This window comes from Gymnogyps californianus, unplaced genomic scaffold (genome assembly GCF_018139145.2).
Source record: "Gymnogyps californianus isolate 813 unplaced genomic scaffold, ASM1813914v2 HiC_scaffold_108, whole genome shotgun sequence".
Lineage (NCBI taxonomy): Eukaryota > Metazoa > Chordata > Aves > Accipitriformes > Cathartidae > Gymnogyps > Gymnogyps californianus.
This window is the reverse complement of record NW_026113989.1, coordinates 1,234-69,644: the sequence shown is the minus strand read 5'-3', so window position 1 is coordinate 69,644 and position 68,411 is coordinate 1,234. Positions and strand designations below refer to the sequence as shown.

At 55.3% G+C, this 68,411-nt stretch overlaps 9 long non-coding RNA genes across 12 annotated transcripts in view; 7 read left to right on the top strand and 2 right to left on the bottom strand.

The window, feature by feature from the left end:
- LOC127027953 (uncharacterized) overlaps positions 1–2,503 on the bottom strand; it is a 15,651-nt gene extending 13,148 nt beyond the window's left edge. Inside the window, exon 1 of the long non-coding RNA XR_007767887.1 lies at positions 2,339–2,503. This is a non-coding gene — a long non-coding RNA (uncharacterized LOC127027953). The remainder of the gene's footprint in view (positions 1–2,338) is intronic.
- Positions 1–5,462, top strand: part of LOC127027954 (uncharacterized) — an 8,091-nt gene extending 2,629 nt beyond the window's left edge. The window contains exons 2-3 of the long non-coding RNA XR_007767888.1: positions 5,114–5,335; positions 5,418–5,462. This is a non-coding gene — a long non-coding RNA (uncharacterized LOC127027954). The remainder of the gene's footprint in view (positions 1–5,113; positions 5,336–5,417) is intronic.
- The window catches only part of LOC127027944 (uncharacterized), a 15,896-nt gene extending 9,398 nt beyond the window's left edge, over positions 1–6,498 (top strand). The window contains exons 1-3 of one of the 2 annotated variants that reach the window (XR_007767871.1): positions 5,999–6,034; positions 6,236–6,313; positions 6,408–6,498. This is a non-coding gene — a long non-coding RNA (uncharacterized LOC127027944). Of the gene's footprint in view, positions 1–5,998; positions 6,035–6,235; positions 6,314–6,407 lie in introns of those variants that run through there. The other variant, XR_007767872.1, reaches the window with a different exon arrangement.
- Positions 6,499–13,749: 7,251 nt separating this feature from the next.
- On the top strand, positions 13,750–14,227 carry LOC127027947 (uncharacterized). The gene is made up of 3 exons (XR_007767876.1): positions 13,750–13,763; positions 13,965–14,042; positions 14,138–14,227. It is a non-coding gene; the product is annotated as an uncharacterized LOC127027947 (long non-coding RNA).
- A 7,255-nt stretch (positions 14,228–21,482) lies between these two features.
- On the top strand, positions 21,483–21,959 carry LOC127027946 (uncharacterized). Its single transcript, XR_007767875.1, has 3 exons — positions 21,483–21,496; positions 21,697–21,774; positions 21,870–21,959. It is a non-coding gene; the product is annotated as an uncharacterized LOC127027946 (long non-coding RNA).
- Positions 21,960–29,234: 7,275 nt separating this feature from the next.
- On the top strand, positions 29,235–29,699 carry LOC127027945 (uncharacterized). The gene is made up of 3 exons (XR_007767873.1): positions 29,235–29,248; positions 29,437–29,514; positions 29,610–29,699. It is a non-coding gene; the product is annotated as an uncharacterized LOC127027945 (long non-coding RNA).
- A 6,680-nt stretch (positions 29,700–36,379) lies between these two features.
- LOC127027955 (uncharacterized) lies at positions 36,380–40,415 on the bottom strand. The gene is made up of 3 exons (XR_007767889.1): positions 40,356–40,415; positions 39,771–39,871; positions 36,380–37,593 (listed from the first exon to the last, which is right to left on the bottom strand). It is a non-coding gene; the product is annotated as an uncharacterized LOC127027955 (long non-coding RNA).
- A 369-nt stretch (positions 40,416–40,784) lies between these two features.
- Positions 40,785–44,741, top strand: LOC127027956 (uncharacterized). Of its 2 annotated transcripts, none has more exons than XR_007767891.1 (4): positions 40,785–40,918; positions 41,158–41,319; positions 42,277–42,434; positions 42,529–44,741. It is a non-coding gene; the product is annotated as an uncharacterized LOC127027956 (long non-coding RNA). The 2 variants fall into 2 exon arrangements; XR_007767890.1 differs by having other exon boundaries at positions 40,785–40,952.
- A 2,647-nt stretch (positions 44,742–47,388) lies between these two features.
- On the top strand, positions 47,389–54,020 carry LOC127027957 (uncharacterized). 2 transcript variants are annotated; one of them, XR_007767893.1, is made up of 4 exons: positions 47,389–50,762; positions 50,861–50,983; positions 51,589–51,708; positions 52,230–54,020. It is a non-coding gene; the product is annotated as an uncharacterized LOC127027957 (long non-coding RNA). The 2 variants fall into 2 exon arrangements; XR_007767892.1 differs by having other exon boundaries at positions 47,389–50,983.
- The last annotated feature ends 14,391 nt before the right edge of the window (positions 54,021–68,411 follow it).

The window sequence follows — 68,411 nt, the reverse complement described above, 5'->3', positions numbered from 1 at the left end:
GGATGGTTGTGTCCGTGTCCCGACTGAGGAAGGCGACTGGTCAAGGCAGCTGCGCTACCCCCCTCCCCCCGGGCTCTCCTTCTGGCCTGCCGAGTTTTGTTCGCTGGGACAACCTGTCCCAAAGGGTTGGGAGCAGGCACCAGCTCCGGGGGGAAACAGAGAACTCCCGGCCAGGGGCTTACCAGGAGGGGCACAGGTGCTCCAGCCCTCCCGATGTGGGGCGGAGAACCACAACGTTCCAAATTGCTCCTCCAGATGTGGTCGGCGAGAGAACCACAAGTGTTTACAGTCCCCAGAGCAATGCCCAGAGCTCCGCAAGCGTCTTCTGTCCTCAAGACGTGCGAAGGAACTGTATGATAGGCACAGCAGCACTCCTGATTTCCCTGCCACTTGCGATACTGTTGTGCTGTGTCGTGATCCGGCGGCGGAGGAAGAGAAAACAGTGAGTCATTGATTTTCCCCCCACTGCTTCCTTCGATGGCTGCTTGTGGCCACGAAGCCTTTCTAGTCAGGCTGCTGTGGAGTGGCGAGTGAGCGGTTGGCCAGAAAACTCTGCGGAGGTTTCTGCTGCTGTCAGGTGCTTTAATTGGCCTCTTAAGTCCTGGGCCTTCCTCTCGGGAGCCCGCTCTGCCTGGAGCCAGCGTTAGCTCAAAGTGGCCCTGCCCGGACAAGAGCAGCCCCCAGGAGCGACAGGCAGAGGCAAAGCAAGGTCAGGACGAGAAAGCGCGGGGGACGAGATTGCCCTAGACAGCGAGAGGCGCCCTCGCGCCCGCTCCTGACCAGCGAACCTGCCCGGAGGATTCCCCCTGCTTGGTGGTGCCATGAGGTGCAGGCGTCCACCTCGGCCAAGGCGTGCCAGCAGCTCCGCCCATGGTGGTGAGCCTTGCCAGCTCTGGGCCGTGCTGTGGAGCACAGTCCCTGTGTCCCGTCTGCAGCTGAGGGCCTCAGCGGCCTCCTCTCTCCACAGGCGCCTCTCTGCAGCTTCAGGAGCCCAGCGGGAAAGCGGCGGCTGGCCCTCGCGCCCGGACAGCCGCACCAGCCACACCAGCCGCCCCGGCACCCCTGAGAGCTGGACGCAACGCCAGCAGCCGCCGCTCCAGCCTGCAAAACCGGCGCGCCCGGACAGCCGCACCAGCCACACCAGCCGCCCCGGCACCCCTGAGAGCTGGACGCAACGCCAGCAGCCGCCGCTCCGGCCTGCAAAACCGGCGCGCCCGCCCTCCCCACGGCCCCCGCGGCCCCCAGCCCGGCTCCGGCTCCCCAGCTGCTGCGGAACCAGCCCAGCGCCTTCCAGCCCCAGCCCCAACCAAAACGGCCCCCCGCCCCCCGAGCCCCGTGGTGGGGCCCTACGGCAAGGGCTGAAGGCGGCCCCCGCCAGGGTAGGGGTTGGGGGGGCACTGACCAAACAGCCACCCTTAACCCCCAGCACACTGGCAAAGAAATTAAAAGAAGACGATAAAGCTGATGGATCTTTAGTCTTTCACCTAATGACACACACTAGCAGCAGGTCTAGCATGAAAATACATTCAGGTTCTAAGCTCCCTGCCTTTTCCTTTGCTTACAAGTGTGCAAGAAAGAGCTCCTGAAACAAAATTAATTTGGCATCCTTTGGCAATCGTGTAAGTGTTAGTGTCGAAAGCCTGAGGACACCAGACACCTTTTGAACTGAAGGCAGGTGATTTTCTCAGAAAACAGGAATGTCCTGCAGAGGACGTACCCCCGACACACAGCTACAGGGATCAGCCGTTTCTCTCCAAATAGAGAGGGACAGAGCTCTCGCACAAGTGTCCGGGTGGCACCTAGAGCAAACCCCGCGAGGCACCAGCACTGGCTGCGCCCCATGCCCGGGCGCAGCCGTGGGTGCCCACGGTGTCGGCAGGCAGGAGCCAGGCACGGGGCTCCTCCGACCGCAGCGGGGCCCCGAGGGGCTGGGGAGCCCACAACCATGGCCAGCAACAGACAGCGACACCAACCTGGCTGACGCACGGTGCGGGAGGCGGTGATGGGAGCCCACCTGGCCAGTCTCAAGAGCACCTCCAGGGACACAAGCCTGACAAGCCAATGTCCTGGAGGCCAAACAAAGGGCCTCGCTAATTAATGGGCCCTGGGAGGGGCCTAATTGATGGGCCATCACCAATTGGGGGTGGCCAATTGGGCTTCACCCACAGGCAAGGCACCCTAGGCCAGACTGACTTTTGGTTTGATGCAATCCTCCTGTTGAGAGAACAGCAGGGCTGGAGTCTTTTTTCCCCCTATTTGTCACAGACTCGTTGATAGCGTGCAGGGGACCTAACTTTAGACACCTCAGCTACTGACACCTGCTCCAGCCCCTCATCACCTCTGTGGCCCTGCTCTGGACCCGCTCAAGCAGGTCCATGTCTTTCTTCTGCTCTTGACCACTGTACACCCCACGGATGAAAACCAGGGGAGAACCTCACCTAAAGTCAATGCAATAGAAAAGACCCAGCCTGTCTCTGTACAAAAGACCAAAGCAGAAAGGGGAAACTGGGGGCACCCTCAGTCACCACTGAGTGTGAGAGGTGACGGAAGACGTGGTTGCCAGCTCCCCTTTCACGGCAATTGGTCGGGTTTCCCTCGTGAATTCCTCATGATTGTCCTCCGGGGTCTGTGTCAGGAGATGGGGTGACACCGTATGACATGGGAGCCAGCGCAGGTTAGGGCTGTGAGACTGGGGAGATGCTCGAACACAACGAGTTGGGCACAACCAGGCAAGTCCTTCCTTTTGATTCAGTTTGTGGTAGCGGAGAGACCAGGCACTCTCGGGCACTCAAGTTAATGGAACTTCTGCTCCACTCCACCCAAAACCACTCCGACCAATTCCTTCTTCCTCTGCCACATGCTTTCAGGGGCAAAAGCCACTTGACTTATCCTAACACATATTTCACACTCAGATTGACTCGCTCTTTGCAGTCAGTGCTCCCAGCACCTTGAACCATAGAATCATAGAATGGTTTGCATTGGGAGGGACCTTTAAAGGTCATCTAGTCCAACCGCCCCTGCCATGAGCAGGGCCATCTTCAACTAGATCACGTTGCTCAGAGCCCCGTCCAACCTGACCTTGAATGCTTCCAGGGACGGCGCATCTGCCACCTCTCTGGGCAACCTGTGCCAGTGTTTCACCACCCTCAGCGCAAAAAAATGTCCTGCTTATAGCTAGTCTGAATCTACCCTCTTCTAGTTTAAAACCATTACCCCTTGTCCTGTTGCAACAGGCCCTACTAAAAACTCGGTCCCCATCTTTCTTATAAGCCCCTTTACGTACTGAAAGGCTGCAATCAGGTCTCCCCGGAGCCTTCTCTTCTCCAGGCTGAACAACCGCAGCTCGCTCTGCTTTTCTTCCCAGGAGAAGGTCTCACCAGAGCGGAGTAGAGGGGCAGAATCCCCTCCCTCGACCTGCTGGCCACGCTGCTTTTGATGCAGCCCAGGATACGGGTGGCGTTCTGGGCAGCGAGCGCACGTTGCCGGCTCACGTCCAGCTTTTCGTCCACCAGTACTCCCCGAGTCCTTCTCGGCAGGGCTGCTCTCAATCCCTTCATCCCCAGCCTGTATTGATACCGGGGCTTGCCGCGACCCAGGTGCAGGACCTTGCACTTGGCCTTGTTGAACCTCACGAGGTTCACGTGGGCCCGCTTCTCGAGCTTGTCCAGCTCCCTCTGGATGGCATCCCGTCCCTCGGGCGTGCTGTCAACCGCACCACTCAGCTTGGTGTCTCCTGCAAACTTGCTGAGGGTGCACTCGATGCCCCTGTCTATGTCGTTGATGAAGATATTAAACAGTACTGGTCCCCTGAGGGACACCGCTCGTCACCGATCTCCGTCCGCGCATCGAGCCGTTGAGCACTACCCTCTGGATGCGACCATCCGACCACTTCCTTATCCACCGAACAGTCCGTCCATCAGGTCCAACTGAGAGAGGAGGATGTTGGGGGGACTGTGTCAAAGGCCTTACAGAAGTCCAGACAGATGACATGGGTAGCTCTTCCCTCGTCCACTGATGTAGTCACTCCATCAGCGAAGGCCACTGGGTTGGTCGGGCAGCCTATACCCACCAGCTGCTCTCTCGAGGCTTCCTTTTGCATGTCAAATAATTTAAGAGACTATTTTTCTGTTTTATTGATTGACTTTGCTCTTTGAGGACCCTGACAGAAAGGATTCCCTTCAATTTCACATGAAGAAGAAATGGAAAAGTAAAGGCTTCATCTTTCCCGTGAAACAAAAGTGACTCGTTAGCCCTGGGGTCCCCAAGGTGCCAAAACTGGCTCCAGCCTGCCAGCTGCCTCCAGGAGGGATCTTGCACTTGTCTCGACACTGAAATCACTCCCTCTTCAGCCTCCTGAGCTGTTGGTAACAGCACCCGAGGAGGTCAGCACTCCCTTGGCTGTGGTTTCCTGCCGTTCTGGGGGACTGAGAGCTCCTCACCGCCCCTCTGACAGTGCCCGGAAACAGGGCAGAGCTGGGGGCTCAGCCCCGGGTGGACTGTGTCCCAGCCCTCTGGACGGAGCTGCCCGACGGGACGGGCTCACCAACCCGGGAGGGCAGCTCCCCTGGCCGTGCTCCAGTGCCCCTCCACGAGCACTCTGAGAGCCATCCCCACGCAGCCTCGGCCTGGCTGTGAGTCACAGCGGGGCTGTGAGGTCACAGAGCCCCACGATGCCCGCGCCAGTCATAAGCACTGACCACTCCAGCCCCGGCCCCAGATACTGCAGCAGCAGCAGCAGCAGCAGCAGCAGCAGCAGCAGCAGCAGCAGCAGCAGCAGCATGGTGCGAGCACAGGGGGCCATGGCCCCTGCCGCCACCTCCTCCTCCTCCTCCTCCTCCTGGTGGCCCTGCATGCCAGGCTGCTCCATGGCGAGCGCGGGAGCAGGTAGCGGGTGGTGCTGGTGCAGCCTTTCACAGGCCGGTGGGCTCTTCTGCCCGAGGAGCATGGATGATGGTTTTTTTCCTCCGGTGCTTTCACGAGGGCTTCCTCTGTGTGCGTGAGAGCTCTCCCGGTAAGAAAGCGCCAGGGGGCCGTACGTTGGTCCATCCGCTCGTCGAGGGTGTTGCCCATGGCCTGGAAAGAGTGTGTGAGAGCTGCAAGAGCCAGCCAAGAGGTCACCAGGCCCCTCTGCCGCTTTGGCAATCTCCACCTACGTCTGGCTCCCACGTTGTTACCTGACCCCCTTCCGGTGCCTGCAGTTCACTCAGGCAGAAGTGGATCCCAACATGCAAGGGAAACGTTTCTCATCTGTGCTTGCTTCTAGATGAGGGCGGTGGCAACGGTTATCCAGCTTCTCGGCTGGACGTTGGTTTGGAGCCCTTGCGGCACCCTGGAGGTACGTTCTCCATGTCCCTTTCCTTGAAACAATACCCACTGACAATGTGGCAACAGCTTAGTCACGTGCAATTTGCCTTAAGATCCTCTCAAGGTCGACGGCTTCCCGACTTCTTGGTCTATTCCTGTCCCTCGAGCCTGAGAGCAATCCCACAGGTTAAGTCAGTGGGAGGAAGGCGCATCTACCTTTTCATCTTCTTGCCGTCTGACATGCAAGTTGCTCCTTCCGTGGCCAAGGCGCAGACATGGAGAAGAGCAGAGAGGGAACGGGTCAGGCTCAGAGATGTGCTTCGGGGCGCTTTGCCTGGCGAAGCTGTCTTTGCCGGCCCTCGGAGCCTGAGCTGCTCCCGTGCCGGCTGCCAAGCCAGCGGCTTGTTGGGGTTGAGCTTAGAGCTGGCGTGAGCTCCAGGGAGCCCCTTCTCCCGGCAGCTCCCTGCGTGGTTCGTTTTGCCCCAGCATGGTGCCATTGCAGGCACGCGGTAACTCCTTGCACCATGCTCCTGAGTGGAAGGGAGAGATGAGTGCCGTGGAGTAATCCCGTCTTTGAATTGCAACTCGTCCACTCTGATCTGAAGAAGTATCTGGAACTGTGTCACGGGAGCTGTTCTGTCCTGCGCTTCTTTGCAGCCATGCCTGTGGGTGACAGTGATCCAGCTTCCCGGCTGGGGTTCCAGGACTGAGCCTCTGGGAGATGGCATGGGTACGTCATCATGGCTTTTTCCTCCCTTTGAGAGCTGCCAGCTCAAAGCCCAAAGGTCAGCCAGCCGGGCGGCTCGGCAGGTGTGAGGACGGAGACGTGCACGTGTGTGCCCTCTCCTTGCGTGATCCCCTTACCGCTTCTGCCGTTCAGTTCTGCCGATGTCGATCACAATAGATGACGGAAGCTTCTCTGCGTGTTTAGTTACAGAAGTGCCCGTAGGGAGGACTCTTCCAGCTCCTCGGCTGGACGCTCCGTTACAGCCCAGCTGGCATCGCAGGGGTGAGTAGTCTGTCTCTGCTGAGAGCTGTCACAGGCTGAGCAGTGGGTTCTGTAATGTATTCATGTGACACTGAACCAAATACTTTCTGTTAAGGTCCTCCAAGAGCAAAGTCCCAAGCCGAAGGAGGAAAAAAGTCCCCGGAGCCATCTGAAGTCCTGAGGCAGATGCTGGAGGAACTGGAGAGAGGACACGGTGGGTACATTTCACTCTGCCTTAGCCGTGGGACTCGGCGACCGGAGGTTTTAGATACATGTTGGGACACGCTGTAGCCCGCACAGTGGGAAGGGGTCGATCAGAGCCTCGCAGCAGCGATGCTGGGCTTCCCACCTTGCAGGCGGTGGCGAGCCACAGAGACGGTGCAGAGCCTCTGCTGCCAGTTGTGGTTCAAGCCGAGCGCCAGGGGCAGCTGCTGCCCCACTTTTACCAGTACGGCTCAGAGCTGCTTTGTGCAGATGGCGGTAGGCAGATCTGAGCTGCTCCCAGCAGCTCAGGCGTGGCTGTGGTTTGGAGCAGTGACTAGGCGCAGCCCCAAAAGCCCAGGCGTTTTTTCTAAACCTGATCGATGTCTTTGAGAAGTGTTGCCTCCTGAAGATGCCATCTCCCTGACGGGGAACGGTTCCATCTGATCCAACTGTCCCGCTTGCTTTCTCAAGAGTCGGAACGAGAGGCTGTGCAGAAGGAGGCGTTTCCGGAAGGAAGCGGTGCTCTCGCTGCCAGTCTCTGCCAAAGGAACGGAGGCGATGCAAGCCACCGGCACGCCAGGTAATTGCTGTCCCCCGCTCAGCCGGTGTCACCCATCAGGATTGCTGGTGTGCCAGCAGGCTCTTCCCCCGGTGCCCGCTCTTGCACCTCACGTCAGCAGCCAAAGCTGAAAGTGTTTTGGGTCGAGGCATCTGCAGCACGTTCCGCAGGTGATGGGAAATGGACTCTTAATCGAAATGTACCTCCCGCGGTGGCTGCATCCCAGAGTCCCTAGAGGCCCAAGGCCCAAGGCAGCACAGAGCGGGATCCCTCCCGTGAGCTGAGGTCCAGAGCGATGCCCTGACTCCCAGATCGGGCAGGGGCTTCGAGGGAACCTCCCCGTCCTCCTCCATCCTCTGTGCCTGAGCCCTGCTGAGGCTTTACCTGTCGTCTCTGCTTTTTGGCAGCGCTGTCAAAGCCCGGAGAAGACCACCACGGCGGCGTATATGAATTTTTTCGAACGGACTCAGGTACTGAGCAGTCTTGCTGGGGTCCCTAAGTGGGAGACGCGTCCCAAAACTGGGAGCGGCTGCAAGCAGTGCCCATGCTGGAGAAAAGGCAGAAGGGGAGAACAAGGCTCCGGTGTCTCCTCAGAGGGCCTGACGCCGTCCCCTCGGGGTGTGGGAAGCTGGCCCGGCGGGAGGAGAGTTGGGGGTGGCATGCCTGCTGCAGGGATGGTTTGTGTCCGTGTCCCTCGAAGGAGCGACTGGTCAAGCAGCTGCGCTCCCCCCCGGGCTCTCCTTCTGGCCTGCCGAGTTTTGTTCGCTGGGACAACCTGTCCAAAGGGTGGGAGCGTGCCTCCAGGCACCAGCTCCGGGGGAAACAGAGAACTTCCCGGCCATATCAAACGTGCTGCAAGCTTACCAGTGGTGCACAGGACGGCCTAACGTTCCAAATTGCTCCTCCAGATGTGGTCGGCGAGAGAACCACAAGTGTTTACAGTCCCCAGAGCAATGCCCAGAGCTCCGCAAGCGTCTTCTGTCCTCAAGACGTGCGAAGGAACTGTATGATAGGCACAGCAGCACTCCTGATTTCCCTGCCACTTGCGATACTGTTGTGCTGTGTCGTGATCCGGCGGCGGAGGAAGAGAAAACAGTGAGTCATTGATTTCCCCCCCACTGCTTCCTTCGATGGCTGCTTGTGGCCACGAAGCCTTTCTAGTCAGGCTGCTGTGGAGTGGTGAGTGAGCGGTTGGCCAGAAAACTCTGCGGAGGTTTCTGCTGCTGTCAGGTGCTTTAATTGGCCTCTTAAGTCCTGGGCCTTCCTCTCGGGAGCCCGCTCTGCCTGGAGCCAGCATTAGCTCAAAGTGGCCCTGCCCGGACAAGAGCAGCCCCCAGGAGCGACAGGCAGAGGCAAAGCAAGTCAGGACGAGAAAGCGCGGGGGACGAGATTGCCCTAGACAGCGAGAGGCGCCCTCGCGCCCGCTCCTGACCAGCAAACCTGCCCGGAGGATTCCCCCTGCTTGGTGGTGCCATGAGGTGCAGGCGTCCACCTCGGCCAAGGCGTGCCAGCAGCTCCGCCCATGGTGGTGAGCCTTGCCAGCTCTGGGCCGTGCTGTGGAGCACAGTCCCTGTGTCCCGTCTGCAGCTGAGGGCCTCAGCGGCCTCCTCTCTCCACAGGCGCCTCTCTGCAGCTTCAGGAGCCCAGCGGGAAAGCGGCGGCTGGCCCCTCGCGCGGGCCCCGGACAGCCGCACCAGCCACACCAGCCGCCCCGGCACCCCTGAGAGCTGGACGCAACGCCAGCAGCCGCCGCTCCAGCCTGCAAAACCGGCGCGCCCGGACAGCCGCACCAGCCACACCAGCCGCCCCGGCACCCCTGAGAGCTGGACGCAACGCCAGCAGCCGCCGCTCCGGCCTGCAAAACCGGCGCGCCCGCCCTCCCCACGGCCCCCGCGGCCCCCCAGCCCGGCTCCGGCTCCCCAGCTGCTGCGGAACCAGCCCAGCGCCTTCCAGCCCCAGCCCCAACCAAAACGGCCCCCCGCCCCCGAGCCCCGTGGTGGGGCCCTACGGCAAGGGCTGAAGGCGGCCCCCGCCAGGGTAGGGGTTGGGGGGCACTGACCAAACAGCCACCCTTAACCCCCAGCACACTGGCAAAGAAATTAAAAGAAGACGATAAAGCTGATGGATCTTTAGTCTTTCACCTAATGACACACACTAGCAGCAGGTCTAGCATGAAAATACATTCAGGTTCTAAGCTCCCTGCCTTTTCCTTTGCTTACAAGTGTGCAAGAAAGAGCTCCTGAAACAAAATTAATTTGGCATCCTTTGGCAATCGTGTAAGTGTTAGTGTCGAAAGCCTGAGGACACCAGACACCTTTTGAACTGAAGGCAGGTGATTTCTCAGAAAACAGGAATGTCCTGCAGAGGACGTACCCCCGACACACAGCTACAGGGATCAGCCGTTTCTCTCCAAATAGAGAGGGACAGAGCTCTCGCACAAGTGTCCGGGTGGCACCTAGAGCAAACCCCGCGAGGCACCAGCGCTGGCTGCGCCCCATGCCCGGGCGCAGCCGTGGGTGCCCACGGTGTCGGCAGGCAGGAGCCAGGCACGGGGCTCCTCCGACCGGCAGCGGGGCCCCGAGGGGCTGGCGGAGCCCACAACCATGGCCAGCAACAGACAGCGACACCAACCTGGCCGACGCATGGTGCGGGAGGCGGTGATGGGAGCCCCACCTGGCCAGTCTCAAGAGCACCTCCAGGGACACAAGCCTGACAAGCCAATGTCCTGGAGGCCAAACAAAGGGCCTCGCTAATTGATGGGCCCTGGGAGGGGCCTAATTGATGGGCCATCACCAATTGGGGGTGGCCAATTGGGCTTCACCCACAGGCAAGGCACCCTAGGCCAGACTGACTTTTGGTTTGATGCAATCCTCCTGTTGAGAGAACAGCAGGGCTGGAGTCTTTTTTCCCCCTATTTGTCACAGACTCGTTGATAGCGTGCAGGGGACCTAACTTTAGACACCTCAGCTACTGACACCTGCTCCAGCCCCCTCATCACCTCTGTGGCCCTGCTCTGGACCCGCTCAAGCAGGTCCATGTCTTTCTTCTGCTCTTGACCACTGTACACCCCACGGATGAAAACCAGGGGAGAACCTCACCTAAAGTCAATGCAATAGAAAAGACCCAGCCTGTCTCTGTACAAAAGACCAAAGCAGAAAGGGGAAACTGGGGAGCACCCTCAGTCACCACTGAGTGTGAGAGGTGACGGAAGACGTGGTTGCCAGCTCCCCTTTCACGGCAATTGGTCGGGTTTCCCTCGTGAATTCCTCATGATTGTCCTCCGGGGTCTGTGTCAGGAGATGGGGTGACACCGTATGACATGGGAGCCAGCGCAGGTTAGGGCTGTGAGACTGGGAGATGCTCGAACACAACGAGTTGGGCACAACCAGGCAAGTCCTTCCTTTTGATTCAGTTTGTGGTAGCGGAGAGACCAGGCACTCTCGGGCACTCAAGTTAATGGAACTTCTGCTCCACTCCACCCAAAACCACTCCGACCAATTCCTTCTTCCTCTGCCACATGCTTTCAGGGGCAAAAGCCACTTGACTTATCCTAACACATATTTCACACTCAGATTGACTCGCTCTTTGCAGTCAGTGCTCCCAGCACCTTGAACCATAGAATCATAGAATGGTTTGCATTGGGAGGGACCTTTAAAGGTCATCTAGTCCAACCGCCCCTGCCATGAGCAGGGCCATCTTCAACTAGATCACGTTGCTCAGAGCCCCGTCCAACCTGACCTTGAATGCTTCCAGGACGGCGCATCTGCCACCTCTCTGGGCAACCTGTGCCAGTGTTTCACCACCCTCAGCGCAAAAAAATGTCCTGCTTATAGCTAGTCTGAATCTACCCTCTTCTAGTTTAAAACCATTACCCCTTGTCCTGTTGCAAACAGGCCCTACTAAAAACTCGGTCCCCATCTTTCTTATAAGCCCCCTTTACGTACTGAAAGGCTGCAATCAGGTCTCCCCGGAGCCTTCTCTTCTCCAGGCTGAACAACCGCAGCTCGCTCTGCTTTTCTTCCCAGGAGAAGGTCTCACCAGAGCGGAGTAGAGGGGCAGAATCCCCTCCCTCGACCTGCTGGCCACGCTGCTTTTGATGCAGCCCAGGATACGGGTGGCGTTCTGGGCAGCGAGCGCACGTTGCCGGCTCACGTCCAGCTTTTCGTCCACCAGTACTCCCCGAGTCCTTCTCGGCAGGGCTGCTCTCAATCCCTTCATCCCCCAGCCTGTATTGATACCGGGGCTTGCCGCGACCCAGGTGCAGGACCTTGCACTTGGCCTTGTTGAACCTCACGAGGTTCACGTGGGCCCGCTTCTCGAGCTTGTCCAGCTCCCTCTGGATGGCATCCCGTCCCTCGGGCGTGCTGTCAACCGCACCACTCAGCTTGGTGTCTCCTGCAAACTTGCTGAGGGTGCACTCGATGCCCCTGTCTATGTCGTTGATGAAGATATTAAACAGTACTGGTCCCCTGAGGGACACCGCTCGTCACCGATCTCCGTCCGCGCATCGAGCCGTTGAGCACTACCCTCTGGATGCGACCATCCGACCACTTCCTTATCCACCGAACAGTCCGTCCATCAGGTCCAACTGAGAGAGGAGGATGTTGGGGGGGACTGTGTCAAAGGCCTTACAGAAGTCCAGACAGATGACATGGGTAGCTCTTCCCTCGTCCACTGATGTAGTCACTCCATCAGCGAAGGCCACTGGGTTGGTCGGGCAGCCTATACCCACCAGCTGCTCTCTCGAGGCTTCCTTTTGCATGTCAAATAATTTAAGAGACTATTTTTTCTGTTTTATTGATTGACTTTGCTCTTTGAGGACCCTGACAGAAAGGATTCCCTTCAATTTCACATGAAGAAGAAATGGAAAAGTAAAGGCTTCATCTTTCCCGTGAAACAAAAGTGACTCGTTAGCCCTGGGGTCCCCCAAGGTGCCAAACTGGGCTCCAGCCTGCCAGCTGCCTCCAGGAGGGGATCTTGCACTTGTCTCGACACTGAAATCACTCCCTCTTCAGCCTCCTGAGCTGTTGGTAACAGCACCCGAGGAGGTCAGCACTCCCTTGGCTGTGGTTTCCTGCCGTTCTGGGGGACTGAGAGCTCCTCACCGCCCCTCTGACAGTGCCCGGAAAACAGGCAGAGCTGGGGGCTCAGCCCCGGGTGGGACTGTGTCCCAGCCCTTGGACGGAGCTGCCCGACGGGACGGGCTCACCAACCCGGGAGGGCAGCTCCCCTGGCCGTGCTCCAGTGCCCCTCCACGAGCACCTGAGAGCCATCCCCACGCAGCCTCGGCCTGGCTGTGAGGTCACAGCGGGGCTGTGAGGTCACAGAGCCCCACGATGCCGCGCCAGTCATAAGCACTGACCACTCAGCCCCCGGCCCAGACTACTGCAGCAGCAGCAGCAGCAGCACAGCAGCAGCAGCAGCAGCAGCAGCAGCAGCAGCAGCATGGTGCGAGCACAGGGGGCCATGGCCCCTGCCCGCCACCTCCTCCTCCTCCTCCTCCTCCTGGTGGCCCTGCATGCCAGGGCTGCTCCATGGCGAGCGCGGGGAGCAGGTAAGCGGGTGGTGCTGGTGCAGCCTTTCACAGGCCGGTGGCTCTTCTGCCCGAGGAGCATGGATGATGGTTTTTTTCCTCCGGTGCTTTCGCGAGGGCTTCCTCTGTGTGCGTGAGAGCTCTCCCGGTAAGAAAGCGCCAGGGGGCCGTACGTTGGTCCATCCGCTCGTCGAGGGGTGTTGCCCATGGCCTGGAAAGAGTGTGTGGAGAGCTGCAAGGAGCCAGCCAAGAGGTCACCAGGCCCCTCTGCCGCTTTGGCAATCTCCACCTACGTCTGGCTCCCACGTTGTTACCTGACCCCCTTCCGGTGCCTGCAGTTCACTCAGGCAGAAGTGGATCCCAACATGCAAGGGAAACGTTTTCTCATCTGTGCTTGCTTCTAGATGAGGGCGGTGGCAACGGTTATCCAGCTTCTCGGCTGGACGTTGGTTTGGAGCCCTTGCGGCACCCTGGAGGTACGTTCTCCATGTCCCTTTCCTTGAAACAATACCCACTGACAATGTGGCAACAGCTTAGTCACGTGCAATTTGCCTTAAGATCCTCTCAAGGTCGACGGCTTCCCGACTTCTTGGTCTATTCCTGTCCTCGAGCCTGAGAGCAATCCCACAGGTAAGTCAGTGGGAGGAAGGCGCATCTACCTTTTCATCTTCTTGCCGTCTGACATGCAAGTTGCTCCTTCCGTGGCCAAGGCGCAGACATGGAGAAGAGCAGAGAGGGAACGGGTCAGGCTCAGAGATGTGCTTCGGGGCGCTTTGCCTGGCGAAGCTGTCTTTGCCGGCCCCTCGGAGCCTGAGCTGCTCCCGGTGCCGGCTGCCAAGCCAGCGGGCTTGTTGGGTTGAGCTTAGAGCTGGCGTGAGCTCCAGGGAGCCCCTTCTCCCGGCAGCTCCCTGCGTGGTTCGTTTTGCCCCAGCATGGTGCCATTGCAGGCACGCGGTAACTCCTTGCACCATGCTCCTGAGTGGAAGGGAGAGATGAGTGCCGTGGAGTAATCCCGTCTTTGAATTGCACTCGCTGCCACTCTGATCTGAAGAAGTATCTGGAACTGTGTCACGGGAGCTGTTCTGTCCTGCGCTTCTTTGCAGCCATGCCTGTGGGTGACAGTGATCCAGCTTCCCGGCTGGGTTCCAGGACTGAGCCTCTGGGAGATGGCATGGGTACGTCATCATGGCTTTTTCCTCCCTTTGAGAGCTGCCAGCTCAAAGCCCAAAGGTCAGCCAGCCGGGCGGCTCGGCAGGTGTGAGGACGGAGACGTGCACGTGTGTGCCCTCTCCTTGCGTGATCCCCTTACCGCTTCTGCCGTTCAGTTCTGCCGATGTCGATCACAATAGATGACGGAAGCTTCTCTGCGTGTTTAGTTACAGAAGTGCCCGTAGGGAGGACTCTTCCAGCTCCTCGGCTGGACGCTCCGTTACAGCCCAGCTGGCATCGCAGGGGTGAGTAGTCTGTCTCTGCTGAGAGCTGTCACAGGCTGAGCAGTGGGTTTCTGTAATGTATTCATGTGACACTGAACCAAATACTTTCTGTTAAGGTCCTCCAAGAGCAAAGTCCCAAGCCGAAGGAGGAAAAAAGTCCCCGGAGCCATCTGAAGTCCTGAGGCAGATGCTGGAGGAACTGGAGAGAGGACACGGTGGGTACATTTCACTCTGCCTTAGCCGTGGGACTCGGCGACCGGAGGTTTTAGATACATGTTGGGACACGCTGTAGCCCGCACAGTGGGAAGGGGTCGATCAGAGCCTCGCAGCAGCGATGCTGGGCTTCCCACCTTGCAGGCGGTGGCGAGCCACAGAGACGGTGCAGAGCCTCTGCTGCCAGTTGTGGTTCAAGCCGAGCGCCAGGGGCAGCTGCTGCCCCACTTTTACCAGTACGGCTCAGAGCTGCTTTGTGCAGATGGCGGTAGGCAGATTTGAGCTGCTCCCAGCAGCTCAGGCGTGGCTGTGGTTTGGAGCAGTGACTAGGCGCAGCCCCAAAAGCCCAGGCGTTTTTTCTAAACCTGATCGATGTCTTTGAGAAGTGTTGCCTCCTGAAGATGCCATCTCCCTGACGGGGAACGGTTCCATCTGATCCAACTGTCCCGCTTGCTTTCTCAAGAGTCGGAACGAGAGGCTGTGCAGAAGGAGGCGTTTCCGGAAGGAAGCAGTGGCTCTCTGCCAGTCTCTGCCAAAGGAACGGAGGCGATGCAAGCCACCGGCACGCCAGGTAATTGCTGTCCCCTGCTCAGCCGGTGTCACCCATCAGGATTGCTGTGTGCCAGCAGGCTCTTCCCCCGGTGCCCGCTCTTGCACCTCACGTCAGCAGCCAAAGCTGAAAGTGTTTTGGGGTCGAGGCATCTGCAGCACGTTCCGCAGGTGATGGGAAATGGGACTCTTAATCGAATGTACCTCCCGCGGTGGCTGCATCCCAGAGTCCCTAGAGGCCCAAGGCCCAAGGGCAGCACAGAGCGGGATCCCTCCCGTGAGCTGAGGTCCAGAGCGATGCCCTGACTCCCAGATCGGGCAGGGGCTTCGAGGGAACCTCCCCGTCCTCCTCCATCCTCTGTGCCTGAGCCCTGCTGAGGCTTTACCTGTCGTCTCTGCTTTTTGGCAGCGCTGTCAAAGCCCGGAGAAGACCACCACGGCGGCGTATATGAATTTTTTCGAACGGACTCAGGTACTGAGCAGTCTTGCTGGGGTCCCTAAGTGGGAGACGCGTCCCAAAACTGGGAGCGGCTGCAAGCAGTGCCCATGCTGGAGAAAAGGCAGAAGGGGAGAACAAGGCTCCGGTGTCTCCTCAGAGGGCCTGACGCCGTCCCCTCGGGGTGTGGGAGCTGGCCCGGCGGGAGGGAGAGTTGGGGGTGGCATGCCTGCTGCAGGGATGGTTTGTGTCCGTGTCCCTCGAAGGAGCGACTGGTCAAGCAGCTGCGCTCCCCCCCGGGCTCTCCTTCTGGCCTGCCGAGTTTTGTTCGCTGGGACAACCTGTCCCAAAGGGTGGGAGCGTGCCTCCAGGCACCAGCTCCGGGGGGAAACAGAGAACTTCCCGGCCATATCAAACGTGCTGCAAGCTTACCAGTGGTGCACAGGACGGCCTAACGTTCCAAATTGCTCCTCCAGATGTGGTCGGCGAGAGAACCACAAGTGTTTACAGTCCCAGAGCAATGCCCAGAGCTCCGCAAGCGTCTTCTGTCCTCAAGACGTGCGAAGGAACTGTATGATAGGCACAGCAGCACTCCTGATTTCCCTGCCACTTGCGATACTGTTGTGCTGTGTCGTGATCCGGCGGCGGAGGAAGAGAAAACAGTGAGTCATTGATTTCCCCCCCCACTGCTTCCTTCGATGGCTGCTTGTGGCCACGAAGCCTTTCTAGTCAGGCTGCTGTGGAGTGGCGAGTGAGCGGTTGGCCAGAAAACTCTGCGGAGGTTTCTGCTGCTGTCAGGTGCTTTAATTGGCCTCTTAAGTCCTGGGCCTTCCTCTCGGGAGCCCGCTCTGCCTGGAGCCAGCGTTAGCTCAAAGTGGCCCTGCCCGGACAAGAGCAGCCCCCAGGAGCGACAGGCAGAGGCAAAGCAAAGTCAGGACGAGAAAGCGCGGGGGACGAGATTGCCCTAGACAGCGAGAGGCGCCCTCGCGCCCGCTCCTGACCAGCAAACCTGCCCGGAGGATTCCCCCTGCTTGGTGGTGCCATGAGGTGCAGGCGTCCACCTCGGCCAAGGCGTGCCAGCAGCTCCGCCCATGGTGGTGAGCCTTGCCAGCTCTGGGCCGTGCTGTGGAGCACAGTCCCTGTGTCCCGTCTGCAGCTGAGGGCCTCAGCGGCCTCCTCTCTCCACAGGCGCCTCTCTGCAGCTTCAGGAGCCCAGCGGGAAAGCGGCGGCTGGCCCTCGCGCCCGGACAGCCGCACCAGCCACACCAGCCGCCCCGGCACCCCTGAGAGCTGGACGCAACGCCAGCAGCCGCCGCTCCAGCCTGCAAAACCGGCGCGCCCGGACAGCCGCACCAGCCACACCAGCCGCCCCGGCACCCCTGAGAGCTGGACGCAACGCCAGCAGCCGCCGCTCCGGCCTGCAAAACCGGCGCGCCCGCCCTCCCCACGGCCCCCGCGGCCCCCCAGCCCGGCTCCGGCTCCCCAGCTGCTGCGGAACCAGCCCAGCGCCTTCCAGCCCCAGCCCCAACCAAAACGGCCCCCCCGCCCCCCGAGCCCCGTGGTGGGGCCCTACGGCAAGGGCTGAAGGCGGCCCCCGCCAGGGTAGGGGTTGGGGGGCACTGACCAAACAGCCACCCTTAACCCCCAGCACACTGGCAAAGAAATTAAAAGAAGACGATAAAGCTGATGGATCTTTAGTCTTTCACCTAATGACACACACTAGCAGCAGGTCTAGCATGAAAATACATTCAGGTTCTAAGCTCCCTGCCTTTTCCTTTGCTTACAAGTGTGCAAGAAAGAGCTCCTGAAACAAAATTAATTTGGCATCCTTTGGCAATCGTGTAAGTGTTAGTGTCGAAAGCCTGAGGACACCAGACACCTTTTGAACTGAAGGCAGGTGATTTTCTCAGAAAACAGGAATGTCCTGCAGAGGACGTACCCCCGACACACAGCTACAGGGATCAGCCGTTTCTCTCCAAATAGAGAGGGACAGAGCTCTCGCACAAGTGTCCGGGTGGCACCTAGAGCAAACCCCGCGAGGCACCAGCACTGGCTGCGCCCCATGCCCGGGCGCAGCCGTGGGTGCCCACGGTGTCGGCAGGCAGGAGCCAGGCACGGGGCTCCTCCGACCGGCAGCGGGGCCCCGAGGGGCTGGGGAGCCCACAACCATGGCCAGCAACAGACAGCGACACCAACCTGGCCGACGCACGGTGCGGGAGGCGGTGATGGGAGCCCCACCTGGCCAGTCTCAAGAGCACCTCCAGGGACACAAGCCTGACAAGCCAATGTCCTGGAGGCCAAACAAAGGGCCTCGCTAATTGAATGGGCCCTGGGAGGGGCCTAATTGATGGGCCATCACCAATTGGGGGTGGCCAATTGGGCTTCACCCACAGGCAAGGCACCCTAGGCCAGACTGACTTTTGGTTTGATGCAATCCTCCTGTTGAGAGAACAGCAGGGCTGGAGTCTTTTTTTCCCCTATTTGTCACAGACTCGTTGATAGCGTGCAGGGGACCTAACTTTAGACACCTCAGCTACTGACACCTGCTCCAGCCCCCTCATCACCTCTGTGGCCCTGCTCTGGACCCGCTCAAGCAGGTCCATGTCTTTCTTCTGCTCTTGACCACTGTACACCCCACGGATGAAAACCAGGGGAGAACCTCACCTAAAGTCAATGCAATAGAAAAGACCCAGCCTGTCTCTGTACAAAAGACCAAAGCAGAAAGGGGAAACTGGGGAGCACCCTCAGTCACCACTGAGTGTGAGAGGTGACGGAAGACGTGGTTGCCAGCTCCCCTTTCACGGCAATTGGTCGGGTTTCCCTCGTGAATTCCTCATGATTGTCCTCCGGGGTCTGTGTCAGGAGATGGGGTGACACCGTATGACATGGGAGCCAGCGCAGGTTAGGGCTGTGAGACTGGGGAGATGCTCGAACACAACGAGTTGGGCACAACCAGGCAAGTCCTTCCTTTTGATTCAGTTTGTGGTAGCGGAGAGACCAGGCACTCTCGGGCACTCAAGTTAATGGAACTTCTGCTCCACTCCACCCAAAACCACTCCGACCAATTCCTTCTTCCTCTGCCACATGCTTTCAGGGGCAAAAGCCACTTGACTTATCCTAACACATATTTCACACTCAGATTGACTCGCTCTTTGCAGTCAGTGCTCCCAGCACCTTGAACCATAGAATCATAGAATGGTTTGCATTGGGAGGGACCTTTAAAGGTCATCTAGTCCAACCGCCCCTGCCATGAGCAGGGCCATCTTCAACTAGATCACGTTGCTCAGAGCCCCGTCCAACCTGACCTTGAATGCTTCCAGGGACGGGGCATCTGCCACCTCTCTGGGCAACCTGTGCCAGTGTTTCACCACCCTCAGCGCAAAAAAATGTCCTGCTTATAGCTAGTCTGAATCTACCCTCTTCTAGTTTAAAACCATTACCCCTTGTCCTGTTGCAACAGGCCCTACTAAAAACTCGGTCCCCATCTTTCTTATAAGCCCCCTTTACGTACTGAAAGGCTGCAATCAGGTCTCCCCGGAGCCTTCTCTTCTCCAGGCTGAACAACCGCAGCTCGCTCTGCTTTTCTTCCCAGGAGAAGGTCTCACCAGAGCGGAGTAGAGGGGCAGAATCCCCTCCCTCGACCTGCTGGCCACGCTGCTTTTGATGCAGCCCAGGATACGGGTGGCGTTCTGGGCAGCGAGCGCACGTTGCCGGCTCACGTCCAGCTTTTCGTCCACCAGTACTCCCCGAGTCCTTCTCGGCAGGGCTGCTCTCAATCCCTTCATCCCCCAGCCTGTATTGATACCGGGGCTTGCCGCGACCCAGGTGCAGGACCTTGCACTTGGCCTTGTTGAACCTCACGAGGTTCACGTGGGCCCGCTTCTCGAGCTTGTCCAGCTCCCTCTGGATGGCATCCCGTCCCTCGGGCGTGCTGTCAACCGCACCACTCAGCTTGGTGTCTCCTGCAAACTTGCTGAGGGTGCACTCGATGCCCCTGTCTATGTCGTTGATGAAGATATTAAACAGTACTGGTCCCCTGAGGGACACCGCTCGTCACCGATCTCCGTCCGCGCATCGAGCCGTTGAGCACTACCCTCTGGATGCGACCATCCGACCACTTCCTTATCCACCGAACAGTCCGTCCATCAGGTCCAACTGAGAGAGGAGGATGTTGGGGGGGACTGTGTCAAAGGCCTTACAGAAGTCCAGACAGATGACATGGGTAGCTCTTCCCTCGTCCACTGATGTAGTCACTCCATCAGCGAAGGCCACTGGGTTGGTCGGGCAGCCTATACCCACCAGCTGCTCTCTCGAGGCTTCCTTTTGCATGTCAAATAATTTAAGAGACTATTTTTTCTGTTTTATTGATTGACTTTGCTCTTTGAGGACCCTGACAGAAAGGATTCCCTTCAATTTCACATGAAGAAGAAATGGAAAAGTAAAGGCTTCATCTTTCCCGTGAAACAAAAGTGACTCGTTAGCCCTGGGGTCCCCAAGGTGCCAAACTGGGCTCCAGCCTGCCAGCTGCCTCCAGGAGGGGATCTTGCACTTGTCTCGACACTGAAATCACTCCCTCTTCAGCCTCCTGAGCTGTTGGTAACAGCACCCGAGGAGGTCAGCACTCCCTTGGCTGTGGTTTCCTGCCGTTCTGGGGGACTGAGAGCTCCTCACCGCCCCTCTGACAGTGCCCGGAAAACAGCGCAGAGCTGGGGGCTCAGCCCCGGGTGGGACTGTGTCCCAGCCCTTGGACGGAGCTGCCCGACGGGACGGGCTCACCAACCCGGGAGGGCAGCTCCCCTGGCCGTGCTCCAGTGCCCCTCCACGAGCACCTGAGAGCCATCCCCACGCAGCCTCGGCCTGGCTGTGAGGTCACAGCGGGGCTGTGAGGTCACAGAGCCCCACGATGCCGCGCCAGTCATAAGCACTGACCACTCAGCCCCCGGCCCAGACTACTGCAGCAGCAGCAGCAGCAGCAGCAGCAGCAGCAGCAGCAGCAGCAGCAGCAGCAGCAGCATGGTGCGAGCACAGGGGGCCATGGCCCCTGCCCGCCACCTCCTCCTCCTCCTCCTCCTCCTGGTGGCCCTGCATGCCAGGGCTGCTCCATGGCGAGCACGGGGAGCAGGTAAGCGGGTGGTGCTGGTGCAGCCTTTCACAGGCCGGTGGGCTCTTCTGCCCGAGGAGCATGGATGATGGTTTTTTTCCTCCGGTGCTTTCGCGAGGGCTTCCTCTGTGTGCGTGAGAGCTCTCCCGGTAAGAAAGCGCCAGGGGGCCGTACGTTGGTCCATCCGCTCGTCGAGGGGTGTTGCCCATGGCCTGGAAAGAGTGTGTGGAGAGCTGCAAGGAGCCAGCCAAGAGGTCACCAGGCCCCTCTGCCGCTTTGGCAATCTCCACCTACGTCTGGCTCCCACGTTGTTACCTGACCCCCTTCCGGTGCCTGCAGTTCACTCAGGCAGAAGTGGATCCCAACATGCAAGGGAAACGTTTCTCATCTGTGCTTGCTTCTAGATGAGGGCGGTGGCAACGGTTATCCAGCTTCTCGGCTGGACGTTGGTTTGGAGCCCTTGCGGCACCCTGGAGGTACGTTCTCCATGTCCCTTTCCTTGAAACAATACCCACTGACAATGTGGCAACAGCTTAGTCACGTGCAATTTGCCTTAAGATCCTCTCAAGGTCGACGGCTTCCCGACTTCTTGGTCTATTCCTGTCCTCGAGCCTGAGAGCAATCCCACAGGTAAGTCAGTGGGAGGAAGGCGCATCTACCTTTTCATCTTCTTGCCGTCTGACATGCAAGTTGCTCCTTCCGTGGCCAAGGCGCAGACATGGAGAAGAGCAGAGAGGGAACGGGTCAGGCTCAGAGATGTGCTTCGGGGCGCTTTGCCTGGCGAAGCTGTCTTTGCCGGCCCCTCGGAGCCTGAGCTGCTCCCGGTGCCGGCTGCCAAGCCAGCGGGCTTGTTGGGGTTGAGCTTAGAGCTGGTGTGAGCTCCAGGGAGCCCCTTCTCCCGGCAGCTCCCTGCGTGGTTCGTTTTGCCCCAGCATGGTGCCATTGCAGGCACGCGGTAACTCCTTGCACCATGCTCCTGAGTGGAAGGGAGAGATGAGTGCCGTGGAGTAATCCCGTCTTTGAATTGCACTCGCTGCCACTCTGATCTGAAGAAGTATCTGGAACTGTGTCACGGGAGCTGTTCTGTCCTGCGCTTCTTTGCAGCCATGCCTGTGGGTGACAGTGATCCAGCTTCCCGGCTGGGTTCCAGGACTGAGCCTCTGGGAGATGGCATGGGTACGTCATCATGGCTTTTTTCCTCCCTTTGAGAGCTGCCAGCTCAAAGCCCAAAGGTCAGCCAGCCGGGCGGCTCGGCAGGTGTGAGGACGGAGACGTGCACGTGTGTGCCCTCTCCTTGCGTGATCCCCTTACCGCTTCTGCGTTCAGTTCTGCGATGTCGATCACAATAGATGACGGAAGCTTCTCTGCGTGTTTAGTTACAGAAGTGCCCGTAGGGAGGACTCTTCCAGCTCCTCGGCTGGACGCTCCGTTACAGCCCAGCTGGCATCGCAGGGGTGAGTAGTCTGTCTCTGCTGAGAGCTGTCACAGGCTGAGCAGTGGGTTTCTGTAATGTATTCATGTGAAACTGAACCAAATACTTTCTGTTAAGGTCCTCCAAGAGCAAAGTCCCAAGCCGAAGGAGGAAAAAAGTCCCCGGAGCCATCTGAAGTCCTGAGGCAGATGCTGGAGGAACTGGAGAGAGGACACGGTGGGTACATTTCACTCTGCCTTAGCCGTGGGACTCGGCGACCGGAGGTTTTAGATACATGTTGGGACACGCTGTAGCCCGCACAGTGGGAAGGGGTCGATCAGAGCCTCGCAGCAGCGATGCTGGGCTTCCCACCTTGCAGGCGGTGGCGAGCCACAGAGACGGTGCAGAGCCTCTGCTGCCAGTTGTGGTTCAAGCCGAGCGCCAGGGGCAGCTGCTGCCCCACTTTTACCAGTACGGCTCAGAGCTGCTTTGTGCAGATGGCGGTAGGCAGATTTGAGCTGCTCCCAGCAGCTCAGGCGTGGCTGTGGTTTGGAGCAGTGACTAGGCGCAGCCCCAAAAGCCCAGGCGTTTTTTCTAAACCTGATCGATGTCTTTGAGAAGTGTTGCCTCCTGAAGATGCCATCTCCCTGACGGGGAACGGTTCCATCTGATCCAACTGTCCCGCTTGCTTTCTCAAGAGTCGGAACGAGAGGCTGTGCAGAAGGAGGCGTTTCCGGAAGGAAGCGGTGGCTCGCTGCCAGTCTCTGCCAAAGGAACGGAGGCGATGCAAGCCACCGGCACGCCAGGTAATTGCTGTCCCCCGCTCAGCCGGTGTCACCCATCAGGATTGCTGTGTGCCAGCAGGCTCTTCCCCGGTGCCCGCTCTTGCACCTCACGTCAGCAGCCAAAGCTGAAAGTGTTTTGGGGTCGAGGCATCTGCAGCACGTTCCGCAGGTGATGGGAAATGGGACTCTTAATCGAATGTACCTCCCGCGGTGGCTGCATCCCAGAGTCCCTAGAGGCCCAAGGCCCAAGGGCAGCACAGAGCGGGATCCCTCCCGTGAGCTGAGGTCCAGAGCGATGCCCTGACTCCCAGATCGGGCAGGGGCTTCGAGGGAACCTCCCCGTCCTCCTCCATCCTCTGTGCCTGAGCCCTGCTGAGGCTTTACCTGTCGTCTCTGCTTTTTGGCAGCGCTGTCAAAGCCCGGAGAAGACCACCACGGCGGCGTATATGAATTTTTTCGAACGGACTCAGGTACTGAGCAGTCTTGCTGGGGTCCCTAAGTGGGAGACGCGTCCCAAAACTGGGAGCGGCTGCAAGCAGTGCCCATGCTGGAGAAAAGGCAGAAGGGGAGAACAAGGCTCCGGTGTCTCCTCAGAGGCCTGACGCCGTCCCCTCGGGGTGTGGGAGCTGGCCCGGCGGGAGGGAGAGTTGGGGGTGGCATGCCTGCTGCAGGGATGGTTTGTGTCCGTGTCCCTCGAAGGAGCGACTGGTCAAGCAGCTGCGCTCCCCCCCGGGCTCTCCTTCTGGCCTGCCGAGTTTTGTTCGCTGGGACAACCTGTCCCAAAGGGTGGGAGCGTGCCTCCAGGCACCAGCTCCGGGGGGAAACAGAGAACTTCCCGGCCATATCAAACGTGCTGCAAGCTTACCAGTGGTGCACAGGACGGCCTAACGTTCCAAATTGCTCCTCCAGATGTGGTCGGCGAGAGAACCACAAGTGTTTACAGTCCCCAGAGCAATGCCCAGAGCTCCGCAAGCGTCTTCTGTCCTCAAGACGTGCGAAGGAACTGTATGATAGGCACAGCAGCACTCCTGATTTCCCTGCCACTTGCGATACTGTTGTGCTGTGTCGTGATCCGGCGGCGGAGGAAGAGAAAACAGTGAGTCATTGATTTTCCCCCCCACTGCTTCCTTCGATGGCTGCTTGTGGCCACGAAGCCTTTCTAGTCAGGCTGCTGTGGAGTGGCGAGTGAGCGGTTGGCCAGAAAACTCTGCGGAGGTTTCTGCTGCTGTCAGGTGCTTTAATTGGCCTCTTAAGTCCTGGGCCTTCCTCTCGGGAGCCCGCTCTGCCTGGAGCCAGCGTTAGCTCAAAGTGGCCCTGCCCGGACAAGAGCAGCCCCCAGGAGCGACAGGCAGAGGCAAAGCAAGGTCAGGACGAGAAAGCGCGGGGGACGAGATTGCCCTAGACAGCGAGAGGCGCCCTCGCGCCCGCTCCTGACCAGCAAACCTGCCCGGAGGATTCCCCCTGCTTGGTGGTGCCATGAGGTGCAGGCGTCCACCTCGGCCAAGGCGTGCCAGCAGCTCCGCCCATGGTGGTGAGCCTTGCCAGCTCTGGGCCGTGCTGTGGAGCACAGTCCCTGTGTCCCGTCTGCAGCTGAGGGCCTCAGCGGCCTCCTCTCTCCACAGGCGCCTCTCTGCAGCTTCAGGAGCCCAGCGGGAAAGCGGCGGCTGGCCCTCGCGCCCGGACAGCCGCACCAGCCACACCAGCCGCCCCGGCACCCCTGAGAGCTGGACGCAACGCCAGCAGCCGCCGCTCCAGCCTGCAAAACCGGCGCGCCCGGACAGCCGCACCAGCCACACCAGCCGCCCCGGCACCCCTGAGAGCTGGACGCAACGCCAGCAGCCGCCGCTCCGGCCTGCAAAACCGGCGCGCCCGCCCTCCCCACGGCCCCCGCGGCCCCCCAGCCCGGCTCCGGCTCCCCAGCTGCTGCGGAACCAGCCCAGCGCCTTCCAGCCCCAGCCCCAACCAAAACGGCCCCCCCGCCCCCCGAGCCCCGTGGTGGGGCCCTACGGCAAGGGCTGAAGGCGGCCCCCGCCAGGGTAGGGGTTGGGGGGGCACTGACCAAACAGCCACCCTTAACCCCCAGCACACTGGCAAAGAAATTAAAAGAAGACGATAAAGCTGATGGATCTTTAGTCTTTCACCTAATGACACACACTAGCAGCAGGTCTAGCATGAAAATACATTCAGGTTCTAAGCTCCCTGCCTTTTCCTTTGCTTACAAGTGTGCAAGAAAGAGCTCCTGAAACAAAATTAATTTGGCATCCTTTGGCAATCGTGTAAGTGTTAGTGTCGAAAGCCTGAGGACACCAGACACCTTTTGAACTGAAGGCAGGTGATTTTCTCAGAAAACAGGAATGTCCTGCAGAGGACGTACCCCCGACACACAGCTACAGGGATCAGCCGTTTCTCTCCAAATAGAGAGGGACAGAGCTCTCGCACAAGTGTCCGGGTGGCACCTAGAGCAAACCCCGCGAGGCACCAGCACTGGCTGCGCCCCATGCCCGGGCGCAGCCGTGGGTGCCCACGGTGTCGGCAGGCAGGAGCCAGGCACGGGGCTCCTCCGACCGGCAGCGGGGCCCCGAGGGGCTGGCGGAGCCCACAACCATGGCCAGCAACAGACAGCGACACCAACCTGGCTGACGCACGGTGCGGGAGGTGGTGATGGGAGCCCGACCTGGCCAGTCTCAAGAGCACCTCCAGGGACACAAGCCTGACAAGCCAATGTCCTGGAGGCCAAACAAAGGGCCTCGCTAATTAATGGGCCCTGGGAGGGGCCTAATTGATGGGCCATCACCAATTGGGGGTGGCCAATTGGGCTTCACCCACAGGCAAGGCACCCTAGGCCAGACTGACTTTTGGTTTGATGCAATCCTCCTGTTGAGAGAACAGCAGGGCTGGAGTCTTTTTTCCCCCTATTTGTCACAGACTCGTTGATAGCGTGCAGGGGACCTAACTTTAGACACCTCAGCTACTGACACCTGCTCCAGCCCCCTCATCACCTCTGTGGCCCTGCTCTGGACCCGCTCAAGCAGGTCCATGTCTTTCTTCTGCTCTTGACCACTGTACACCCCACGGATGAAAACCAGGGGAGAACCTCACCTAAAGTCAATGCAATAGAAAAGACCCAGCCTGTCTCTGTACAAAAGACCAAAGCAGAAAGGGGAAACTGGGGAGCACCCTCAGTCACCACTGAGTGTGAGAGGTGACGGAAGACGTGGTTGCCAGCTCCCCTTTCACGGCAATTGGTCGGGTTTCCCTCGTGAATTCCTCATGATTGTCCTCCGGGGTCTGTGTCAGGAGATGGGGTGACACCGTATGACATGGGAGCCAGCGCAGGTTAGGGCTGTGAGACTGGGGAGATGCTCGAACACAACGAGTTGGGCACAACCAGGCAAGTCCTTCCTTTTGATTCAGTTTGTGGTAGCGGAGAGACCAGGCACTCTCGGGCACTCAAGTTAATGGAACTTCTGCTCCACTCCACCCAAAACCACTCCGACCAATTCCTTCTTCCTCTGCCACATGCTTTCAGGGGCAAAAGCCACTTGACTTATCCTAACACATATTTCACACTCAGATTGACTCGCTCTTTGCAGTCAGTGCTCCCAGCACCTTGAACCATAGAATCATAGAATGGTTTGCATTGGGAGGGACCTTTAAAGGTCATCTAGTCCAACCCCCCTGCCATGAGCAGGGCCATCTTCAACTAGATCACGTTGCTCAGAGCCCCGTCCAACCTGACCTTGAATGCTTCCAGGGACGGCGCATCTGCCACCTCTCTGGGCAACCTGTGCCAGTGTTTCACCACCCTCAGCGCAAAAAAATGTCCTGCTTATAGCTAGTCTGAATCTACCCTCTTCTAGTTTAAAACCATTACCCCTTGTCCTGTTGCAACAGGCCCTACTAAAAACTCGGTCCCCATCTTTCTTATAAGCCCCCTTTACGTACTGAAAGGCTGCAATCAGGTCTCCCCGGAGCCTTCTCTTCTCCAGGCTGAACAACCGCAGCTCGCTCTGCTTTTCTTCCCAGGAGAAGGTCTCACCAGAGCGGAGTAGAGGGGCAGAATCCCCTCCCTCGACCTGCTGGCCACGCTGCTTTTTGATGCAGCCCAGGATACGGGTGGCGTTCTGGGCAGCGAGCGCACGTTGCCGGCTCACGTCCAGCTTTTCGTCCACCAGTACTCCCCGAGTCCTTCTCGGCAGGGCTGCTCTCAATCCCTTCATCCCCCAGCCTGTATTGATACCGGGGCTTGCCGCGACCCAGGTGCAGGACCTTGCACTTGGCCTTGTTGAACCTCACGAGGTTCACGTGGGCCCGCTTCTCGAGCTTGTCCAGCTCCCTCTGGATGGCATCCCGTCCCTCGGGCGTGCTGTCAACCGCACCACTCAGCTTGGTGTCTCCTGCAAACTTGCTGAGGGTGCACTCGATGCCCCTGTCTATGTCGTTGATGAAGATATTAAACAGTACTGGTCCCCTGAGGGACACCGCTCGTCACCGATCTCCGTCCGCGCATCGAGCCGTTGAGCACTACCCTCTGGATGCGACCATCCGACCACTTCCTTATCCACCGAACAGTCCGTCCATCAGGTCCAACTGAGAGAGGAGGATGTTGGGGGGGACTGTGTCAAAGGCCTTACAGAAGTCCAGACAGATGACATGGGTAGCTTCTTCCCTCGTCCACTGATGTAGTCACTCCATCAGCGAAGGCCACTGGGTTGGTCGGGCAGCCTATACCCACCAGCTGCTCTCTCGAGGCTTCCTTTTGCATGTCAAATAATTTAAGAGACTATTTTTTCTGTTTTATTGATTGACTTTGCTCTTTGAGGACCCTGACAGAAAGGATTCCCTTCAATTTCACATGAAGAAGAAATGGAAAAGTAAAGGCTTCATCTTTCCCGTGAAACAAAAGTGACTCGTTAGCCCTGGGGTCCCCCAAGGTGCCAAACTGGGCTCCAGCCTGCCAGCTGCCTCCAGGAGGGGATCTTGCACTTGTCTCGACACTGAAATCACTCCCTCTTCAGCCTCCTGAGCTGTTGGTAACAGCACCCGAGGAGGTCAGCACTCCCTTGGCTGTGGTTTCCTGCCGTTCTGGGGGACTGAGAGCTCCTCACCGCCCCTCTGACAGTGCCCGGAAAACAGCGCAGAGCTGGGGGCTCAGCCCCGGGTGGGACTGTGTCCCAGCCCTTGGACGGAGCTGCCCGACGGGACGGGCTCCCCAACCCGGGAGGGCAGCTCCCCTGGCCGTGCTCCAGTGCCCCTCCACGAGCACCTGAGAGCCATCCCCACGCAGCCTCGGCCTGGCTGTGAGGTCACAGCGGGGCTGTGAGGTCACAGAGCCCCACGATGCCGCGCCAGTCATAAGCACTGACCGCTCAGCCCCCGGCCCAGACTACTGCAGCAGCAGCAGCAGCAGCAGCAGCAGCAGCAGCGGACAGCGGCAGCAGCGAGCAGCAGCAGCAGCAGCAGCAGCATGGTGCGAGCACAGGGGGCCATGGCCCCTGCCCGCCACCTCCTCCTCCTCCTCCTCCTCCTGGTGGCCCTGCATGCCAGGGCTGCTCCATGGCGAGCGCGGGGAGCAGGTAAGCGGGTGGTGCTGGTGCAGCCTTTCACAGGCCGGTGGGCTCTTCTGCCCGAGGAGCATGGATGATGGTTTTTTTCCTCCGGTGCTTTCGCGAGGGCTTCCTCTGTGTGCGTGAGAGCTCTCCCGGTAAGAAAGCGCCAGGGGGGCCGTACGTTGGTCCATCCGCTCCTCGAGGGGTGTTGCCCATGGCCTGGAAAGAGTGTGTGGAGAGCTGCAAGGAGCCAGCCAAGAGGTCACCAGGCCCCTCTGCCGCTTTGGCAATCTCCACCTACGTCTGGCTCCCACGTTGTTACCTGACCCCCTTCCGGTGCCTGCAGTTCACTCAGGCAGAAGTGGATCCCAACATGCAAGGGAAACGTTTCTCATCTGTGCTTGCTTCTAGATGAGGGCGGTGGCAACGGTTATCCAGCTTCTCGGCTGGACGTTGGTTTGGAGCCCTTGCGGCACCCTGGAGGTACGTTCTCCATGTCCCTTTCCTTGAAACAATACCCACTGACAATGTGGCAACAGCTTAGTCACGTGCAATTTGCCTTAAGATCCTCTCAAGGTCGACGGCTTCCCGACTTCTTGGTCTATTCCTGTCCTCGAGCCTGAGAGCAATCCCACAGGTAAGTCAGTGGGAGGAAGGCGCATCTACCTTTTCATCTTCTTGCCGTCTGACATGCAAGTTGCTCCTTCCGTGGCCAAGGCGCAGACATGGAGAAGAGCAGAGAGGGAACGGGTCAGGCTCAGAGATGTGCTTCGGGGCGCTTTGCCTGGCGAAGCTGTCTTTGCCGGCCCCTCGGAGCCTGAGCTGCTCCCGGTGCCGGCTGCCAAGCCAGCGGGCTTGTTGGGGTTGAGTTTAGAGCTGGTGTGAGCTCCAGGGAGCCCCTTCTCCCGGCAGCTCCCTGCGTGGTTCGTTTTGCCCCAGCATGGTGCCATTGCAGGCACGCGGTAACTCCTTGCACCATGCTCCTGAGTGGAAGGGAGAGATGAGTGCCGTGGAGTAATCCCGTCTTTGAATTGCACTCGCTGCCACTCTGATCTGAAGAAGTATCTGGAACTGTGTCACGGGAGCTGTTCTGTCCTGCGCTTCTTTGCAGCCATGCCTGTGGGTGACAGTGATCCAGCTTCCCGGCTGGGTTCCAGGACTGAGCCTCTGGGAGATGGCATGGGTACGTCATCACGGCTTTTTCCTCCCTTTGAGAGCTGCCAGCTCAAAGCCCAAAGGTCAGCCAGCCGGGCGGCTCGGCAGGTGTGAGGACGGAGACGTGCACGTGTGTGCCCTCTCCTTGCGTGATCCCCTTACCGCTTCTGCCGATGTCGATCACAATAGATGACGGAAGCTTCTCTGCGTGTTTAGTTACAGAAGTGCCCGTAGGGAGGACTCTTCCAGCTCCTCGGCTGGACGCTCCGTTACAGCCCAGCTGGCATCGCAGGGGTGAGTAGTCTGTCTCTGCTGAGAGCTGTCACAGGCTGAGCAGTGGGTTTCTGTAATGTATTCATGTGAAACTGAACCAAATACTTTCTGTTAAGGTCCTCCAAGAGCAAAGTCCCAAGCCGAAGGAGGAAAAAAGTCCCCGGAGCCATCTGAAGTCCTGAGGCAGATGCTGGAGGAACTGGAGAGAGGACACGGTGGGTACATTTCACTCTGCCTTAGCCGTGGGACTCGGCGACCGGAGGTTTTAGATACATGTTGGGACACGCTGTAGCCCGCACAGTGGGAAGGGGTCGATCAGAGCCTCGCAGCAGCGATGCTGGGCTTCCCACCTTGCAGGCGGTGGCGAGCCACAGAGACGGTGCAGAGCCTCTGCTGCCAGTTGGGGTTCCAGCCGAGCGCCAGGGGCAGCTGCTGCCCCACTTTTACCAGTACGGCTCAGAGCTGCTTTGTGCAGATGGCGGTAGGCAGATTTGAGCTGCTCCCAGCAGCTCAGGCGTGGCTGTGGTTTGGAGCAGTGACTAGGCGCAGCCCCAAAAGCCCAGGCGTTTTTTCTAAACCTGATCGATGTCTTTGAGAAGTGTTGCCTCCTGAAGATGCCATCTCCCTGACGGGGAACGGTTCCATCTGATCCAACTGTCCCGCTTGCTTTCTCAAGAGTCGGAACGAGAGGCTGTGCAGAAGGAGGCGTTTCCGGAAGGAAGCAGTGGCTCTCTGCCAGTCTCTGCCAAAGGAACGGAGGCGATGCAAGCCACCGGCACGCCAGGTAATTGCTGTCCCCCGCTCAGCCGGTGTCACCCATCAGGATTGCTGTGTGCCAGCAGGCTCTTCCCCGGTGCCCGCTCTTGCACCTCACGTCAGCAGCCAAAGCTGAAAGTGTTTTGGGGTCGAGGCATCTGCAGCACGTTCCGCAGGTGATGGGAAATGGGACTCTTAATCGAATGTACCTCCCGCGGTGGCTGCATCCCAGAGTCCCTAGAGGCCCAAGGCCCAAGGGCAGCACAGAGCGGGATCCCTCCCGTGAGCTGAGGTCCAGAGCGATGCCCTGACTCCCAGATCGGGCAGGGGCTTCGAGGGAACCTCCCCGTCCTCCTCCATCCTCTGTGCCTGAGCCCTGCTGAGGCTTTACCTGTCGTCTCTGCTTTTTGGCAGCGCTGTCAAAGCCCGGAGAAGACCACCACGGCGGCGTATATGAATTTTTTCGAACGGACTCAGGTACTGAGCAGTCTTGCTGGGGTCCCTAAGTGGGAGACGCGTCCCAAAACTGGGAGCGGCTGCAAGCAGTGCCCATGCTGGAGAAAAGGCAGAAGGGGAGAACAAGGCTCCGGTGTCTCCTCAGAGGGCCTGACGCCGTCCCCTCGGGGTGTGGGAGCTGGCCCGGCGGGAGGGAGAGTTGGGGGTGGCATGCCTGCTGCAGGGATGGTTTGTGTCCGTGTCCCTCGAAGGAGTGACTGGTCAAGCAGCTGCGCTCCCCCCGGGCTCTCCTTCTGGCCTGCCGAGTTTTGTTCGCTGGGACAACCTGTCCCAAAGGGTGGGAGCGTGCCTCCAGGCACCAGCTCCGGGGGGAAACAGAGAACTTCCAGCCACATCAAACGTGCTGCAAGCTTACCAGTGGTGCACAGGACGGCCTAACGTTCCAAATTGCTCCTCCAGATGTGGTCGGCGAGAGAACCACAAGTGTTTACAGTCCCCAGAGCAATGCCCAGAGCTCCGCAAGCGTCTTCTGTCCTCAAGACGTGCGAAGGAACTGTATGATAGGCACAGCAGCACTCCTGATTTCCCTGCCACTTGCGATACTGTTGTGCTGTGTCGTGATCCGGCGGCGGAGGAAGAGAAAACAGTGAGTCATTGATTTTCCCCCCCACTGCTTCCTTCGATGGCTGCTTGTGGCCACGAAGCCTTTCTAGTCAGGCTGCTGTGGAGTGGCGAGTGAGCGGTTGGCCAGAAAACTCTGCGGAGGTTTCTGCTGCTGTCAGGTGCTTTAATTGGCCTCTTAAGTCCTGGGCCTTCCTCTCGGGAGCCCGCTCTGCCTGGAGCCAGCGTTAGCTCAAAGTGGCCCTGCCCGGACAAGAGCAGCCCCCAGGAGCGACAGGCAGAGGCAAAGCAAGGTCAGGACGAGAAAGCGCGGGGGACGAGATTGCCCTAGACAGCGAGAGGCGCCCTCGCGCCCGCTCCTGACCAGCGAACCTGCCCGGAGGACTCCCCCTGCTTGGTGGTGCCATGAGGTGCAGGCGTCCACCTCGGCCAAGGCGTGCCAGCAGCTCCGCCCGTGGTGGTGAGCCTTGCCAGCTCTGGGCCGTGCTGTGGAGCACAGTCCCTGTGTCTCGTCTGCAGCTGAGGGCCTCAGCGGCCTCCTCTCTCCACAGGCGCCTCTCTGCAGCTTCAGGAGCCCAGCGGGAAAGCGGCGGCTGGCCCTCGCGCGCCGGACAGCCGCACCAGCCACACCAGCCGCCCCGGCACCCCTGAGAGCTGGACGCAACGCCAGCAGCCGCCGCTCCGGCCTGCAAAACCGGCGCGCCCGCCCTCCCCACGGCCCCCGCGGCGCCCCCAGCCCGGCTCCGGCTCCCAGCTGCTGCGGAACCAGCCAGCGCCTTCCAGCCCCAGCCCCAACCAAAACGGCCCCCCCGCCCCCCGAGCCCCGTGGTGGGGCCCTACGGCAAGGGCTGAAGGCGGCCCCCGCCAGGGTAGGGGTTGGGGGGGCACTGACCAAACAGCCACCCTTAACCCCAGCACACTGGCAAGAAATTAAAAGAAGACGATAAAGCTGATGGATCTTTAGTCTTTCACCTAATGACACACACTAGCAGCAGGTCTAGCATGAAAATACATTCAGGTTCTAAGCTCCCTGCCTTTTCCTTTGCTTACAAGTGTGCAAGAAAGAGCTCCTGAAACAAAATTAATTTGGCATCCTTTGGCAATCGTGTAAGTGTTAGTGTCGAAAGCCTGAGGACACCAGACACCTTTTGAACTGAAGGCAGGTGATTTTCTCAGAAAACAGGAATGTCCTGCAGAGGACGTACCCCGACACACAGCTACAGGGATCAGCCGTTTCTCTCCAAATAGAGAGGGACAGAGCTCTCGCACAAGTGTCCGGGTGGCACCTAGAGCAAACCCCGCGAGGCACCAGCACTGGCTGCGCCCCATGCCCGGGCGCAGCCGTGGGTGCCCACGGTGTCGGCAGGCAGGAGCCAGGCACGGGGCTCCTCCGACCGGCAGCGGGGCCCCGAGGGGCTGGCGGAGCCCACAACCATGGCCAGCAACAGACAGCAACACCAACCTGGCTGACGCACGGTGCGGGAGGCGTGATGGGAGCCCCACCTGGCCAGTCTCAAGAGCACCTCCAGGGACACAAGCCTGACAAGCCAATGTCCTGGAGGCCAAACAAAGGGCCTCGCTAATTAATGGGCCCTGGGAGGGGCCTAATTGATGGGCCATCACCAATTGGGGGTGGCCAATTGGGCTTCACCCACAGGCAAGGCACCCTAGGCCAGACTGACTTTTGGTTTGATGCAATCCTCCTGTTGAGAGAACAGCAGGGCTGGAGTCTTTTTTCCCCCTATTTGTCACAGACTCGTTGATAGCGTGCAGGGGACCTAACTTCAGACACCTCAGCTACTGACACCTGCTCCAGCCCCCTCATCACCTCTGTGGCCCTGCTCTGGACCCGCTCAAGCAGGTCCATGTCTTTCTTCTGCTCTTGACCACTGTACACCCCACGGGACGAAAACCAGGGGAGAACCTCACCTAAAGTCAATGCAATAGAAAAGACCCAGCCTGTCTCTGTACAAAAGACCAAAGCAGAAAGGGGAAACTGGGGAGCACCCTCAGTCACCACTGAGTGTGAGAGGTGACGGAAGACGTGGTTGCCAGCTCCCCTTTCACAGCAATTGGTCGGGTTTCCCTCGTGAATTCCTCATGATTGTCCTCCGGGGTCTGTGTCAGGAGATGGGGTGACACTGCATGACAGGGAGCCAGCAGAAGTTAGGGCTGTGCGTCCGGGGAGATGCCCGAATCCATCAGCGCTGAGCCTCGACTGCCAATATGCAGGCAACTGGGGTCAGGGCTTGATCCTCGGGGCCGCTGCCCCCACTGCTCAGGCTCCCAGTCCTGAGCTGATGGCGCCAATTAGCGATTGCTACTTTACAACATTCCTCATTGACACAGGAGCCCAAATATCGATGGCAGAGTACCCTACAATACAAGTCACCTTCTGATGCCATCCGGGCTGTTCCTGAGTTGGTAAAAGAGCTGGAAGAACGGGAAAGCTTCATCAAGTCTCCTTCCCACCACAATTCTCCTGCATGGCCTGTACAGAAACCTCATGGCAAGTGGTGACTCGCGGGAGGTTACAGAGCCCTGAACACCGCCACTGAACTGCTCACTGCGGCTGCTCCCGGTCTGCTTGATACAGTCCATTGTCTCAACGGACAAGTCTTGCCATGAATGGCAACAGCAGATGGGAAGGATAAAGTTTTTAGGCTCCCCAGATTGGGGACAGAGAGGGAGAGATTTGCTTTCACCTGGCAGGGCCTGCCATTTACATCAACTGGCTTACCACAGGGTTCTAAACACAGTCCTACCATTGCTCGTGCTCCACTGGCAATAGAGCTGGAAACATTAACATTACCACAAGAGGTTACTGTGATGCATTATGAAGCACTGGCACACATCACATCCTTCTGAATTACCTCAGGCAGAGGTGCCGCTGTCAAGCAGATATTCAGTAGGGAAGCTGACAGTCCTTTCAGTTCCCTGTTCCTGCATCCAAACCTTCAACAGCTGAGCAGAATTCATGTAAAGCACCCATTTCTCCATGAGAGGGTCTAGCTGCAGAGCGTGCAGACTTGGTATCTTCAGTTTGTTACTCAGTGATTCCATGAAGTCCCAGATGTTTAGTTTCAGAAGGAACTTGAAGGTGAAGCCGATGATTCTGTGATGTACTGAAAATGTTTTAAGCGCTCTGAAAACCTGAATAGGCATTACCACACAAAAAGCTTACGTCAAAAATGTAAAATATGCAAGATAACACTTCCGAATTTCCTTTTTTAAAATTAAGCCTCAAGGACACAAGGCTTGTAATAAACCTAGAAACCAAATCTGTTGCATTTCACCACCTTTAGGCAGATGTTGTAAACCTAACCAAATTGAGATGTATCAAACAGCTATTATTTCTACTTCCATTGACAGCAGGACTTCCCAATCCAGTTCTGTTATTGGAAATTCTAAATCATTTTCTACTGTCACCGCTAGATTTTCCTGTGCAGTACTTGCAGCTCCTCAATCCATAAGAATCTGTCTCCTTTCACCATCCTGAAAGAAGAGCCTTTCATCTAATACAGGTCTGGATGGGCTGTTACTGAAGGTAAGAAATGTCCTTAAAAAAATATTATTACTTACTTCCAATTGTTATCCTGTGGGTATATACAGTAGTCTGGCTTGAGATCATAAAGTGCACACAGGACATCAGGAAATCCTCATTCTGTAACAAACACGCCTTAGGAAAGATCATCAGGTATCCTGTCTTCTAACTACTGCAGAAAAGCAATTTTATTGATGTTACGTCACTCAGGTATCATTTTTTATTCGGTTTAATACTAGAAGGGTATACAATTAAAAGGATTAAAATTCTAGTCAACATCGTCTTTTGGAAGAAGTTCAGGTTACCTTCTGCTTTTTTTGTTTTTACTGTGGATTCATGCAAAGTCTAGCTAATTAGTCTTCCGCTTTATATGAATCCTGCAGTTTTGGGAGTTTCTAACTTGTGGGTTATTTCTAATAGTTTTTAAAAACTGTATCGTCACCTAAGTTGCAGTGGCCGTTTACGGAATGAGATCTGCCAGGTCTCCTTGGAGGGCTGCTGTATGTTGCTTCTCTGGTATCAAGCATTAAGGTTTTCTGGCACACACAGAAGCAGAGAAGCTTGATGTACAGCACGCTTGATAAATCATGCTCCTGGCACAGCCTCTACTGATTTGGTATGTTCTCATCTTCAAGTGAATCTGCTATTGCATACATCCCTGCTACTGAAGTCACCGTGCTGATGATACCATGCCTTAGTACAGCACAAGACTTTCAGGGTTATCTACCTGCATATGCTCTCCTTCAGCAATAAACACTTAGACTATGAGGAGACTTTAAGCTTTTAAGAAATACATGGTTAATTTGCTTGCCTTGTTAAAAGCTGAGTTCAAAGTGCTATTTGTCCAGTCACCATGCGTTTCTACTTTAAAAGCCCAAAGCAGTGGCAGTGAAGAAAATGACACTGTAATCGTGGAACCGTAAAACTTCCACAAGGCACCGGCAAAGACAAATGCGTTCACTGCCAAACACGACTCCACTGAAGCTGCCTACTGCAGCCAAGGGCTGAGGCTCCAGCTGCACACAGCTCTCGCCACACGATGGAGCTCCAGGGTTTACAAGACCAGCACTAACACCGGTTCCTCACAGTTTTACCCCATGATTTCAGTAGCATCCCCTGCACTGGAGCCACACTTCCCAACTCCCGCAGGCTCTTTTGGCGAGTCAATTCCTGCCACCTTCTCCAGTCATGCCTGGAGTACCTGCACATCCAGCATCTTGAATGACTACGTGCAGACTTACAAACTCAAGTTTGTTCGTTCATTCCGTGGGTTTTTTGTTTGACTGGTGGGGATTGGGGCAGGGGGGAAAGGGGAGCAGCGTGACTGATGCAAACTTAATTATCCTTCATATTGCTTCCCCTCACTTCACTCAACTACCCCTGCACTGTCTGTCATCACATCACAAAAACTCTCAAGAATTTACACGTTCTTGTTTAGCAGCACATAGCAGAACATAAGCACTCTTAAGCTATTCTCCAACCTGTGAAAGAGAAAAAAATAGCTCAAACGATAGTTACGATTTTTATTCATTACTCTGCTGAAGGAACAAAATGTGTATTTGCGGAAATAACAAAAGTCCCATTTCCTCTCAGTGTGATCCTAAAAGCCAAATGCTTTATTCTCCCAGTTATTTTGCCTACTTTGCAGCACAGAAGCAGCCACCTAAAGCTGAAAGGGAGTTTGTAGAAGGAATAGTTCCTACATAAACTGTGCTTTACTGACACCTACTCTGTGCAGTGTGGAGATAAACAGATACATAAACTTGAGGTATACAATGCTGTAGTACATCCTGCTGTGAAAAGATCATTTGGCAATTGTAAAGTTGTAAATAGGTTGCTACCTGAAAAGACTATTTTACTCTAGTGCTTAAATTCAGCTTTAGAAATTCAATGGATAAAATTAAGCATAACAGAAAAGTCAAAACTGTAAGTTAAAAACCTGTGTGAAGATTAAGACTAAACAGATTAGAGGGGTGGTTGTGGGTTTTTTTGGGGGTTTGGGTTTTGTTTTTTTTTTTTTACTTTGTGCCAAGCACATTCACCTGCACTGAAAACAGCCACTGAGCAAGAAAGCAAAAATTCTTTCATCAGAATGTAATGTTTGCCAGCTCAAGTCCAGGCACCTTTTTAAGAGTCCCCTGCTTATGCCCAAAAACTTAAAATTTAATACCTCTATTTGGACATGCTAGCCCATTTAGCAGCAATACACTGGAGTAAGTGCAAATCACACCGAAACACTTGTTTGAACTCACAAATTTTACAAAGAGGAGAAAAGGAGGACAAGCAGTTTCAGCACACAACGCTATACAAATTTATAGAGGTACTTTAACTCTAAGCACGAGCAGTACCGAAGTCCATCCACCTTGACAGGGATATGTGTCCACTACGGCATTTCTTGGAATTTTCACACAACAGTGTAAGATAAATACAGTATTGGTGACAGTCAGTGGTATTAATCTAGCGTCTCAATCGGAAATGCCAATTTTATTTTTACTAAATCTATATCCCATTTACATTTAATTGCTTTAACACAAAGCATTCTGGTTTTACATAATTATAACATGAAATATTACTGCTTTGCCACATTTTCAACTAGCATGTTTGATTTTGACTTATTTTTCTAACCAAGTAGTTACAGATGGAACATAAATATCCAGAAACCACGGCTTGAAAGAAATTAGAAGTCACTACCGCCCACTCGTGCACTGAATGAAGCACATCTCCTGTGGAAAAGTAAAGTACATGATCATAATTAACAATTTCTAATATGAACAAAGAACCAAAGTAATACAAATCCCAGCATCTTCCTGTAGGCATACTTGATTTTACAATGTTAGTGTTAAACCATTCGTGTATTAGCGGTGCATGCGTTACAGTACTGTACAATACTGGCAAAAGCCTCAGTGAAATTAGAGAACACATTGTAGTAAGGAAAATGACTACACTAACATGTTATCAGATTTTCACAAATCCTTTTTGAATACACGTCTGTCCGTACACTGGCAGAAGAAATATATATATATGAGCACACTTCAGTTCAGCTACAGCTTCAAACGGTGCAAAGGCCTCAGCGCACTTCTCAAAGGAAACCATCATTTTGGTTATTTGTTCCTGCTTCAAACACGAATGTATACTTACTTATAAATATAGGAATGTTTATTTATTCTCTAGATTTGTGTCTCTTAGGACATGCTACTAGTAAGCAGGCTAACTTTTTCTGCATAAAGTTTGCATGTTAATGTAATAATTACACAAATTCAGCGAATAATGAAGCTGAGCGCACGAGAACGTTTTCAAGAATGCCGTGTTACGTCATTAATTGGCAACATAATTCAACATCTATTGCCCTTCATAAGTCCTGGGAGCCTTTCACCATTTTGCAAATGAACTGGTGTTTTCCGCTACTAACAACAGAGGAAAATACAGGAGGCATTTATCAAAAGAAAGTGAAAGAAGCATACAGCTTGTTAGTAGTCGCAGAAAAACAAAGCAAGCAATCTGATGTTTTATCTAAGCTTCCTTTTGCCAAGTCTCCACTCTTACTATGCAAAATAACTTCCTAGCAGGACCTATATGAATTGAGGTTGCATTTAAGATATACAGGGTACAACTTGGTGAAAAGCTCAGTGAAAAAAATTACAATCAACAATTTCACATTAAAAATATCACCGTACAGCTACTTAGTAAGTCCCTCTTGATGAAGCTGGCCATTACAGGGCAAAAAAATACTATTAAATCTATTATCGTATGTTGACTACACTGGAAAGACTGCAGCAGGTTTGAACAAGCACTGTAAATAACTCCTTGGGGAAGTTCAGACTGTTTAACACCTGAGTGTTGCTGTGAACAGCACACGTCAAATTTGACAACAGGAGCCACACCAGTAAATGACTGTTTTGGTGAAGCCCCCTGGCAGCTGGGGATGCTTACCCGCTTGAAGAATTAGGAACAGGATGCCCTGTTTCTTCAATATGGCTTAATTCAGTTAAAGAATTATTATTGCTTTTGAAGGGACAGATTCATTTTCTCAAAAACCCTGTCATGGATTAAATTTGACCCATTGTTATGATTAAGCATCGTTCTGTAGGGTTTCTACGTACATTTCTAATGGAAGCCATTTCTCCACGCCAGTTAAGACTTGCATTACAGTCAGAAAACCGTCTGCGCAAAGCAGTACAATTAAAGAGGAGCACAGACGATGCAGAAAAGGCAAATGTATCAACGAGGATTGTCATAACCTTGAACATCAGGTTGAGTTTCCACTCCTCCAAGAAAAAACTCATAAAAATAGAATTTGATTGAGCAATGTCTTTCTCTAAAACTGACTGCGCTGTGCCAGAAGAAAGTCACCATAAGCACGTTCTTGCTTCTCAGGGACGGATTCTAGAGCGTGCTAACAACAATACGGAAACTGAATGCAAGCGTTTAGCTTCCATCAGTACAGCGTATGCCAACAAGCATTAAAGTTTAGTTTTGTGCAATCCCACCCCTTACCCTGCTGTTAGTGACAGCGCGTTCCGTTGCCAAAGCAGGTACGTTTCATGAGGCATTCTCTTCAACTTCTGCCTCCTCGTGTTTGAATTTCACTCTCCTCACGCCGTACCGGGTTCTGCCTGCCCATCGTGTCTCGAAGGCCCTCCCCGCAGCTGCCTGCCCCCCTGCCCGCCGCCTCTACCTGCCTGCCCGCTACAACTGCCTTCGGCCACCGCTCCCCGCCGCAGCTCCGCGCTCCTGGTGCCCGAGGCGCCGGCAGCCCCGGCGAGGGGCAGGGCAGGTGACCCCCGCCCCCCCGGGGTCCCCCTGCAGCCCCGGTAACGGGGGGGGGGGGGGGGGGGGGGGCGGCTCCCCCCCGCGGCCAAGGTCTCCCCTGCCCACACACTTGATAGCGGAAGTGACGTACCGAGGCGCTGACGGCATCCGCGGCCTATCCCCGGCGGGCGGCGGGGCCAACCCACCACTGAGGAGCGCCCGGGGGCGGCGCTTCCGGGCGTTCAAGTTAGTCTGGAGGAGAGAGGGGGGAGGAAAGGGGGAAAAAGGCCTCAATGAAAAAAGAACGACAGTAACGCAGGCCGCAGCGGCGCCGGGGCGGGGGCGCCGGGGAGGCCTCGCCCGGCAGCGGCGGCCGCGGCCCCGCCTCTCGCCGGGGCAGGCGGCCGCAGCCCCCGCCTCCGCCCGCGGCCCCGGCCGCTCCCCCCGCCGGGGGCAGCCCTCACCCCGCGGGGCGGCGGCGCCGAACGGAGGAGCCGGGCCGAGGACCCCGCGCCCGCCCGCGGTGGGGAGAGGACCGGGCCCGCCCGCCCGCCCGCCCGTCCGTCCGTCCCACCCGCCGCGCCGCCCCGCCCGCTTCCCGACCCCTACGCCCGGGCCCCGCCAGCCGTTTCCCGCCGGCTAGCCCCAGCTCGTCGCCCGCCACGCGGGCGATGGCCGCGCCCGCGGGGACCGCGCCCGCCGCTGCCGCTGCTGCCGCCACCGCCCCGTTACCTACCGCAGGGTGACCCGGAGCCGCGCCGGGACCCGGATGGAGTCGCGGCCGCTCCTGCCGCCGTTAGTCGCGCGGCACCACGGGAAGGCGCGACGCGCGCCACTCGCCCCATTGGCCGACGGGCGCCAAGCCCCGCCCACTGGAGCCGCCGGGCAGAGGGGGCCACCCGTCTATCATCCACCGCCTCTCACGCCCATTGGGCTTGGGGCCGTGCGGCACCGCCTCCACCTGGGACCCTCGCTCCTCACTGGATAGCGGGGGAAAGGTCTCCGCCCCCTCCGCCATTTATTTGAGGCGTCTCCGGGGGTAGTCCTAAAATGGCGCCCCTGGCGGTTGAGGTGTTGTTCCCGCACTCGGCGGCGCTGAGCGGGGCCCGGCCCGGCCCGACCCGACCCGACCCGACCCGCGACCCGGCCCCCATCCCGGAGCCCGTCCCCTGCCTCGGGGGCGCCTCTCCGCGGCAGTGGCGGTGCAGTGGCTGCCCAAAGGCCCGCGGCCTGGCGTCTTCTCCTCAGGAAGGGGCTGCCCGGCCCGGCCCGGGTGGCCTTGCGTTGCCCGGCCGGCCTGTGCGTTCTCCAGCCCGCCGTTGCTCGGGCATTGGTTTGTAGTCTTAGGGCCAGCGGTGGCTCGGGTTTCCAGGACAGCTGCTAGCCCTGGTTCTCATTGGCACCGTTGCCTGCCTTAGGGGCTTTGGCCCCCCTTTGGCTGTTCTGGCTGCTTCCATGTTGTTTCTCATAAGCTGCTTAGACTGGAAATTGGTCAAAAGATTTGAGACTAGTGGTAATGCAGACATCTTTCCAAACAGTGGCCATCCGGACGACTGCGTGGTGGCAGGTAGCGCGACACTGGGTACATCACAAATGCCAGCTGCGGCCGGAATAGGTTAACCAGCACGGTCAACGGCAGTGTCTTCAGCAAGCTCTCCTGAGGGGGTGAGGAGTAACAGTTCCAGATAAAGACACTACAGGTACACGCAGTTTCTATCCAGAGCTCAGCATTGCAAGAGTGGCTTTTCTCCTTGGCATTGGCAGCTTTTGTTTTCATCGTAGTTTTGTAGTCTGTTTAGGTAGGTGGTTGAAGGAGCAACACAACTGGAGTTGTAATTGCTTTGCTAATAGCATTCTCGGACAGGTGATAATCTTGTTTAATTGGGGAGCAATTGTGCTGAAGCACTTTCTCTTCCTTCATCCTTCCCCGCAATCCCAATGAGCTCTTGAAGTAATGAGTTTGTACTGTTCCTTGCTGGGAAGGAGAGGAGTGTCTTTTCTACCAGCCACCCTTGTAAACGATTCCTGGTTTCCAGTTACTGGCCTTTGCAGTTGGGTGAGAGAAACCTCTAGCTTGCTGTTGATGCTCTACTGTGAATTGTGTATTTTTGGCAAAGTTTGTCTGTACTTTTCTCTCTGCCTCTGCATTTGGGTTTTGTCCTGTTCTACCTCAGAAGCAATCTGACTTGGAAGTGTTACGTTAGTGTGTTGTTACTTGATCAAAATACCTTTTCTGGTTGTATTCCTGATTGAGTCTTTCTTTTAATGTTTTGGGGATGCACAGGGCTATAGGGCACACCAAAGTCTTTCAGAGGGGGAGAGGTGGTCCTTCAGCTTGTTAGTGTGTCTGCAATATCAGAGGCATCAGGACCAATACAAGCTCAGGGAGGGAAACGCTGTGTGTAAAAACAAACTTCAGACACAGGTCTGTGTTCTGTCGCTCTCAATTTTCACAAGATCATTGGGACAGAGATACCTTATAAATGTGTGAACGCACAGAGTGTTCTTGTCAGTCTGTGAGTAAGCTTTTCTGTTTTCTTCTCTTGAGAAGTTTTAGAAATAATGCAACTTTTGTGAGCTCTTAACAATTTTGTAAAAGTTTGTAGAGTTTGAATGATGACGTTCTTACGTGTGTGGTGTCCCATCTTACTTCACAGATAACGATTTTTATCACAAATGTCAGAAGGGAACGTGGAGCCTTGTGTTCGGTGATGAGAGCAATGAACAGCTTAAACAGTGACCCGACACCTGTCTGGGTAAGGCAGGCGTTTTGCATGTCGAACACACTAAGTCACCGTGCCTCAACAGCTAAAAGGTGAACCCAACTGCAGTTTTCATCCTTGTGCAGGTAAAACTTTGTCAAATAAATTCGGCCGGCTGCTAAATTACTTTTTAATCTTTACTTTCAGGTGTAGTTTGACTCATTTTCTGATGAACACGGAAGGTGTACATCCCGTGTCGGGGTGAGAAACTTTTGTCGGGTGTCTGCCAGGTACAACCGAGAAGCGCTTTGGTAGCTCCTGCACTCCCGCTGTAGGTCACAAGATGGCGTATGAATACCCAGAAAGATGACTGTCCGAGTAACCCGTTCAGCAGTGAAAGACCCATCTTACTGTTGTGTTTTGCTTGGGCACCGTAATAATTCTTGCTAGCACACAGACAGGATTTCCTCGTAGTAGTAGTTATTAAATGTTATTTTTCAGGAGTCGTATTCAGAAAGGTTGTAAGAGGTATATGGAAATTCAAGTCTGCATTTTTAGTAATTTACAGGTTGCGCTGTCTATAGCGAGGATTGCCGGAGGGCTGGACTTGCCGGAGGAGCAGCGTGCTGTCATAAGGAAGTCTATCCCAGCTATCAGATAAATGAGGAGGGATACAGAAGCATTTTTCAAAACCAAAACATTCTGTAGATGACACATTTGTTTTTCAAAGCAGGAAATACTTACTGAGTGATGGTGTTCTTTTGGGCCTGCACTTTGCCAGATGCACGCTGATTCGTTGGTGGCCGTTGCTCATTATACCCATAATTGGGAAGTGACATTGTTTCTGGCCTAGAGAAGAGAGCAAATCCACAGTGTGTCCAATCAGGCACCAGACAGTTGTTGACGTGACAGATTTTTCTTTGGGAAGTGAATTGTTTTACCACTTTTTGCCTAACTTCAGTCTTGTCTTTTAATAAGAAATGCCAGCCCATCTGTTTTACTGGAATGCCCATAGTTGTGGATTAGCAGGCCATTTTCAATAGCACTGCTTATTTTAAAAGCAGATCAAGGGACACTGAAAGTACGTGTCTTGAAATGTAATATCCTAGGAAGAGTCTTTGGTCTGGCAAAATAGTGCCAAATAGTTCTGCTCACCGTACTCTCTATTTCTTTAGGACAGCTAGGAGTTGGAGAGTCTAAATCCTTTTCCTCATCCAAGAGTGGATCACAGTGTAGAAAAGGTTGAAGACACACGCTGTGGGCAAATGCAGTTGGTATCAGTACAGAAGAAAATAATTCAGATGTATAAGCCACTTGTTACGATAAATCTGTCGAGTGAAGTTCTTTGAAAAAGGGGTAATTTTTTGAGAAGGGGTGAAAAAGGGGTGACTCAAGAAAGCCCAAGTTCTGACCCGAACTGGTAGATGCCGTAAAGAGGTGGTACGTTGCCACTGGCCGCTGCGGATTTCCTCGTACCGTACTTGAGCTTCGGTTGCACCAAGTGTAAAAGATCAGAAAGGACAGTGAAGTTATTCTGAGCATTTGACTTGCTAAGCATTGCTTGACTGCAGCAGCAGGTGATTACAAGCTGTAACTTTAGCCATGTGAAGCTCAGGTTACCTTCTGAGCACAACATTCATTACAATTAAACAGCACCTGCACAGCATCTTAGAGCAGCACCTTGGCAGGCTCTAGGTGAGAAGCAAGAGATAAGGGTGATAAAATTCGTGGTTGGTCCCAGTTCTGTTCAGTGTGCGTAAGAGTGAAAATGTCAGTACGTGTGCCTTTACAAATTACACAAAATTAGAAGATGGCCAAAACAGTAAAGATGAAAAAAGTGTGAGACGACCTGGCAACATTGGGACTGGAGGGAGTGTCTCAGCCTGGTGAATATGGAAGTGCATGGTCACATAGCACTGGAACTGGTGAAACCTAGATTCCCGTTTTCTGTTTGCTTCTGGATTTTCCATTGCCTAGTAATGTACAAGTGGCAGCCGAAGCTTTGCTCACAATTAGGGCATTTGTATTGCTCCCCCATTCCCACGTGAATCCTGTAATGTCAAAAAAAAAAAAAGTTTGAACTTACGTTGCACCTTCTTTTCACAGCGACTGCTGATAGAAAACCATCATGAAGCTTGTGGGAACTTACTCTCTTTGCACTTATTTCAGTTAAATTGGCTTGAAAGTGGTCGGTGGGCTCAAAAGGAATGAGGGGAAGAAGGATGGACACATACACATACCTTGGAAACCAGACTAAAAGCATCAAATGGAATTTGGTACGAGGACTGTGTCTCCCACTTGTTGCGTTAAGCATGTGCAACAAGGCAGGTTGAGAAGAGAGTTGCTGGTGCATGTTCTCTCAAAATCATCTTGAGAGTAGTTAGGACAGCAAGTTTGGGGTCGGTTTTATGCAAAACAAGTCGGGATGCAGTATCCGCTCTTTTTAGAATTGATTTTCACCTTCCTCTGGTATGCCTGTCATCCCGCTTTCACATGGGGTACCAAGGAGCTGTGGGGAAAGAACAGCTTTTGGCCCCAGTCTCGTCTGTTACCCTCATTAGCAAGGACTGTGTTCGCATGAGGAGGCTTGGTACTGACTAGGGGCATGCGGGGCTGATGCGATAAGCCTTCAGCGTCAGGGCTTTGATCACTACCACCCCCAGGCCTGATCTGAAACGCTGTTTTAAAAGGAAAGCCTTCTACACGTGGAACATCGTAATCCCCCAGAATCCTGTGGATCTCTTCTCACATAGTACCAGGAGTACTATTTGACATGTCCTGTGTTTGTTAGATTTCCAAAAAGGGAGTTCTGATGCTAGCACAAGAGCCAGAAGAAAACCAACCTGATAACTTTTTAAGTTTTCCAAAGTTAAAATGTGCAGAGATTGAGCAGACATTGCCCTGAAAAGCAGAAATGCTTTTGTGTTAATTAGCAAAGGAACGTAGAGAAATGATGTAAGGAAAAAAGTGGTAGGCAGGCTCTGTACCTGTCAAAAATTTTAAAGGCGCACTCATATGAGTATATTGTTGACTGTTCTGGAAGAATTACCAGGCAGATTACCAAATAGATGAAGTGGTGTAGCCTAGCATTTATCATTTTAAAATAAATTTAAATTATTTTGTAATTCCCTTAAATAAGTTATTAACCTAACCTTAGTACATAGGTTTATATGGAATTAACTGTGTGTGGTTGTGGTTTAAGGCTCAGATTTCGTGCTTAGGATGTGAATTACATTTCTCATAGAGAATAAACTTGAAGCACTTGAAGCTGTCAGGGTCGTAGGAGGGATTCACACAGCACACGCTGTACACAGGCTCCTTTTCCGCGACATCGCTGAATCTGCCCATGCTACTCCGTCCTAGGCTGCTCGTTTAGTGCCAGCCTTCCCAACAGTTACTAATTTCGTGGTGGTACAATAAAGCGTGCAACAGAGCATATATACTAAATACCTCTCATTCTGTTTACCTTGCAAAGTGACTTTCAGTTGTTTGATGGACTATATAGGCAGCACATATGACTGGGAAAGTAAGGCTAAGTGTCAGGAGATAGTGCTTTGATTTATCCTGCCAGCAAATCTGTAAAAGCTGAATTTTCACTAATGCTTTAGTGAAATTCGCATTAGTGCGGGGGGGGGGGGGGCTGCATTTTCAAAATTATCTTGCTTGATGTCATTTGACTTCTCAAATTGTTGCAGTACTTCTTTGCAGAAGCGGTGATCAGGACTCTCATCTGAAAAAACAAAAGCAGGCCATTCTGATTGACGTGTCTCGGGTACGTTAGTGGTACTTGAAAGCATCTCCTCGCATGCAGCAGAGAGAGAATCCTTGATATTAATTCCTCTGATGAGCTCTTCAAAATACTGTTGCATTGAAATTTTATGCTTTGGTGGGTCCTGATGCGAGGCTTTTCCTTCTAGCACTTTCTGGATCTTTCCCTCGAAGTTTTTGTCCTCCTGTAGAAATTGTACAGAACTTTCATGCTGTTCCAGGAGGGTTTCCATTTGCTGAGAAAGCTGTCCAGAAGCTTCGGCCTCGTTTGAGATTTCCTGCAGCTTCTCCAGTTTTGTAGAATAGTTATGGTGTAACCTGGATTGCAGTTCAGCCATTCGGTACTGTATGCCCTTCAGCAAACCCATTCCAACTGTGTCCATCGTTACCTTGGTGTCTGTAGCACCAGCTGTTAGCTCATTAATCAGCTTTTCAGTTTCCCGTGTGAAATCAATTAATGAAAAGTTATGTATTGCATCATAACCATGTCTGAGTAGTGTGCAGAATAGGTAAATGCACTTTTAACTTTCAAAAAATATGATGTGTAGATATACATTGTAGGGTCTGTACCGTTTACAGTTTTGGCAGCTGTCAGTGCTCAAAGCCAAATGAAAATATAAATAATTGTAAATGCATTTTGAAATGCTTTGCTGTTTTGTCTCTAGGTTAGCCAGTTACATGAACTGCAGCGTGCTTTTCAAAATGGATCTCTTCAAAATGTCTTTTCTTGGGAATGTGGTTTCTTTCTTTAGGAAGCTGTGGCAACTGTGCGCTGTGCTCAAGCCTGCTTTGTGGAGATAGCACCAAGGTGAGCAGAGGAGGTGACTAGCAGTCAGTTCACTGAGAGAAACTGTATGAATTGTTTGGGTTTGCATGGTTTTTTCAGGTGTCAGTAAGGCTTGCGTATTTATCAAGACAGTAGCATTTGGCTCGCTGCGTTTAGGCAGGGATATAGAAACCACATAAGACATTCCTCATCTACTGTTAAATATATTGTGTGTTGTGCAGTAGCTAGGCAATTAGAGTTCATAGATTAATGACTGAAAGAAATCGAGGTAACTGGACAAGCACAATCGTGAACAGGTGGATGAGGGTGCATGTGCACACACACACTGATCAGACGTCGCCCTTTGGCGATGTTAATACCTGGTTGTCATAGCAATTACGTTCCATCTTTTGTTATCTCCAGCCCACCCACAGCTACTTGTGGACACGATTGCAACTTTGGTTGGGGCAGAGCTGGTCGATTCTGTGCTCTGCTTACTTGCGATATTCCTGCTCCATGGGAATGAAGATTTGGCGTTCAGGTCTCAGACATACATAAATTTTCTTATGTGTAGCAAACCTCTGTCAATTAGCTAGAAATCGGGAGCGAAGCCAGCAGGCTTCAGGCCAGTAGTTAAGGAGAGTTGTTTTTCCCCCATCTTTCTGATTCAAGACCTTTCCCACAAAAAGCAAGAGGAATAAGTGGGGGACACTACGCTAGGAATTGAAGACAAAATGTCTGCTTGAATGTTGAGTCTGATTGTAGCGTAGCAATCACCGGTACATTTAGAAAATAATTTCTAGTCACCAGTACATTTAGAAAATAATTTGTAATCCCTGTTGTTTCACCAGCAGCCCGTCGCTGTTCTTATCTCTAGTCCTTCTCCTTTTTCCATACCCTGTGTGTCCTGCGAGTTGTGTTGCGTGGTGCAGACTAGCAGAGGATGCTGGAAGGAGGTGTGCTCTGTAACTGAGATGGGATGTGCAGGTGTAAAAAGAGGACTATCAACAGGAGCGCGTGGAAACCCTGCGTGGCAAGTACGGTGTTACTTTCAACATGTATTGCAGTCAGCCAGTGTCACTGCCAACACTGAATGCTTTTTGGGAGGCGTGTTATTGGGTAGACCGTTCCCTTTGACTTTTTTGCACTCTGAATTAGTATCTTGACACAGAGTAAGTTTGTTTCCTCTCAGTAGGGCCCTTTTCTTGGTGCTCAGTGGGGCTGCAACACAGCCAGGGTTGAAGGAGGATCTCTGGCTGCTTAGGCCAGGGGGACAGGACACCTCGGCTCCATCCTCCTTTTGGTCGTGAGTTGCTGTGGTCATTGTGCAGGCGTTTTACATTAACTGGCTTCAGTTTAGTAGTCTTGAGAGTCAATGTGATAATGGACCGAAAAGTGGTTTTCTTATTACTTTAACTGTTGTAGTATTTGAGATATTTGGATACACGTTATAATCCAAGTACTTTGATCAAAAGATGTCTGAAGTCAGCAAAAAGATACATTGATAGTGGATGTCGTTCAGTTCCTAAGTGGAGATAGTATAGAAATAGAAAGTGCTTTCAGAAATAAGAAGTTATCTAGTGACTGTTTGGTATTTAATACGTTCTCTTTCCTGAAGTAGAGCTATTTATCTGTTTCAAAGTATGGTATTTCTTCATTCATTGTCTTTACCGTTTCAGTCATCGGAAGCCAGTTAGTACCTGCATGCAAATGCTATTACAGTTATCGGTGAAACTGGTAGCATAAATTGCAATATAAGGACACCCACCATTTTTTCTTTAATCTTATGGAAGTCCAGTATGCCATTTATTAATTCTTAGCTGGCATTGGCTAACCCTTATGATGGTACAAAGGTCACATTGCTTGGATGGAGCAGGCAGGGACGGATAACAGTCCCGCGGTGCTTCCTGTTTATGGAGCTACCTTGATTGCCTGCATTTGGTTATTTTTATAAAATACGACATCAAGTCCTTCGCTATTTAAATACGGGCCAAAACACAGCACTGAATGCACAGCACACACTCGGTGTCAGCGTGGCGGGGGAGAGCTGGCTGAGGCTGCCTGCAATCGTGGGAATCACCAACATGAGTTGAATTTTGGACTTGACATTAATATTGCAGTAGAACCATCTAATTTTTCACTTGTCCATTATAATATAAATCAGTTCTTTTGAAAAAAGTAGATTTTGAGTAACATGGGTCAAATTCTCCTTAATGCATGTATAAAAAGTATAAAAGGTAGTCTTTTGGGGGGCAAATTAAGTAAAACCTTGGAAAAAATCTTTATATGCTATGACAAAATATTCTTTGAAATACTTAAACTGAGACTTTGACTTTCAAGACATATATATATATTTAAAAATTATATATATATGTCAGTCAAATGTGCGTATTACTTTAACAGCCACTCCTTTTTAATAGCTTGCCACCTACTAATTTCTGAGACATGAAACCCTTCTTAGCAGTGGAATTTTTTAAGCCAGCTTATTTGCCATCAGGGTGGATTTTTCTTTTTGAGACTTTGGAGTCAGGCTGTTTAGATCCGTATCCGTCTCTGCCTGACCATTGAAGTGGGCATAATCAGAGCATCTCTTCAAGAACTCAAGGACAAGGTCAGCAAAGGCGCTTTGAGACCTCAGGGCAATACTCTGTATATTATTTGGTTTTGTGGTGTGCAGGGTATGTCAAATAGAAGATTGGTCCAAAAACATGTTCTGGCTGACAGACAACGGAGTAGTTTGATGTGGCTTTTTATTTCAAGTCTAGTAACAGTTAGGTAATATATAGGATAGAGAGAGACGCAGGATCTCTGCTCTCCTGGTGAATGTTCATATGTCGTCTTAAAAGACAGTACTGACTTTATTGAGGCAGGGGAGGGAAATGGACCAATGGTCATTTTGCTGAGAAATGTGGCCATATTAGTGCCCGCTGTGGTCGATCAAGTCAGGAAGTACAGGATGGGCTTGTGCTGGTGATGTTCTTTTTTTTTTTTTTTTCCTCATTTTTGTTTTTGTTGGGTTTTTTGTTGTTTTTTTGGTGGTGGCTTGCTTGTTTTTAGATTGAGTGCCATTTTGAGCCGGTTTAAAGGGAAAATGGACAATGTCCACACATGTTTTCTTGAGCCTGACTTACTGGAACTGAATAGATCCCCTGCAAGTCAGATACGGGCATTAGATGTCTCAGTTTTGGTTCAACACAAAATACCCTTATTACTAAAAGTGTACTTGTAAAATAGCTATATTGGCGTAGACCCTTTCAAGGATTAGTCCAGAGCCTGAGGCTGCGTTGGAAACTGGTGTTCATCACTGAGCAGCGTGCTGCAGCTGGCACGTGTCCCTAACTGGCAGAGAGAGCACAGAAGCTGTGGGTTTAAGGTAAGAAAAAAAGAAACAAATAGGTGGTTTTCTTGCCTCCCGTGAAGAAATCTCTTCCTACCACTGTTTGCAATAGGTCAGTCCCAGTTTATTCTCCTCCAGAAGACGCTGGGAAGAGGGTTGGTCTCTTCCCTGCTCTCTCCCGCGTCACCAGTGTGTTGCCCGTGATGGTTCAGAGGATCTTCTGTGATCTTGTAGTAAAGCTCTAGGAAGTGCAAAAGTGGGGGTAGGAACTCCTCCAAGGCAACAATAGGGAAATCCCACAAACCGGGGGTAGTGTGGACTCCCCTCCCCGCTCTCAGTCATCCTCTGCTGTACTTAGCCAGGCCTGGGATGCTGCCAGCTCCCTTGTGTTGTGTTGTGATAGTATGAACTGCTGACGCACGGCAGCGTGTTTAGCACGTTCCAGCCTGCCATGGCAGCCTGTCCCTGGTTCACTGCAGGGTTTTAGCAGGATGGCGTTTGCTGCTGTGCATGGTGTGATATTTCCAGCGGAGGCTGTCCTGTCGGGCAGTGAGGACAGCTGCCACGAAGGTTTGTAGTGATACGCTTTCTCACATTTCTAAGTCCTAGCGGCACAGAAAGAGACATCGGTAATATTGATGGTTGGTTTTTGTTTCACTGGTTCACAGGCAGAGAAATACCTGTTTCATGACATTCCCTCTCAGCCCATGCCCTGCCACTGGGTCCTAGCTTCTACCTAAGCTTTCAGCTTCAAATACACAACTCATGTCTCATGTGTCTCCTTCAGAATGGTAGGTTCTTTTTTTGATACGTTCATATTTTGATCTCGCTTGTTTTGGCTGAGAGAATGACCCTTTACAGGCACGAACTGAAGAGTATGAAGCCTGAAGCAGGGATCTTTAGTTTGCTTTCTAAAATTCTGCATTTGCTTAGAAGGGAATATTCATCAGACTGAAAACAAATGTCTCGGGACTGGTCCTGTAGGACATCAGATCTCCAGTCCCCTCTCTGGGGAGCAACTTGTCGTTTGGCAAATATGGGAAACACCTCTTGCCAGTTTATTCGGTTGACAATGTGTCCTATCAAATTTTTAGTAACCTGCTACCCCACCATATGACATAATTCCAAAATAAACTGACTGCCCAATCATCTGTGGAAAATGGATAGGCAGAGTGGAGCAGGGAGTGCCACCGAACCTCTTACACCATGTCACTGAAACAAAAGGCATTCCTCATTTTAACCTCTACTCCTTATTTCTTTAGTGAGACTGTGCCATGCTTCGTGTTCATGTGAGAGCTGCTGTCTCTCATTGCCCATTGCCTCCCTTCTGCTCTGTGTAGTGCTGCAGGAGAGGGAGAAGTTGGAACAGCAATAAATCTTTATTTATTCTTTCTAGGTGGGCTTTTACTGATTGACCAGCAGCCCTAAAGCACAAGAACAAAGCAAATATTGCACCGTGAAGTCATTGGCCATCAGAGAATTAAGATGACGTTCTCTTCTCAGAATGCTTTATAAGGTAACTAGATGTGTGTCAATTATTTACTCATCCAAATATATAGAATAATAGAGGAGAATTCTTTATCAGCAGAATCAGCTATGCACAGGTGACATGCTGACAGACCCAGGCCTAGAATAAATAGGTTTTGATCCAAGAGGCACAGAGGACAATCTCAGCTCTTTGTTCCTGCACTATTCTGTGTGGGTGGAGAGAGAAAAAATTCAAGCATTTGCCTCGGACCACCACTCTGTTCTCAAGAGACAAGTGGAGCCAAGTAAAAGAAGTGGCAAGAGGAATTTGTCTGCTAATTAAAGATTTTTTTTTTTCTTCACCCAGGAGTCAAATTGAAGGAAAGATCCCTCTGTGTTTCTCACAGCAGCAGACCATTCAGTGTTTAGACCAAGATATAGTGTGAACATTTATAAATCAAAATACTTCCTGAAATTTACATCTTATCCAAAGTAAACGAGTGCTGTCGCTGTATGGAAAATTCATAGGTAAAAATAAAACTTCTTGTTGTCTGTTCCATATTGCCTTAGCAGGTAACACTTCAAACCAGTCTGTACTTAAAAGGACGCCCGTGTCTGTTCAGGACTGCGTGATGACTTTCCAGGGTTACTTGCTTGGGGAGGAACACCTCAGCCCTCATTGGCAGCAGGCACGCTGTTTTTCCGGTTATTTCGATTTTCCCTCTGGAGGGATGAAGAACAGAGAAGAAACTCTCCCCAGCAGGCCAGGATTGGACCGAAGCCTGTGGAGAATGTGGTATCAACAGTCAGCCAGCTTACTGCCAGGAGAAGACGACGAGTTGGGCACAACCAGGCAAGTCCTTCCTTTTGATTCAGTTTGTGGTAGCGGAGAGACCAGGCACTCTCGGGCACTCAAGTTAATGGAACTTCTGCTCCACTCCACCCAAAACCACTCCGACCAATTCCTTCTTCCTCTGCCACATGCTTTCAGGGGCAAAAGCCACTTGACTTATCCTAACACATATTTCACACTCAGATTGACTCGCTCTTTGCAGTCAGTGCTCCCAGCACCTTGAATCATAGAATCATAGAATGGTTTGCATTGGGAGGGACCTTTAAAGGTCATCTAGTCCAACCCCCCTGCCATGAGCAGGGCCATCTTCAACTAGATCACGTTGCTCAGAGCCCCGTCCAACCTGACCTTGAATGCTTCCAGGGACGGGGCATCTGCCACCTCTCTGGGCAACCTGTGCCAGTGTTTCACCACCCTCAGCGCAAAAAAATGTCCTGCTTATAGCTAGTCTGAATCTACCCTCTTCTAGTTTAAAACCATTACCCCTTGTCCTGTTGCAACAGGCCCTACTAAAAACTCGGTCCCCATCTTTCTTATAAGCCCCCTTCAAGTACTGAAAGGCTGCAATCAGGTCTCCCGGAGCCTTCTCTTCTCCAGGCTGAACAACCGCAGCTCGCTCTGCTTTTCTTCCCAGGAGAAGGTCTCACCAGAGCGGAGTAGAGGGGCAGAATCCCCTCCCTCGACCTGCTGGCCACGCTGCTTTTGATGCAGCCCAGGATACGGGTGGCGTTCTGGGCAGCGAGCGCACGTTGCCGGCTCACGTCCAGCTTTTCGTCCACCAGTACTCCCCGAGTCCTTCTCGGCAGGGCTGCTCTCAATCCCTTCATCCCCCAGCCTGTATTGATACCGGGGCTTGCCGCGACCCAGGTGCAGGACCTTGCACTTGGCCTTGTTGAACCTCACGAGGTTCACGTGGGCCCGCTTCTCGAGCTTGTCCAGCTCCCTCTGGATGGCATCCCGTCCCTCGGGCGTGCTGTCAACCGCACCACTCAGCTTGGTGTCTCCTGCAAACTTGCTGAGGGTGCACTCGATGCCCCTGTCTATGTCGTTGATGAAGATATTAAACAGTACTGGTCCCCTGAGGGACACCGCTCGTCACCGATCTCCGTCCGCGCATCGAGCCGTTGAGCACTACCCTCTGGATGCGACCATCCGACCACTTCCTTATCCACCGAACAGTCCGTCCATCAGGTCCAACTGAGAGAGGAGGATGTTGGGGGGGACTGTGTCAAAGGCCTTACAGAAGTCCAGACAGATGACATGGGTAGCTCTTCCCTCGTCCACTGATGTAGTCACTCCATCAGCGAAGGCCACTGGGTTGGTCGGGCAGCCTATACCCACCAGCTGCTCTCTCGAGGCTTCCTTTTGCATGTCAAATAATTTAAGAGACTATTTTTTCTGTTTTATTGATTGACTTTGCTCTTTGAGGACCCTGACAGAAAGGATTCCCTTCAATTTCACATGAAGAAGAAATGGAAAAGTAAAGGCTTCATCTTTCCCGTGAAACAAGAGTGACTCGTTAGCCCTGGGGTCCCCCAAGGCGCCAAACTGGGCTCCAGCCTGCCAGCTGCCTCCAGGAGGGGATCTTGCACTTGTCTCGACACTGAAATCACTCCCTCTTCAGCCTCCTGAGCTGTTGGTAACGGCACCCGAGGAGGTCAGCACTCCCTCGGCTGTGGTTTCCTGCCGTTCTGGGGACTGTGAGCTCCTCACCGCCCCTCTGACAGTGCCCGGAAAACAGGGCAGAGCTGGGGGCTCAGCCCCGGGTGGGACTGTGTCCCAGCCCTTGGACGGAGCTGCCCGACGGGACGGGCTCCCCAACCCGGGAGGGCAGCTCCCCTGGCTGTGCTCCAGTGCCCCTCCACGAGCACCTGAGAGCCATCCCCACGCAGCCTCGGCCTGGCTGTGAGGTCACAGCGGGGCTGTGAGGTCACAGAGCCCCACGATGCCGCGCCAGTCATAAGCACTGACCGCTCAGCCCCCGGCCCAGACTACTGCAGCAGCAGCAGCAGCAGCAGCGGCCACAGCGGCAGCAGCAGCAGCAGCAGCAGCAGCAGCATGGTGCGAGCACAGGGGGCCATGGCCCCTGCCCGCCACCTCCTCCTCCTCCTCCTCCTCCTGGTGGCCCTGCATGCCAGGGCTGCTCCGTGGCGAGCACGGGGAGCAGGTAAGCGGGTGGTGCTGGTGCAGCCTTTCACAGGCCGGCGGGCTCTTCTCCCCGAGGAGCGTGGATGATGTTTTTTTTCCTCCGGTGCTTTCGCGAGGGCTTCCTCTGTGTGCGTGAGAGCTCTCCCGGTAAGAAAGCGCCAGGGGGCCGTACGTTGGTCCATCCGCTCGTCGAGGGGTGTTGCCCATGGCCTGGAAAGAGTGTGTGGAGAGCTGCAAGGAGCCAGCCAAGAGGTCACCAGGCCCCTCTGCCGCTTTGGCAATCTCCACCTACGTCTGGCTCCCACGTTGTTACCTGACCCCCTTCCGGTGCCTGCAGTTCACTCAGGCAGAAGTGGATCCCAACATGCAAGGGAAACGTTTCTCATCTGTGCTTGCTTCTAGATGAGGGCGGTGGCAACGGTTATCCAGCTTCTCGGCTGGACGTTGGTTTGGAGCCCTTGCGGCACCCTGGAGGTACGTTCTCCATGTCCCTTTCCTTGAAACAATACCCACTGACAATGTGGCAACAGCTTAGTCACGTGCAATTTGCCTTAAGATCCTCTCAAGGTCGACGGCTTCCCGACTTCTTGGTCTATTCCTGTCCTCGAGCCTGAGAGCAATCCCACAGGTAAGTCAGTGGGAGGAAGGCGCATCTACCTTTTCATCTTCTTGCCGTCTGACATGCAAGTTGCTCCTTCCGTGGCCAAGGCGCAGACATGGAGAAGAGCAGAGAGGGAACGGGTCAGGCTCAGAGATGTGCTTCGGGGCGCTTTGCCTGGCGAAGCTGTCTTTGCCGGCCCCTCGGAGCCTGAGCTGCTCCCGGTGCCGGCTGCCAAGCCAGCGGGCTTGTTGGGGTTGAGTTTAGAGCTGGTGTGACCTCCAGGGAGCCCCTTCTCCCGGCAGCTCCCTGCGTGGTTCGTTTTGCCCCAGCATGGTGCCATTGCAGGCACGCGGTAACTCCTTGCACCATGCTCCTGAGTGGAAGGGAGAGATGAGTGCCGTGGAGTAATCCCGTCTTTGAATTGCACTCGCTGCCACTCTGATCTGAAGAAGTATCTGGAACTGTGTCACGGGAGCTGTTCTGTCCTGCGCTTCTTTGCAGCCATGCCTGTGGGTGACAGTGATCCAGCTTCCCGGCTGGGTTCCAGGACTGAGCCTCTGGGAGATGGCATGGGTACGTCATCATGGCTTTTTCCTCCCTTTGAGAGCTGCCAGCTCAAAGCCCAAAGGTCAGCCAGCCGGGCGGCTCGGCAGGTGTGAGGACGGAGACGTGCACGTGTGTGCCCTCTCCTTGCGTGATCCCCTTACCGCTTCTGCCGTTCAGTTCTGCCGATGTCGATCACAAAAGATGACGGAAGCTTCTCTGCGTGTTTAGTTACAGAAGTGCCCGTAGGGAGGACTTTTCCAGCTCCTCGGCTGGATGCTGCGCTAGAGCCCAGCTGGCATCGCAGGGGTGAGTAGTCTGTCTCTGCTGACCTCACAGGCTGAGTGCTCGGTTTCTGTAATGTGTTCATGTGAAACTGAACCAAATACTTTCTGTTAAGGTCCTCCAAGAGCAAAGCCCCAAGCTGAAGGAGGAAAAAAGTCCCCAGAGGCATCTGAAGTCCTGAGGCAGATGCTGGAGGAACTGGAGAGAGGACACGGTGGGTACATTTCACTCTGCCTTAGCCGTGGGAGTCAGCAACCGGAGGTTTTAGATAGACGTCGGGACACGCTGTAGCCTGCACAGCGGGAAGGGGTCGATCAGAGCCTCGCAGCAGCGATGCTGGGCTTCCCGCCTTGCAGGCGCTGGCGAGCCACAGAGACGGTGCAGAGCCTCTGCTGCCAGTTGGGGTTCCAGCCGAGCGCCAGCGGCAGCTGCTGCCCCACTTTTACCAGTACGGCTCGGAGCTGCTTTGTGCAGATGGCGGTAGGCAGATTTGAGCTGCTCCCAGCAGCTCAGGCGTGGCTGTGGTTCGGAGCAGTGACTAGGCGCAGCCCCAAAAGCCCAGGCGTTTTTTCTAAGCCTGATCGATGTCTTTGAGAAGTGTTGCCTCCTGAAGATGCCATCTCCCTGACGGGGAACGGTTCCATCTGATCCAACTGTCCCGCTTGCTTTCTCAAGAGTCGGAACGAGAGGCTGTGCGGAAGGAGGCGTTTCCAGAAGGAAGCAGTGGCTCTCTACCAGTCTCTGCCAAAGAAACGGAGGCGATGAAAGCCACCGGCACGCCAGGTAATTGCTGTCCCATGCTCAGCCGGTGTCACCCATCAGGATCGCTGTGTGTCAGCAGGCTCTTCCCCCGGTGCCCGCTCTTGCACCTCACGTCAGCAGCCAAAGCTGAAAGTGTTTTGGGGTCGAGGCATCTGCAGCACGTTCCGCAGGTGATGGAAACGGGACTCTTAATCGAATGTACCTCCCGCGGTGGCTGCATCCCAGAGTCCCTAGAGGCCCAAGGCCCAAGGGCAGCACAGAGCGGGATCCCTCCCGTGAGCTGAGGTCCAGAGCGATGCCCTGACTCCCAGATCGGGCAGGGGCTTCGAGGGAACCTCCCCGTCCTCCTCCATCCTCTGTGCCTGAGCCCTGCTGAGGCTTTACCTGTCGTCTCTGCTTTTTGGCAGCGCTGTCAAAGCCCGGAGAAGACCACCACGGCGGCGTATATGAATTTTTTCGAACGGACTCAGGTACTGAGCAGTCTTGCTGGGGTCCCTAAGTGGGAGACGCGTCCCAAAACTGGGAGCGGCTGCAAGCAGTGCCCATGCTGGAGAAAAGGCAGAAGGGGAGAACAAGGCTCCGGTGTCTCCTCAGAGGGCCTGACGCCGTCCCCTCGGGGTGTGGGAGCTGGCCCGGCGGGAGGGAGAGTTGGGGGTGGCATGCCTGCTGCAGGGATGGTTTGTGTCCGTGTCCCTCGAAGGAGCGACTGGTCAAGCAGCTGCGCTCCCCCCGGGCTCTCCTTCTGGCCTGCCGAGTTTTGTTCGCTGGGACAACCTGTCCCAAAGGGTGGGAGCGTGCCTCCAGGCACCAGCTCCGGGGGGAAACAGAGAACTTCCCGGCCATATCAAACGTGCTGCAAGCTTACCAGTGGTGCACAGGACGGCCTAACGTTCCAAATTGCTCCTCCAGATGTGGTCGGCGAGAGAACCACAAGTGTTTACAGTCCCAGAGCAATGCCCAGAGCTCCGCAAGCGTCTTCTGTCCTCAAGACGTGCGAAGGAACTGTATGATAGGCACAGCAGCACTCCTGATTTCCCTGCCACTTGCGATACTGTTGTGCTGTGTCGTGATCCGGCGGCGGAGGAAGAGAAAACAGTGAGTCATTGATTTTCCCCCCCACTGCTTCCTTCGATGGCTGCTTGTGGCCACGAAGCCTTTCTAGTCAGGCTGCTGTGGAGTGGCGAGTGAGCGGTTGGCCAGAAAACTCTGCGGAGGTTTCTGCTGCTGTCAGGTGCTTTAATTGGCCTCTTAAGTCCTGGGCCTTCCTCTCGGGAGCCCGCTCTGCCTGGAGCCAGCGTTAGCTCAAAGTGGCCCTGCCCGGACAAGAGCAGCCCCCAGGAGCGACAGGCAGAGGCAAAGCAAGGTCAGGACGAGAAAGCGCGGGGGACGAGATTGCCCTAGACAGCGAGAGGCGCCCTCGCGCCCGCTCCTGACCAGCGAACCTGCCCGGAGGATTCCCCCTGCTTGGTGGTGCCATGAGGTGCAGGCATCCACCTCAGCCAAGGCGTGCCAGCAGCTCCGCCCGTGGTGGTGAGCCTTGCCAGCTCTGGGCCATGCTGTGGAGCACAGTCCCTGTGTCCCGTCTGCAGCTGAGGGCCTCAGCGGCCTCCTCTCTCCACAGGCGCCTCTCTGCAGCTTCAGGAGCCCAGCGGGAAAGCGGCGGCTGGCCCTCGCGCCCGGACAGCCGCACCAGCCACACCAGCCGCCCCGGCACCCCTGAGAGCTGGACGCAACGCCAGCAGCCGCCGCTCCGGCCTGCAAAACCGGCGCGCCCGCCCTCCCCACGGCCCCCGCGGCCCCCCAGCCCGGCTCCGGCTCCCCAGCTGCTGCGGAACCAGCCCAGCGCCTTCCAGCCCCAGCCCCAACCAAAACGGCCCCCCCGCCCCCGAGCCCCGTGGTGGGGCCCTACGGCAAGGGCTGAAGGCGGCCCCCGCCAGGGTAGGGGTTGGGGGGGCACTGACCAAACAGCCACCCTTAACCCCCAGCACACTGGCAAAGAAATTAAAAGACGACGATAAAGCTGATGGATCTTTAGTCTTTCACCTAATGACACACACTAGCAGCAGGTCTAGCATGAAAATACATTCAGGTTCTAAGCTCCCTGCCTTTTCCTTTGCTTACAAGTGTGCAAGAAAGAGCTCCTGAAACAAAATTAATTTGGCATCCTTTGGCAATCGTGTAAGTGTTAGTGTCGAAAGCCTGAGGACACCAGACACCTTTTGAACTGAAGGCAGGTGATTTTCTCAGAAAACACGAATGTCCTGCAGAGGACGCACCCCGACACACAGCTACAGGGATCAGCCGTTTCTCTCCAAATAGAGAGGGACAGAGCTCTCGCACAAGTGTCCGGGTGGCACCTAGAGCAAACCCCGCGAGGCACCAGCACTGGCTGCGCCCCATGCCCGGGCGCAGCCATGGGTGCCCACGGTGTCGGCAGGCAGGAGCCAGGCACGGGGCTCCTCCGACCGGCAGCGGGGCCCCGAGGGGCTGGGGGAGCCCACAACCATGGCCAGCAACAGACAGCGACACCAACCTGGCTGACGCACGGTGCGGGAGGCAGTGATGGGAGCCCGACCTGGCCAGTCTCAAGAGCACCTCCAGGGACACAAGCCTGACAAGCCAATGTCCTGGAGGCCAAACAAAGGGCCTCACTAATTAATGGGCCCTGGGAGGGGCCTAATTGATGGGCCATCACCAATTGGGGGTGGCCAATTGGGCTTCACCCACAGGCAAGGCACCCTAGGCCAGACTGACTTTTGGTTTGATGCAATCCTCCTGTTGAGAGAACAGCAGGGCTGGAGTCTTTTTTCCCCCTATTTGTCACAGACTCGTTGATAGCGTGCAGGGGACCTAACTTCAGACACCTCAGCTACTGACACCTGCTCCAGCCCCCTCATCACCTCTGTGGCCCTGCTCTGGACCCGCTCAAGCAGGTCCATGTCTGTCTTCTGCTCTTGACCACTGTACACCCCACGGATGAAAACCAGGGAGAACCTCACCTAAAGTCAATGCAATAGAAAAGACCCAGCCTGTCTCTGTACAAAAGACCAAAGCAGAAAGGGGAAACTGGGGAGCACCCTCAGTCACCACTGAGTGTGAGAGGTGACGGAAGACGTGGTTGCCAGCTCCCCTTTCACGGCAATTGGTCGGGTTTCCCTCGTGAATTCCTCATGATTGTCCTCCGGGGTCTGTGTCAGGAGATGGGGTGACACCGTATGACATGGGAGCCAGCGCAGGTTAGGGCTGTGAGACTGGGGAGATGCTCGAACACAACGAGTTGGGCACAACCAGGCAAGTCCTTCCTTTTGATTCAGTTTGTGGTAGCGGAGAGACCAGGCACTCTCGGGCGCTCAAGTTAATGGAACTTCTGCTCCACTCCACCCAAAACCACTCCGACCAATTCCTTCTTCCTCTGCCACATGCTTTCAGGGGCAAAAGCCACTTGACTTATCCTAACACATATTTCACACTCAGATTGACTCGCTCTTTGCAGTCAGTGCTCCCAGCACCTTGAATCATAGAATCATAGAATGGTTTGCATTGGGAGGGACCTTTAAAGGTCATCTAGTCCAACCCCCCTGCCATGAGCAGGGCCATCTTCAACTAGATCACGTTGCTCAGAGCCCCGTCCAACCTGACCTTGAATGCTTCCAGGGACGGGGCATCTGCCACCTCTCTGGGCAACCTGTGCCAGTGTTTCGCCACCCTCAGCGCAAAAAAATGTCCTGCTTATAGCTAGTCTGAATCTACCCTCTTCTAGTTTAAAACCATTACCCCTTGTCCTGTTGCAACAGGCCCTACTAAAAACTCGGTCCCCATCTTTCTTATAAGCCCCCTTCAAGTACTGAAAGGCTGCAATCAGGTCTCCCGGAGCCTTCTCTTCTCCAGGCTGAACAACCGCAGCTCGCTCTGCTTTTCTTCCCAGGAGAAGGTCTCACCAGAGCGGAGTAGAGGGGCAGAATCCCTCCCTCGACCTGCTGGCCACGCTGCTTTTGATGCAGCCCAGGATACGGGTGGCGTTCTGGGCAGCGAGCGCACGTTGCCGGCTCACGTCCAGCTTTTCGTCCACCAGTACTCCCCGAGTCCTTCTCGGCAGGGCTGCTCTCAATCCCTTCATCCCCCAGCCTGTATTGATACCGGGGCTTGCCGCGACCCAGGTGCAGGACCTTGCACTTGGCCTTGTTGAACCTCACGAGGTTCACGTGGGCCCGCTTCTCGAGCTTGTCCAGCTCCCTCTGGATGGCATCCCGTCCCTCGGGCGTGCTGTCAACCGCACCACTCAGCTTGGTGTCTCCTGCAAACTTGCTGAGGGTGCACTCGATGCCCCTGTCTATGTCGTTGATGAAGATATTAAACAGTACTGGTCCCCTGAGGGACACCGCTCGTCACCGATCTCCGTCCGCGCATCGAGCCGTTGAGCACTACCCTCTGGATGCGACCATCCGACCACTTCCTTATCCACCGAACAGTCCGTCCATCAGGTCCAACTGAGAGAGGAGGATGTTGGGGGGGACTGTGTCAAAGGCCTTACAGAAGTCCAGACAGATGACATGGGTAGCTCTTCCCTCGTCCACTGATGTAGTCACTCCATCAGCGAAGGCCACTGGGTTGGTCGGGCAGCCTATACCCACCAGCTGCTCTCTCGAGGCTTCCTTTTGCATGTCAAATAATTTAAGAGACTATTTTTTCTGTTTTATTGATTGACTTTGCTCTTTGAGGACCCTGACAGAAAGGATTCCCTTCAATTTCACATGAAGAAGAAATGGAAAAGTAAAGGCTTCATCTTTCCCGTGAAACAAGAGTGACTCGTTAGCCCTGGGGTCCCCAAGGCGCCAAACTGGGCTCCAGCCTGCCAGCTGCCTCCAGGAGGGGATCTTGCACTTGTCTCGACACTGAAATCACTCCCTCTTCAGCCTCCTGAGCTGTTGGTAACGGCACCCGAGGAGGTCAGCACTCCCTCGGCTGTGGTTTCCTGCCGTTCTGGGGACTGTGAGCTCCTCACCGCCCCTCTGACAGTGCCCGGAAAACAGCGCAGAGCTGGGGGCTCAGCCCCGGGTGGGACTGTGTCCCAGCCCTTGGACGGAGCTGCCCGACGGGACGGGCTCCCCAACCCGGGAGGGCAGCTCCCCTGGCTGTGCTCCAGTGCCCCTCCACGAGCACCTGAGAGCCATCCCCACGCAGCCTCGGCCTGGCTGTGAGGTCACAGCGGGGCTGTGAGGTCACAGAGCCCCACGATGCCGCGCCAGTCATAAGCACTGACCGCTCAGCCCCCGGCCCAGACTACTGCAGCAGCAGCAGCAGCAGCAGCGGCCACAGCGGCAGCAGCAGCAGCAGCAGCAGCAGCAGCATGGTGCGAGCACAGGGGGCCATGGCCCCTGCCCGCCACCTCCTCCTCCTCCTCCTCCTCCTGGTGGCCCTGCATGCCAGGGCTGCTCCGTGGCGAGCACGGGGAGCAGGTAAGCGGGTGGTGCTGGTGCAGCCTTTCACAGGCCGGCGGGCTCTTCTCCCCGAGGAGCGTGGATGATGTTTTTTTTCCTCCGGTGCTTTCGCGAGGGCTTCCTCTGTGTGCGTGAGAGCTCTCCCGGTAAGAAAGCGCCAGGGGGCCGTACGTTGGTCCATCCGCTCGTCGAGGGGTGTTGCCCATGGCCTGGAAAGAGTGTGTGGAGAGCTGCAAGGAGCCAGCCAAGAGGTCACCAGGCCCTCTGCCGCTTTGGCAATCTCCACCTACGTCTGGCTCCCACGTTGTTACCTGACCCCTTCCGGTGCCTGCAGTTCACTCAGGCAGAAGTGGATCCCAACATGCAAGGGAAACGTTTCTCATCTGTGCTTGCTTCTAGATGAGGGCGGTGGCAACGGTTATCCAGCTTCTCGGCTGGACGTTGGTTTGGAGCCCTTGCGGCACCCTGGAGGTACGTTCTCCATGTCCTTTCCTTGAAACAATACCCACTGACAATGTGGCAACAGCTTAGTCACGTGCAATTTGCCTTAAGATCCTCTCAAGGTCGACGGCTTCCCGACTTCTTGGTCTATTCCTGTCCTCGAGCCTGAGAGCAATCCCACAGGTAAGTCAGTGGGAGGAAGGCGCATCTACCTTTTCATCTTCTTGCCGTCTGACATGCAAGTTGCTCCTTCCGTGGCCAAGGCGCAGACATGGAGAAGAGCAGAGAGGGAACGGGTCAGGCTCAGAGATGTGCTTCGGGGCGCTTTGCCTGGCGAAGCTGTCTTTGCCGGCCCCTCGGAGCCTGAGCTGCTCCCGGTGCCGGCTGCCAAGCCAGCGGGCTTGTTGGGGTTGAGTTTAGAGCTGGTGTGACCTCCAGGGAGCCCCTTCTCCCGGCAGCTCCCTGCGTGGTTCGTTTTTGCCCCAGCATGGTGCCATTGCAGGCACGCGGTAACTCCTTGCACCATGCTCCTGAGTGGAAGGGAGAGATGAGTGCCGTGGAGTAATCCCGTCTTTGAATTGCACTCGCTGCCACTCTGATCTGAAGAAGTATCTGGAACTGTGTCACGGGAGCTGTTCTGTCCTGCGCTTCTTTGCAGCCATGCCTGTGGGTGACAGTGATCCAGCTTCCCGGCTGGGTTCCAGGACTGAGCCTCTGGGAGATGGCATGGGTACGTCATCATGGCTTTTTCCTCCCTTTGAGAGCTGCCAGCTCAAAGCCCAAAGGTCAGCCAGCCGGGCGGCTCGGCAGGTGTGAGGACGGAGACGTGCACGTGTGTGCCCTCTCCTTGCGTGATCCCCTTACCGCTTCTGCCGTTCAGTTCTGCCGATGTCGATCACAAAAGATGACGGAAGCTTCTCTGCGTGTTTAGTTACAGAAGTGCCCGTAGGGAGGACTTTTCCAGCTCCTCGGCTGGATGCTGCGCTAGAGCCCAGCTGCATCGCAGGGGTGAGTAGTCTGTCTCTGCTGACCTCACAGGCTGAGTGCTCGGTTTCTGTAATGTGTTCATGTGAAACTGAACCAAATACTTTCTGTTAAGGTCCTCCAAGAGCAAAGCCCCAAGCTGAAGGAGGAAAAAAGTCCCCAGAGGCATCTGAAGTCCTGAGGCAGATGCTGGAGGAACTGGAGAGAGGACACGGTGGGTACATTTCACTCTGCCTTAGCCGTGGGAGTCAGCAACCGGAGGTTTTAGATAGACGTCGGGACACGCTGTAGCCTGCACAGCGGGAAGGGGTCGATCAGAGCCTCGCAGCAGCGATGCTGGGCTTCCCGCCTTGCAGGCGCTGGCGAGCCCCAGAGACGGTGCAGAGCCTCTGCTGCCAGTTGGGGTTCCAGCCGAGCGCCAGCGGCAGCTGCTGCCCCACTTTTACCAGTACGGCTCGGAGCTGCTTTGTGCAGATGGCGGTAGGCAGATTTGAGCTGCTCCCAGCAGCTCAGGCGTGGCTGTGGTTCGGAGCAGTGACTAGGCGCAGCCCCAAAAGCCCAGGCGTTTTTCTAAGCCTGATCGATGTCTTTGAGAAGTGTTGCCTCCTGAAGATGCCATCTCCCTGACGGGGAACGGTTCCATCTGATCCAACTGTCCCGCTTGCTTTCTCAAGAGTCGGAACGAGAGGCTGTGCGGAAGGAGGCGTTTCCAGAAGGAAGCAGTGGCTCTCTACCAGTCTCTGCCAAAGAAACGGAGGCGATGAAAGCCACCGGCACGCCAGGTAATTGCTGTCCCATGCTCAGCCGGTGTCACCCATCAGGATCGCTGTGTGTCAGCAGGCTCTTCCCCCGGTGCCCGCTCTTGCACCTCACGTCAGCAGCCAAAGCTGAAAGTGTTTTGGGGTCGAGGCATCTGCAGCACGTTCCGCAGGTGATGGAAACGGGACTCTTAATCGAATGTACCTCCCGCGGTGGCTGCATCCCAGAGTCCCTAGAGGCCCAAGGCCCAAGGGCAGCACAGAGCGGGATCCCTCCCGTGAGCTGAGGTCCAGAGCGATGCCCTGACTCCCAGATCGGGCAGGGGCTTCGAGGGAACCTCCCCGTCCTCCTCCATCCTCTGTGCCTGAGCCCTGCTGAGGCTTTACCTGTCGTCTCTGCTTTTTTGGCAGCGCTGTCAAAGCCCGGAGAAGACCACCACGGCGGCGTATATGAATTTTTTCGAACGGACTCAGGTACTGAGCAGTCTTGCTGGGGTCCCTAAGTGGGAGACGCGTCCCAAAACTGGGAGCGGCTGCAAGCAGTGCCCATGCTGGAGAAAAGGCAGAAGGGAGAACAAGCTCCGGTGTCTCCTCAGAGGGCCTGACGCCGTCCCCTCGGGGTGTGGGAGCTGCCCGGCGGGAGGGAGAGTTGGGGGTGGCATGCCTGCTGCAGGGATGGTTTGTGTCCGTGTCCCTCGAGGAGCGACTGGTCAAGCAGCTGCGCTCCCCCCGGGCTCTCCTTCTGGCCTGCCGAGTTTTGTTCGCTGGGACAACCTGTCCCAAAGGGTGGGAGCGTGCCTCCAGGCACCAGCTCCGGGGGGAACAGAGAACTTCCCGGCCATATCAAACGTGCTGCAAGCTTACCAGTGGTGCACAGGACGGCCTAACGTTCCAAATTGCTCCTCCAGATGTGGTCGGCGAGAGAACCACAAGTGTTTACAGTCCCCAGAGCAATGCCAGAGCTCGCAAGCGTCTTCTGTCCTCAGACGTGCGAAGGAACTGTATGATAGCACAGGCAGCACTCCTGATTTCCCTGCCACTTGCGATACTGTTGTGCTGTGTCGTGATCCGGCGGCGGAGGAAGAGAAAACAGTGAGTCATTGATTTTCCCCCCACTGCTTCCTTCGATGGCTGCTTGTGGCCACGAAGCCTTTCTAGTCAGGCTGCTGTGGAGTGGCGAGTGAGCGGTTGGCCAGAAAACTCTGCGGAGGTTTCTGCTGCTGTCAGGTGCTTAATTGGCCTCTTAAGTCCTGGGCCTTCCTCTCGGGAGCCCGCTCTGCTGGAGCCAGCGTTAGCTCAAAGTGGCCTGCCCGGACAAGAGCAGCCCCAGGAGCGACAGGCAGAGGCAAAGCAAGGTCAGGACGAGAAAGCGCGGGGGACGAGATTGCCCTAGACAGCGAGAGGCGCCCTCGCGCCCGCTCCTGACCAGCGAACCTGCCCGGAGGATTCCCCCTGCTTGGTGGTGCCATGAGGTGCAGGCATCCACCTCAGCCAAGGCGTGCCAGCAGCTCCGCCCGTGGTGGTGAGCCTTGCCAGCTCTGGGCCGTGCTGTGGAGCACAGTCCCTGTGTCCCGTCTGCAGCTGAGGGCCTCAGCGGCCTCCTCTCTCCACAGGCGCCTCTCTGCAGCTTCAGGAGCCCAGCGGGAAAGCGGCGGCTGGCCCTCGCGCCCGGACAGCCGCACCAGCCACACCAGCCGCCCGCACCCTGAGAGCTGGACGCAACGCCAGCAGCCGCCGCTCCGGCCTGCAAAACCGGCGCGCCCGCCCTCCCACGGCCCCCGCGGCCCCCCAGCCCGGCTCCGGCTCCCAGCTGCTGCGGAACCAGCCCAGCGCCTTCCAGCCCCAGCCCAACCAAAACGGCCCCCCGCCCCCGAGCCCCATGGTGGGCCCTACGGCAGGGCTGAGGCGGCCCCCGCCAGGGTAGGGGTTGGGGGGGCACTGACCAAACAGCCACCCTTAACCCCAGCACACTGGCAAAGAAATTAAAAGACGACGATAAAGCTGATGGATCTTTAGTCTTTCACCTAATGACACACACTAGCAGCAGGTCTAGCATGAAAATACATTCAGGTTCTAAGCTCCCTGCCTTTTCCTTTGCTTACAAGTGTGCAAGAAAGAGCTCCTGAAACAAAATTAATTTGGCATCCTTTGGCAATCGTGTAAGTGTTAGTGTCGAAAGCCTGAGGACACCAGACACCTTTTGAACTGAAGGCAGGTGATTTTCTCAGAAAACACGAATGTCCTGCAGAGGACGCACCCCCGACACACAGCTACAGGGATCAGCCGTTTCTCTCCAAATAGAGAGGGACAGAGCTCTCGCACAAGTGTCCGGGTGGCACCTAGAGCAAACCCCGCGAGGCACCAGCACTGGCTGCGCCCCATGCCCGGGCGCAGCCATGGGTGCCCACGGTGTCGGCAGGCAGGAGCCAGGCACGGGGCTCCTCCGACCGGCAGCGGGGCCCCGAGGGGCTGGGGGAGCCCACAACCATGGCCAGCAACAGACAGCGACACCAACCTGGCTGACGCACGGTGCGGGAGGCAGTGATGGGAGCCCGACCTGGCCAGTCTCAAGAGCACCTCCAGGGACACAAGCCTGACAAGCCAATGTCCTGGAGGCCAAACAAAGGGCCTCACTAATTAATGGGCCCTGGGAGGGGCCTAATTGATGGGCCATCACCAATTGGGGGTGGCCAATTGGGCTTCACCCACAGGCAAGGCACCCTAGGCCAGACTGACTTTTGGTTTGATGCAATCCTCCTGTTGAGAGAACAGCAGGGCTGGAGTCTTTTTTCCCCCTATTTGTCACAGACTCGTTGATAGCGTGCAGGGGACCTAACTTCAGACACCTCAGCTACTGACACCTGCTCCAGCCCCCTCATCACCTCTGTGGCCCTGCTCTGGACCCGCTCAAGCAGGTCCATGTCTGTCTTCTGCTCTTGACCACTGTACACCCCACGGATGAAAACCAGGGGAGAACCTCACCTAAAGTCAATGCAATAGAAAAGACCCAGCCTGTCTCTGTACAAAAGACCAAAGCAGAAAGGGGAAACTGGGGAGCACCCTCAGTCACCACTGAGTGTGAGAGGTGACGGAAGACGTGGTTGCCAGCTCCCCTTTCACGGCAATTGGTCGGGTTTCCCTCGTGAATTCCTCATGATTGTCCTCCGGGGTCTGTGTCAGGAGATGGGGTGACACCGTATGACATGGGAGCCAGCGCAGGTTAGGGCTGTGAGACTGGGGAGATGCTCGAACACAACGAGTTGGGCACAACCAGGCAAGTCCTTCCTTTTGATTCAGTTTGTGGTAGCGGAGAGACCAGGCACTCTCGGGCACTCAAGTTAATGGAACTTCTGCTCCACTCCACCCAAAACCACTCCGACCAATTCCTTCTTCCTCTGCCACATGCTTTCAGGGGCAAAAGCCACTTGACTTATCCTAACACATATTTCACACTCAGATTGACTCGCTCTTTGCAGTCAGTGCTCCCAGCACCTTGAATCATAGAATCATAGAATGGTTTGCATTGGGAGGGACCTTTAAAGGTCATCTAGTCCAACCGCCCTGCCATGAGCAGGGCCATCTTCAACTAGATCACGTTGCTCAGAGCCCCGTCCAACCTGACCTTGAATGCTTCCAGGGACGGGGCATCTGCCACCTCTCTGGGCAACCTGTGCCAGTGTTTCGCCACCCTCAGCGCAAAAAAATGTCCTGCTTATAGCTAGTCTGAATCTACCCTCTTCTAGTTTAAAACCATTACCCCTTGTCCTGTTGCAACAGGCCCTACTAAAAACTCGGTCCCCATCTTTCTTATAAGCCCCCTTCAAGTACTGAAAGGCTGCAATCAGGTCTCCCGGAGCCTTCTCTTCTCCAGGCTGAACAACCGCAGCTCGCTCTGCTTTTCTTCCCAGGAGAAGGTCTCACCAGAGCGGAGTAGAGGGG